The sequence below is a fragment of the Zophobas morio genome, unplaced genomic scaffold (genome assembly GCF_036711695.1).
Source record: "Zophobas morio isolate AGI-343-1 ecotype UQ-CSIRO unplaced genomic scaffold, CSIRO_AGI_Zmor_V1 ptg000011l, whole genome shotgun sequence".
In the NCBI taxonomy this organism is placed as follows: Eukaryota; Metazoa; Arthropoda; class Insecta; order Coleoptera; family Tenebrionidae; genus Zophobas; species Zophobas morio.
The window spans coordinates 14,672,330-14,744,418 of NW_026972116.1; the positions used below are offsets into that span (position 1 = coordinate 14,672,330).

At 33.6% G+C, this 72,089-nt stretch overlaps 2 protein-coding genes across 4 annotated transcripts; both read right to left on the reverse strand.

The window, feature by feature from the left end:
- Window positions 1–386: 386 nt before the first annotated feature.
- Window positions 387–19,779, reverse strand: LOC135126516 (uncharacterized). The gene is made up of 2 exons (XM_064052536.1): window positions 19,633–19,779; window positions 387–1,793 (listed from the first exon to the last, which is right to left on the reverse strand). Exons 1-2 carry the CDS (start codon window positions 19,706–19,708, stop codon window positions 1,000–1,002), a joined length of 870 nt encoding a protein of 289 aa, XP_063908606.1. The 5' UTR covers window positions 19,709–19,779; the 3' UTR covers window positions 387–999.
- Window positions 19,780–42,712: 22,933 nt separating this feature from the next.
- LOC135126517 (uncharacterized) lies at window positions 42,713–44,135 on the reverse strand. 3 transcript variants are annotated; one of them, XM_064052539.1, is made up of 3 exons: window positions 43,985–44,135; window positions 43,294–43,616; window positions 42,713–43,240 (listed from the first exon to the last, which is right to left on the reverse strand). In XM_064052539.1, exons 1-3 carry the CDS (start codon window positions 44,004–44,006, stop codon window positions 42,833–42,835), a joined length of 753 nt encoding a protein of 250 aa, XP_063908609.1. In that variant the 5' UTR covers window positions 44,007–44,135; the 3' UTR covers window positions 42,713–42,832. The 3 variants fall into 3 exon arrangements, with proteins under 3 accessions (XP_063908609.1, XP_063908608.1, XP_063908607.1); XM_064052538.1 differs by lacking the exon at window positions 43,985–44,135 and adding an exon at window positions 43,709–43,978; XM_064052537.1 differs by lacking the exon at window positions 43,985–44,135 and adding an exon at window positions 43,679–43,978.
- Window positions 44,136–72,089: the final 27,954 nt, after the last annotated feature.

Consider the following 72,089-nt stretch of genomic DNA (forward strand, 5'->3'; position numbering starts at 1 on the left):
CCATCATAAAAGTAGTTGACCGCAAATAAATACCCCCTTTGTGTGGTTCGCACTAAGCTTACCGGTTGGCAATAAATCATCTTCTAAACATTTCTTGCTCATATTTAACAGGGCCGGCTTTCAAAGCGAGTGGTTATTTCGGAACCCTCAGCGGCTACAGGTACTAAAGATATAGTGGAGTGGTGGATTTTCATATTTAGTGAAAGCCGCCCCTGAACGAAACCACAAGACCCGGTCGAGCTGCAGTGGACACGTTATTTACGACCCTAAAACCTTTTCTATTGTAAACAACTTAACTTCGACACAATGGGATGATTTTATGATGGCCATATAACCTTATAACTCTTGGTTCACTATAAAAGTAGCTACAGTAAAGATATCAGGGCTTATTTACAAAAAATAATATTTATTCACATTTTCATATTATTTAAATACAAAATAGTCAGAATAAACTTACTGAATAATATAATTCTATTTCACTGTCCAAACGGTAACTAAAACTTCTGGCTTACTATCAATATGACATAAAGCATAACGTAACATCAGTCATTTACGTATTTAAGGTAACCTAGCTATTCTATAGGCTTACATCAAGGTGAGTTTATGCAGCAACGAAATAATATTTAATATAACTTACAACACTTTTACGTCAATTACACTTCATCAACAAATTTATTGCTAGTATTTATATTAACACCGTCCACGGTCAATTCCTTGTAGTACAACTAAAAATAGGAGATGAATCTTCATTAAAATAGCACTAAATTAAGTTTACTTTGCTTGCGTAAACCCACCATTAGATACAACTGATTAAAATTAAATTAGCAGTAAACGACGAGACGTATTAATAATACTGTTGAGTTTAAAATTAAAATTTGCTTGACACGTACTCAACTCTAGTCAATACAGACAGCACTCTTGTCAGGTACTAATCCCCTGCATTCAAACCACTTAAATAACACAGGACTCACAAAATAAATCTTTTCTCTTTATCACCCCTTAACTCAGCGCTAGCAGCGGTTCACGCAATTCCCTCGAAACCTTCGAATCCTTCCGACTCTTCTTATACATATACTTTTTTTCAGGCAACATCTTCGCGAGCTTTGCCTTTGACTTCGACAACTTCTTCTGCGGTACTTCGGTCGTACTCTCCACATCCAGAAGCGCCAGACTCTCTATAATATTCTTCGGCCTCTTCTTCAACACCGCTTCACTCTCGCGCTGCTTGGTGCCATTCTTGTTAACATAAACCACAACATACTGGGAATATGCTGGATTGGAAGGTGTGTTAATGTCGGCGAAATCTCTAAAATTCTCAAACTGTTCGTGCTGATAAGGCCTCGGGTTTGGCACTCCTCCTAAATAAGACGGCCTGCCGTGACCATTCCTGAAGAAAGGACTGTAATCCTGTTCGTAGTTTGAAGGCTGGGCGTCTTTGTCGTAGAAGGTACCACCTCGAATCACCCCAAAATTCCCTGAACCGAGAAGACCACGAGATTCCGCGTTAGCTGCCGCTCGATATCCTGTTTCCTTGTACCCACTGAATCTGGGTGCATCGTAGGAGAGTTGTTGGTGCTGGTAGCCTCCGTGAGGTCGCTGGCTGTATGCGCCTTCTTGTTGGAACAAGAAGGGTCGAGAGTGGCCTAGCGGTGGATTGTGGAAAGGTGAGAATGATGGGTAGAATGTTTGTTGGCTGGGTTGACGATCATCTGTTTCTTCCACACGGGATTCTTGTTCTAGGTACATGTCGCTGTCGTCGTCGGCTTGGTGGACAACAGGAGAGGAAGAAGAGTCTGCAAAAGTTAGAATTGTTAATAAAACGTCCAAAATAGAATTAGTATATTTAGAGTTTCCAAACAATGGTGATATTAATAATAACGTTTATTGTGCTCACTATTTGCATAACAAATTTACATTCGTTGTAAAAATATTTTGTCGTAAACCAAACTTACATCAAGTTAGGTCAGATCAGATCAGGTCGGGTGAGGTCAGGTCAGGTCAGATCAAATCAGCTTAGATCAGCTCAGCTCAGGTCAGGTCAAGTCAGGTCAGTATTTTTGCTTTAAAATTTATTGTGTAGTGTATATTATTTACAAATGCGATATTATTTAGAAATAATAAATATATTAACATTATAGTTATTAAAAAGTTCACATATCTTTCTTGAAAATTAAAACTGTTTTATAAAAGTGACGATTGATTAGACATTATATCACCAAAATCAATAGTTTAAATGGGATATTAAACCGTTTCAACTTTTAAACAAAATGTGCACAGTAATATAAAAAAAGATAAATCATCATTTTTTTGGAGAGAACGATTCGGAAGGCGCAAACTTTCAAAATTACGATAATTTCATTTTCCAGTTGTTGCAATAATTCCAACCAACACTAATTCCAGTTATGTAAGTAGAATTCCCATTATTGGGAGTATTTTCACTGTACCTTCATTAATTTGCCAGTGGTTTCATCAATTGGCGATAATCTTAGAGAAATTCTGCAACATAAATATAGTCTAACTAAACTACAACTCCTAGAGCTGGTTTACGAAAGCTGAGTTAAATATTTGATTGCGATTAAATTCTTAATGCGGCATTAAAATGACAACACGTGACCGAATCTACTCCAATCAGATGTCGCTAAACGTCTCATTAAATGCGGAATTAACTTAATCTCAATTAAAATATTCCATAAGCTGGCCCTTAAATTGTTATCTACTAATTTCACAACTTGAAAAACATGTGTACAAAATGAGCCATGTGGATGTCCATGTTCATGTTTTCTCGACGTTTCATGACCCTTAAAGTACAAAAAAGTAGGTCTCGTGATTTTGTCTGTCTGTGTCTGCCTCCACAACTAACAGACCGATTGTTGTCAGATTTTATACGTATGTTGAGAATATCGTGCAGTTGGTAAAACGCTAACCAAAATTAATTTGTTTGATCATCTGGACTATAAATTTAAGAATGTCCGACCAATTTTTTTTAGTAACGCCATTTAAATTTTATAAAATTACATACTCATGCACTTGTGATTTATGAATTCGCCTTGACTTTTTATCCAGAACAATTATTTTACCTATAAAAACTCTTAAATAATGTACATTTTTTTAAAACAAATCAATTCTTTCCAGATAATTTAACATGTTTGTAATATTGTAATTTTAATGCAGAATTTTATTTAATTCAGAATGGTCTGTCAGATAATCTTCGAAACTACCGAAGCGATTGTCTGTCTATTTATCGCCGCCCTCAATTTGATGACGTCACGTCAACAATTTGCTTAGCAAATACTACTTGAGTTTTATAAACAAGATACTCCTAAACTTGTGGTTTATGAATCCGCCCATAATTTTCAATCACAATTATTTTACGAATGTGTTTGTGCAATATTTGCTGCGTACTCGATATCTCGCGCACGTACAAGTCAAGCAGGTCGGAGGAGGTGATTTGAGGCGTTTAATTTGAGCAGCTTGAAATTTGCGTGCGTGAGTTCGAATCCCATCCTCGTCATTCATTTAATTTCTAAAATATTAAATTTGTTTAAATGTTTGACTTCAGGTGGGGACGAAGTTCTGTCTAAATACCTTTAGAACAATTATCTTCCTCTTGTAAACTCAGTTCGGAGACATATCGTATATTTTAGTATTGTAACATATTTTTTTTTAGTTGAGACAGTAAAAAATTGGTCGAAGGTTATTCCAACAAATGCCAACAAATTATAAAATTTGCCGCAAGGCCGCGTTCTGCACAAGTGCAGACAATATGAAACATATGTATTTAAAACAGGTAACCAACAGGAAAAAGATGTATTCTCAATTTCTCGGTACATGCGTAATTTCGACTGTTTATATTTATATTTCGAAATAATCCGATTATTAGAACGTTCAGGTAACAAACAATTTTGTCCCCCTAACACAGAAAGGGCTAATTAATTAATTAATTAATTAATTAATTAACTATATTCTTTTTTTTTTTTAAACTGAATGTCATAAATTTGAAAAATATCTGCATTTGGCAAAATTGTAAAATGTTGTTTTACAAATTTGATTTTTTTTCCAAAAATCTGGATACCCAGTTTAAAAACTTAATACGGATGTATAAATTACACCTGCCGGAGTAGGTTTTTGTATAAAAATTTAACGAAAATTTATTCGGAAAAATTGTAAGATGAGGTCATAATTTTTTAAGGACGCTATCAACGAATAAATTTTGATGAACGATTTACCCTGCTTTCTATGAACTTAAAACCTTTGCAAGATTTCAAAGCATTCGGTTTGGCACTTTAAAAGTTAAATTGTAGAATGTAGATTGTTACGCAATTTTGATTTTTTTTTCCCAAAAATTTAGGGTAAAAACTTAACACGGATTACTTTATTTTATAAAATTTAAATAACATTTACTATCGTAAATTGTGGTGATGACGTCATCCTATTCTTGGTGGGACAAATTTCGGTTAGCTTTATTTTACCATCACAATACTCCTAACATGCACATAAAATTTGAAAACAATCGGTATTGTAGTTTCAGAGATTATTTGTATAATAAAAATTGACACAGACAGACATACGGAAACGGCAGACCTATTTTTTCGTACTCGTCGAGAAAACATGAGGGTAGTCTTCGCCCCAGAACCCTATTACAATACTTCCTTAGCTTACGTTCAGAAAGTAAAGTTTATGCCCCTGAGATATTTTTATATGACACCTTTATTATATCATTTATTTCTTAAAAACTAAAATTCGAATGATTATGGAAAGTGAAAACGAAATACAGAAAATTTTACACCAAAATATTAAATCTGAAATAAAGACAGTAGCAAACAGGTTACAGACAATAGAAAACAGACACAGATATGCAAATGAAACTCTTCATTTTCGTATTATTCAAGCTGTGAAACATTTACTGTGCACCATTTACTTTGCTTTTATAAATATATTTCTGTGGTTTTCTCAAGCAATTATTTCGAGCAGAATGGTAAAATAAAACGCAAGCCAGCAAGAAATTGGGACTTCAATAGATCACTAACTGCTTAAATAATGAATGTGGTTTGTTATTATTGTTGTACTAACTTTATTTACAAAACCTCTGTTTGAAAGGCATCTTTTTCTGCTTAGTATTCGTTCAAATAAGGAGTTCTTTTCTAGTAAATTAGTTTATATTTAAACTGACCTGAGTCGATCTGACTTGACCAGACCGGACCTAGCCTAACCTGACCTTACCTAACTTGATCTGATTTAACCTGACTCAAATAACTTGGCTTGAAGTTACCAGGTAGTCGTAACGAACAGTTGAACATTTGTTGAAGAAGATAAAAATATAATTCGTTAGCTTAATTAATTATGTATAATATAAAATTAATAAAGATATATTAACATTATTTTTCTTCCTTATTATTAGGCCCGAGAACAGCTACAAGAAAAAACTCAGGAAGCGGAAGAGATACTATAAAGAGTTACTCGCATTTAATAAAAAAATCGTTTTGTTAATATGTAGCAGATATAAGAAAAGCCAAGGAAAATAGAAAAATCGGTAATTATTAAAAGATTCAAAGTTAATTTAAATAAATAATAAATAGAGAATAAATTAAGTAAAGAGAGAAAATAATACAACTCTATGTATGATGTCAAGTACTAAACACGACAACGTAAACATTATACAGTAATATCTGTCAACTTTAATCTCGAACAATAAATTGTCTCCGCAGATAATTGCAGCCGGAATCATAAACCTCTTTACACACCTATTACTTCTGTTCACCTATTGTTTATTTTCTAAAACCTTCATCTTTTGTTAAGCATTACTTTGTGCATGACATCGACCTGAAAGCACTGGAAGTTCTAAAACAACTGCTTCAAAGCATTAAAGGTTATATTTCTTAACACTTTAATAGTAACAAACTATTGTACAATATGTATAGACCGTGTCCCAGTTTTTGCCAAGTTTAGGCACATTTTGTGTTCATTCAGTGTAAACGCGCAATACTATTTTTCTAGAACACAAAAATCCGGATGTAACATTTTATTGTTATCTCTACATACAAAACTAAAAATATTTAGTAAAGTAGTTTATCATTTAAAATAAATTTCAAGTAGAGATTGCAAAAACACCGGTTGTACCTGAATAGATGTTTTTATTTTCTTGAAATTTCTTTCAAATGGCGGAAACTTTTTTCCGAAACGTTATTAAAGAATAAGTTGCAAGCAAGCAACTGTAATTATTTCGTACAATTAGATATTACAAAACCACCTACTTTAAATTACTTCCTCGTTATCGATTTTACTCGATTTTTCTTGATGCATAGTACCGGGTGAAAAGATATAATAAAAGAAAAGTGTCACAAATTACATGGTTGTTGGCCAAAATTTTTTACCCACATAGGAAGAAAATTTATTGTAACTAATTACAGAGATTTGACGGTTTCCTGTATTATTAGAATCTAGATCGTTCGAAATCGCCATAAATTCCACGACGACACCAGCGTAGGCAGTGTAAATTCTTCGGCATGCAATTGATAATCGTTTGAAAGTTGAAGGCGCATCTTATGTGATGGCCGTGTTATTCTCGAAGTTTGTTTTAATTCCGCAATATCGCTTTCTCCACGCGTGTGTAAACCTAGAGCTGATAATACCTTGTCTTTTAGGAATCTCAGACTAAGCAACTACAGATTAGGATTTCCATTTTGATCGTCAACAATGCAATTGTGTAACGACAGTGAGAAATGGCAAGTTTTTGTTACGCATATTTCAAATAGTGTCAAAATTAAGTTAATGTTTCTAAATTATAGCTTGCGAGAAGCAATTAGAAAAGACTGTAAATGTGGGAAAAGATAACAAGAAACGAATAATCAAACCGAGATAATTAAAATTTTGCATGAGCATAGGTCACCATTTGTTTAACTCAGGTTGTGACATTTTCGCACCTTACCATACAAGGTCTTAGTGACATCAGCCTTACCCTTTGTTGGAGATCCCTCGTATAAATGGATCTTTCGATTAGCTGTGATCTTTGTTATTGAGTGAAATATCATACCTGTCAAATTAATGATGTTGTTGAAGATTGGCTAATAATAATAAATGGAGTTTGTTAAGTGTATAGGAAAAGTGTTAACACAAAATGAAATAATTGTTTAAAATTGCCGCTAAATATATCTTCATGTGTGTATTTAAATAAGAATTATGTCATTATGATGCTACTATTTCGCTATTTGCAAAGTCATACCAAAAGTGGTTATTAAATGCGATTATAATACAATAAGTGCCGATGCGTAATGAGGAAGTAATCGAAAAATATTGACTTCCTCATGCAGATATCTTATTCTACAAAAAATAAAAATAGTCATTAATTGTTAATGGAATGTACTTGAATTTGAGAATTTGTTCCTGAAGATGTGATGATATTTCTGGTGGAATAAAGGGAAAGCGCAATTTGTTTCTTCACTGACATGATAAGTTTCCGGTCAACGTAATTTTATTGCAGGCTACATCTGTGAAATGTTACAAATTTCGTGTCGTATCTTTGCACTATATCAATTTTGAAATTAGTTCTTTGACGTGCTGCGAAAAGAAGCCTTCGTTATGTAACAGTAACACGCATAACAACTGGTGCATGACTGTGTTCTTCTTATTAGCATTTTAATTTTATTACACTCTGATTACATAGAAGTGTTAGAAATTCACCTAATATCCTAGTGCTCCAGACGGAAATAATTCAAATTTTACACCTAACCCAATTACGAGACCTTCAACTATTTGTTGCAAGGTTAGTAACACAACATTTATGAGAAAAAATTCACTGTCACCTTCAACACTGAAAGCTTTATCACCGGAAAATTTTGTTTCTAACCCTTTGTCGACACGCCTCAGTGAAGCATTATATTGGCTTTGAATTCGCGAAATACGAAATATATTTCTTACATAAGGTTATATCCTTTGTTGCCTAGTGCTACAACTGATAAGATAATATCTCTGTACACACGTTATTTTTTCTCAGAAAATACAAGCAATTTACTCGCAGCTTTCTAACAAATCTAAACCAAGCTTAGCAAGAAATTAAACGCGTCTTGTGCAACATTTTTTCTTTGTACTTGCCCGTAAAAAAAATTGTTTGTATGGTTTTTGTGAATTTTTTACCAAGTGCGAATGTGTTCTTGACGTTACGTAAAAATTGTCCAAAGTGAAAAATAGGCGATGGAGGATTTCTATATTTCTTGTGGACGTGATGTCACTGGAATTGTTCAATTCTTCATGCATCATTGGATAAAAACGTTGGCAAACAACAACTTTTACTTTTATTATTATCTCGGAATATGAAATGAGCAGATTGCCCATAAATCTGTCGATACGAGATTCATGTGTTCCTTATGCAACTGAAAAGAAAATTTTCTAAGCGGAAGAACGTGCGGAAGATCTACTCAATGTCAATTCACCACTGCGATGGGTGCAACGACAAGGTTGATTGCTGATGACAAGAAAGCGCGTTGGATCATCGTCATTGAAAACGACGAGCTCTAATTGACTTTTTACCGGAGAAACTAATAACCGTACCAAAAATAATTATGTATTACTTTTGCAAGTAGTTTTAATTGTTCGACTGATTTAACACTTCCTTTTGTCGTTTTTGTATTATTTTTCATTCCATTGAAAGTAAAATAAACTGCAGAGTTCATTGAGCTCGGTTCTTATCACTGTTCATAATAACAACAAAAAAAGAACTGGACGAAAGAGAAAGGTGATGATGTTGATAATAAAGGAAGAATGTGTGTGGCCATCAACCTTACTTTGTGTTATTCATTTTAATAAATTAGCAGCCAAACAACACGATTCACTAAAAACATCCGAAGCAAATTTATCGAATTAAATCGGTTGATGATTATTGTTATTTAATCTTTCACTGCTGTTTACTCTTGTAGGAGCACTTTTACTTTCTTCCGTGAAGGTCACTAACTCTCTCTTCATGTGAGTAATACTACTGTTTTGTATATTTTATCGAAGCATAGAAACTCGAAGAAAGTTTACCAAATTAATAATCTCGTGGATGATAATCGACCGGTTTTGTTGCTTAATTACTAACAGTACAGTGCAAATATTTGCGCGAAACAAACAGCAGGAAGAAATTAGTATGGATGTTGTGCTAGAAAAAATCTATTAAATCTACATAAATACCAGTCAGTAGCTCTTGTTCACTATTATATGTTGCGAAATTGATTCGATTTGCCTAAATTTCAATTATTGCCACAATACTCATCCCGTCATTAATCAAGGTTTAAATTTCTTAATTAGGAGCAAATATTGCTAATCCGAAGAAACTATCACAGCAGCTGTTAACAAACGCCTACAATAATTTAAGGAAATTTTGTGTTAAATGCCGACTTTTTCGTGGCCATTAAATCTAAATAAATAATAGAAAAAGCGGTTACATGATTTTATTAAGTAATTTGTTTACGCGGATTGTGTAACCCACAATGAAAAATTATGCTATGCCCTTTAGTCATCAAAAATTAATTTTCTAGGTGTTGGTGCCACTTTCCGGTTATTTGTAGGTAGCATCGTTATCCATTATTTATAGGACCAGACGGCAACCGCATTTGATCATGAACTTAATAGAGTCAAGTGGAAATTTATTATAACTTTTTAATTTAATGAATAAAACATTTTTCGAATTTCGTCAACGGGAATCTGCCTCCACTCCGCATATTACACGAATCGCCAATAAATCATATCAAGTTTTTTCGAATTTATTCGCTATAACTGTCAGTAGCGAGTTGTTCAAAGTGTTAACCTATCTGCTTCGATTCGTTTCAAAATCGTTGTTTTGTCATCACTTTGCTCTTTAATAATTTACAATCACGTTTCAACGTAACCACCACCCATAAACAAACAGGCATTATCTGCTCTGCTCATCTCTAATTTGATGATATTTCATACTTATGTCACAGTCGATATGATGATAATAAGGTAAAAGATCGTGACGAGAATGTGAATTACATCCCGTCATCGGTTGTCCAACCTTTCACTCACATTCTGCCTACTCGTACTAACTCATCTCTAATCTAATACGCAACTAAATGTGCACATTAATTTGCTGCTCGTTGCATACTTGGAATAGATGATGTCTTTTTACAGATAAATATGTAATCTTCCTGTTTGATGAATTTCCTGGAGTGCTGAAGAAAGTTTATCTTTATGTGCAGCTGAACATCCTTTGATGGTTGTCTCAAACTGGCTGCTGTTTCGTAATGACTTAAGCAAAAAGTGGTGATGAAGGTTCTCCTACTAGTGTCAAAAATCATCTCAATTTGAAAGAGAGTTGACCTTAGAGTGAAGACGATGCTCACACTTAATTAGCATCTTGGTTATTTGATCATTAAAAGAGAGAAATTGTATAATTAGATGGGAAATTAGTGTTTTTAATAATACTATTTTTCACTCGATGAACAAAAGGTGAGACAGATGATTTATTACGAACTGTGATTAGAAAGCAGGAGTAAGTCAGTCTTAAACTATTAACAAAATGCTGCCGACAAATTAGTGTAAATTATGTGGTATTAACAGTTTAATTTATTATCAAGACGGTTTTCATGTTTAAGATCACGATTCTTTTGAAGTTTGTAATGAATTTTTTGTACATGTTTTGAAAGTAAAATCAGTGTATTTCCGGTTATTTTAATATACGAGATATTTAATTTGATTTGGTGATAAAAGTGTCTCAAATAACATTGATACACTTTTACATAAGCGAATTTCTGGATTTACGTAAGTTTGATCTGAAATGCACTTAGGCAAATGTAGGGAAGATCCTGAATAGTTGCAATTCCTTGTGAACTGTCACGAAGAGTTTGTAAAACATGTAACTTCTTTCCTTCCTAGATATGTTTATGATTGTGATTCTGACATATTTGGCTTGTGTAACACGCCAACAGAAAATTTCCCACATTTCTATACTCTGCTAGTCTAAACCACTTGGCTGAAAAATCCTCTGCAAGAACTTAAGTAGTATTGTAACTTAAGTTGTTTTAGATTTTCTTCAGTGGTTGGTTATTCTTTCGCAGTGTTGTTTTCTTTTTACCTTCTTGTTATTTCATATCTGAGTCTTTCGTCCTTCTTCGTCTTTATTTCACACTGTTGTATCTCTTAAATTGATAATTCTAGTTCTAGTTTCTAATTACAGTTATAAAACTTTTCCAAATTTCTACATAATTTTTCATTTTTTGTCATCGTTTCCACTTTCACAAAGATAGTAGAACTAACAATGCTGATGACGCTATCGTCACCGAATACTAAAAAAGCCACCTCGGGTGGGACTGTTACTGACGACATGCCAATTCAGGAAAACATTAAGATTGAAATCCGCTGCAACTACCGTCAAATTTGGTATGCAGAACACCTCATAAAGTGAAACTATCAACGATCTGATGAATACTGATAAAGACCAATCCTAAATTCCTGCTAAATTCATTATAAGTGGCATTATATTAATAGAGTAGTTTGCAGTTTGTGTAACTGTCGGCTTAAACCGGAAGAATCTGAAAACCGTTAAAATTAGTTATAGTCAGTTTGGGCAATTTAGAGCGAGTTCCATAATACTTATCTCACGATCTAAATGAATGGATCTGACACATCATTCAATTGAAAAAATCTGCTATTAATAAATGTCGCGATAAAACAAAGGGAAACTCACGTGCAACACCATGTTTTACATATCAAACACGTTTTATTAACTAATACGTATTCAAGGCGAACGATCATTAAAATGACTAACGTAACAACTTTCTGTTTTCGAAATAAATGCGACAGTATGGATCGGCAAAGTTGAAGTACGAAGTTTGACTGGAGACGTCAGAGAAATTATGCTAATTATTTTCACTTCGCACACAATTGAACAGGATTTATTAATTTAAATAAAGTTCAGGTTGGGATAAACAGGTTTGCGGAGACTGTTTCATACGAAGAGTATTTTAATACAATTGATGGATGGAAGAAAGTGGAAGAGAAAATTTTACAGATTGCATAACACCGAAATGTAAAAAATATTGGCTTAAGAATCGATGGCGTACGATCAGCTTAGTTTAAACATTCGATCTTGCGAAATATTTTCTTGAAGAATAATTAAAGAAGGACTAATGCGATACTAATCTTATCGTATCATCTAACAAAGAAAGGAAACGTTCTTGGCTTGGTGGAACTTTGGTTCTTTTATTTAATTATCGTTTTCGTAAGGAAGGAAATTGAAGCTGGATTTTCGTAATTTGTTGTGAAATTGAACATTGTGTGGTTTATGGTGTTATAATTGTTACAATTATTGGGTGCAAATATAGACCAAGAATTGATTAGTTGGACGTCCTTTAGTTAATTGAGTCTTATTAAGATATTAAAAACGTACCGCTTTCACCATGTTTGTTTCAGAGAAATATTTGATAGCCATATAATTTTTAGAAATTGTATATAGTTAATAGTAATATCTGAATTAAAATATTTTCTTGGACAAAAATGTATAAAATTTTGCCATCAGCGAATTTTATTTTATATTCTTTGTCAGTTTTTTATTTATCGACTTATTTAGTATGAAAAATTCATTTGTTCAGTATGAACAACTTGAATTGTATAGTAATTAAGGATCAATTATCCAGTCGTGCATAATTTGCATTTGCTGTAAAAATACACTGCAAATCTTCATTGTTAGAAGTAAATGTATATTATTATGTAACAACACATGAAATGTTAAGGTGTATTTATGCGGCATCAACACGTGAATATGCACTGAGGTTAAGTATTTTTACAAAGAAATGTTCCACATTTTCTCAACATATTCTACCCAAGATTATGTAGGTATCTATTTTTTTAATATTATTGGTTTTTTTAAATTTTTACAACACAAAAAAGTTTTGAATACTATATATTTTTCAATAATTATTTATAATATGTACAAAATAGGATTAAATAAATCAACTTAAATATTATTTTTGTTTAAGAAACATCATGAGTAAATATATACACAAAAAAAATAAAACATATTACATAAGCATAAACATGTTCAATATTTTGTTGGAGATAATGTCACCTACTTTTGAATGCACAGAATAAATGCATTTTAATTATTGCTTCGTAATCGATTAGTAAGTTTTTGTGTCCTAGTAAAATTTCGGGCAAGTCCATTACTTAGTTTCTGGAATAAACTGCAAAATTTTATTGTCCAACCTTTCCTTAAACAAGTGTAATGCGTAAAGTAGAATAAAAACGTATTTATTAAACAGAAATAAAAAAGCAAAACTCGTTTCAGGTGCGGTAAAAAAATTTAGAGGTGACCTCATCCAAATATCAAAGTTCTGTTATTTTTACAGCTATTTTAAAATACAAATCAAAAGTAATTGATACGGGGATTTTCTGAGATTATTTGTTCTGCATATTCGATTCTGCCAAACTGCAATTCCTTATGAAAACATGAAGGTTATCGCACATCTGATTCATAGGACCTTTGTGTCTTCCAATGGACAGAAAGTCAAAAATGTTCACTATTTGGTGGACTGTATTTTGTCCCATTACTGCCTTAGCTGTGAATATATTTTAAGACAACCAACATACACAGGGTATCTTAATTACTAATGGAATAGTTGTTGTTTTTTAATAAATAACTTGAAGTTTTAATTTAGTGTGTTATATATTTTTTCAATGAAAGATTTTCTTTTTCTGTATCCGTAATTAAAATTAATTGATTCCTCAAAAACCAGAGTTAACCTCACACTTTGAGGAATTTTTTGTTACGACCATCTGCAATTTCACTCGAAACTGCATCGAATATTGTTAGACACACCGATTTACGACTGTGGCGACTTTTTCACTTTAATTTATGAATACTTCAAGTTTTTTATTTTAATTCATTATCTCATTACTTACGTAGGCAAAAAAAATATGATTCCAAAAAAGTGAGAAGAACTAGTTAAAGAAGACAAAAATTAAAGAATCGTGTCGCATTAAAATTGTGATTATGTGGTAAGTTTTTACTTAAGATTAGTCATATCGACATCGAACACTATTTGCAGAATCTACAATTAGGTACTCAAATAAAAACGTTTTAGAATTAAATTGTAAATCATAAGCTACAAATGACGCAAATTTGTATTATTTATGTGTTTCTTTAATTTAAAAAATCACAGAATATGAACATTAATTTAGACATTTATAAGATTATTTCTGTGGAAGAAGACAAATATATTGTGTTGAGTAGAGTGTAATTGTCATTATAGGGCTGCAGGTATTTACCAAATTTGAAATTAATAAGATAAAAAAATTTATAGATTTATATTTTTCTTAATATTCTTTTATAAAATGCAAATAAATAAATAACCAACCTACCAATAAAATCCCCAAACGGGAGATTAAAGAACAGGTAGAAATGATAAACCTACATTCTCGTATCCTGCAAATTGTAAAACTTGAAATTAAATTACTTCTAGTAAGTAATTTGAAAAATTTTCTGCCAAAATTATAATTATAAAATATATTTTTTTACAAAAAACCGGAAAATTTGGTTTTCGGTTCATTCCTCATGCAGTTCAAATTAGTGATACACCCTGTATATAATGACAATGAAAAATTTGGGACCCAGTTTTAAAACTGAAAAATTATTGTAGTAACTAAAACAGATGTAGGTATTTATGGATATATTAATTAATTAATTAATGTTTTAAAATATTTTTTCGCTGTCGTGATAATGAGGTAACTTGTGCCTCTCGCCGGTTTACTATGTCATAAGCATCTTCACGATGTGAACGGTTCTGCATTAAACCTTAACATTTTCAAATTAACAACAACCCACAATATAAATAATATTTTATTATATGTAATGTGACTCTTAAACGAATTCTTATTTGCCGGAAAAATGTAAACAAAAGACAAAGGTTGTCGTTAACAATAATAATTATTTAAATGTAAAATCGCAGCATAAACAAATTATAATCGTTTTTTAATAAATTTATAATACAAGGACCATCTATAATACAAACTCGGTTTATAACACGTGGTTTATTCCGTAAAAACTTTATTCAACAAAACATAGTATATACACTGCATAGACATAGACTGGTTACACGAGTTCTTAAAACGGTCACTCCGCGGACGAACAGTCCTGATAACTCGTACACTCGCGAACACCCGGAGCGTTTTTCCACGGCCGGACCTGCGGGACCCCTCGGATACGCCGCTGATACTCAAGCCGACTTACTACTCGATTTGGACCTCCAAGACCCCTCGGATGCAAGGTGATACGCAAATGAGCTGTGAAGTTCGCAGATGGAAAAACTTGCCGAATCTGGCCGCTCGGGTCCTATGTAAAGGCGGCTAGAAATGCGTCGCGTGGGAGTGAAAGGGCGCACCGCCCTCTGGTAAGGGAGCGAGCGAGTACCGGGGTGCTGCGGCAGGGTAGTGGTGGTGCGTGGGCGTGACAGAGGGCGCTAGGGGTACTGATCGCGCTACAGTCTCCCCCTCAGGACCATAGGGTGCGTCCCCGCCTATTGGTCCTGCTGGATCTTTCTGGGGCGGCCTCGTCGTCGCAAGGGTTGTACCGGTGGCATGGGCTTTGTAGCGTTGGCAGTCGATACATCCCTTCAGGTAGTCGGTAATATATCGTCGCATACCCGTCCAATAGTATCTTCGCTTGATCCGATAGTATGTTCTTTCGACGCCATAGTGGCCGGCGGTGGGTGAGTCGTGGTACTCGGCCAGTACTCGGGGTCGTTCGTGTTTGGGGACTGCTAGCTGAGCCTCCTCACTCTCTCCATCTTGAGAGTATCGGTAAAGAACCCCTTGGTTGAGTAGGTAGCCGCGAGAGGTCCACTGCTGGGAAATCTCGGCTTGGGCGTGGACCAGGTCGTCCATAATCTTCCTAATTTCTTCGTCCTTGCGCTGCTCGCTTCGTAGTTCGTTGGCTTTACGTGTGGGGAGGTCCACTTCTACGGAGTCGATGGCCACCTCGGGTAGGTGGGGTCGTGACAACATGTCTGCTACTACGTTGGCCTTACCGGGCGTATATTCGATGGTCAGGTGGTACGGCTGCAGCTGCAGTGCCCACCTCGCTAGACGTCCGGTCGGTGTCTTTAATGTCATCAGCCATCGGAGGGGCTGATGGTCGGTGATGACCACGGTTGAGGATTCTTCTAGATACCCACGGAATCTTCGCACGGCCCAGACAATGGCGAGGGCTTCGCGCTCCGTGGTGGTGTAATTCTGCTCGTGGTTCGTGAGCAGGCGGCTTGCGTACTCGATCGGGCGCTCCTCCGGGCCCTCCCCCTGGAGTAGAGCCGCTCCTAGGGCGTAAGCGCTTGCGTCCGTGCGCAAGACAAACGGTTCTTCGGGGTTGGCTTGTCGCAGGATGGGGGCGTCGGCCAATCGCTGCTTCAGTTCTTCGAACGCTTCTTGGTGGGTGGAGTCCCATTGCCATGCGGCATCTTTCTTTACTTCCTCCTTGAGCAATTGCCTTTTCGTGGCGTTCAGCTGATAAGGAGGCACCGCGATCGGGGCGTGGTCGCCTGTGTCGATGCGATGCTCGGCGTATGGGGTAGGCGGGCCGTGCGCCTCAAAAGCGTCGGCGAAGTCATCCACCAAGTCGTCAAACTTCGCGCGGGTCGGTTCGGTGAACCCGGTGCCTTCGTTGGCTTGCAGGTGCAGAGATGTTATGAACAGTCGCCGGGGCCCGTCGGGGAAGAGGCCCATTTCGTATTCGTCCATTTCGCCCGTCGTCATCGCGGTCTCCGCGTCTTCCCACATGTGCTCCGTCGCGTACGGAGCCTGATACGTGGTCCATATGCCGTGGGGGGTTACCAGTCCCTTGGAGGTATCGCGTTTCGGCGGTGCTGGTGGCGGGGGCCCGTAGCCTTCTTCGATGTCTCCCGCTTCCATGGGTTCCGATTGTGTGATTCGAACTTCTTTTATGGTCGTGGGAACTCCTTTTCTGGCGGGCGCCTCGGCTCCGTCGACGTCGACGAACGGGTAGGTCCGCGTGATGTCGCCGCCAAAATAGAACCGTCGTCTCGCCAAGTCGGGGATGATTCTCGCGTCCTCTATGAAGTCCGCGCCCAGCAGGGTGCGGGTGTTGCAAGAGTCGGACAACACGATGAAGGTGGTTTCTACGTGTCGTCCTTGTACGCCTACCTTGGTCGTGACGGCCGGCACCTGCAGGTGCTTGCTCGTGCCGTCTGCAAGGGTGGCGATCACGTTTTCCGTCCTTGCTTTGTGTCCCGTTTTTATCAGGTGGCGGTACAATGTAGCGCTGGCCACGCTATTGCACGCGGCCGTATCGAGGTAGCCGGTGCCTTCTTCTCCGGCGATTTTTATGTGGATTGCCGGGCGGGACCGTGGTTGGATCGTGCCGGACCTCAGCGCACAGAATGCCATGTTGCGTGCGGGTTGGCTGGCGTCGGTCGTGTTACAGGTGGGGCAATTTCTTCTAAACACCCCCGGGGCGTTGCAACCGTAACAACGCACTGGCTCAGCGGGCGTCCGGGTTGCCGGTCCGGGAGCTGGGGCAGGTCCTCGTGGTCTCCGGCGGCAAGCGGTTGTGTCGTGGCCAAAAGCTCTGCAGACGTCACAGCGGAGTCTGGGGCCGCGACTTCGGTTTTCGTCTGCTTTGGGGCCCTTACCATTTGGTTTCGCGTGCGAGTTTTTCCCTTCTCGCTCGCTCTCTTCGACGGCGCGGGCCTTGTGGAGGAGATCTGCGAAGGTGTCCACTTCCGTACGGGCGATGCGGTCTCTAAGTCTACGTCGCAGCAGTCCGTAGAGGATATCCATCTGCCACTGTTCGTCCAGCTGCCGGGACATCCGCGACAGCCGTTCGCGTTGGCGCGTGATGTACGCGTCGGTGGAGACCTCGTCCCCCTGAGGTTCGTTGAATATCTCCTTGAACAGGCGGTGGTTCGGGGCCCTCGGGGCGAAGGCGTCCCTGATTAGTTGGACTGCGGCTGGCCATGTGTTGACGGAATTCCTTACTCCGTTCCACCACGTCAGCGCTTCCTCGCGTAGCAGGATCGGTAGAGTTTCTAGGGCGTCTTCGTCACTAATTTTCTCCAACCTCTTGTACAGGCTCGCGGTTGTAATAAATTCCTCTACACTCGAGGCGTTGCGGGAGCCGTCGAACCGGGCCGGGCAATGGCTGAAGTGTCTCGTCCCTGAAGATGGGTGCAGGTCGGCTTCTCGGCGCCTCGCGACATCCCTGATGCCGTTTATCAGTTCGTTGAATTGTTCTGCGGACATTTGAATCGTCATCCCGATGTTGGTTCGCGGACTTCTTCGCGTCGGAATCTTCGTTTTTCGCGAAATTGTGGTCGGTTTCGGGCCGCTTCGTTGGGCGTCACTTTTTATAACAGACGCCTTCTTCGTGCCACTAAGTTGGGCGCCACTTTTTATAACACGTGGTTTATTCCGTAAAAACTTTATTCAACAAAACATAGTATATACACTGCATAGACATAGACTGGTTACACGAGTTCTTAAAACGGTCACTCCGCGGACGAACAGTCCTGATAACTCGTACACTCGCGAACACCCGGAGCGTTTTTCCACGGCCGGACCTGCGGGACCCCTCGGATACGCCGCTGATACTCAAGCCGACTTACTACTCGATTTGGACCTCCAAGACCCCTCGGATGCAAGGTGATACGCAAATGAGCTGTGAAGTTCGCAGATGGAAAAACTTGCCGAATCTGGCCGCTCGGGTCCTATGTAAAGGCGGCTAGAAATGCGTCGCGTGGGAGTGAAAGGGCGCACCGCCCTCTGGTAAGGGAGCGAGCGAGTACCGGGGTGCTGCGGCAGGGTAGTGGTGGTGCGTGGGCGTGACAGAGGGCGCTAGGGGTACTGATCGCGCTACAGGTTTTAATTGTCATCACACAAGTAATAACAATAAACAAAATTAATAAAAATGCAAATTACTATGTTCACCAGAAATTAAAAAAAATAACTGCAGTGGGTACTACGTACAAAATATAACCACGCTTGTCGTCACAGATAAATTAATAATTAATAAGCAAATATCCTCGCAGTCGAATCTATGTTAAATAAATTATTCAAAATTTAAATATTCATGCATCCACTAATGAAGCAACGGTCTTCAACTTTAGAGTGGTGATTACAGCAAGAAAAACCGCAGACTTAATTTAGCAATAGACGCTCTGTCATTCAAAACCACAAATGTAATATAATTTTTTTCGGATTTATCCCGGTGTTGAATTAACCGATTTAGCAATTGTTGAGGTAGCAACCGAGAGAAAAATGTTTTGACCAAAAATACAGACACACAATAGATATTGTCGAAATGTTTTGTGCCGAATGTCGCAACAAACCTGTGTGTATTTTCAATAATGCTGGCCAATCTTCCGTAAATTTTGTTAGGCGGCAAAAAATTTCATTCTCACTCGGAATCAGCCTACAAGGAAACAAATTTCACGGAACAATTCACGCTGTCCTTGAAATTAGATAAGGAAACTGTAACAAGTTCGTGGCAGCTGTCTGGCATTGTTCGCGAGGTGTATTTGCAGGCGGGGTTTGATAATTTGGATAAATTTTATGACGAGGAAGAGATGGAGAAATTTTTGTCTAGTAAAGTTTTCTAAAATTGTTAAAATTTTGATTTTTTTTAATTGTACTCACCGTGTGCATCGCTTTGGGGGTATCCAAATACGTCCGAAAGGGCAATTATTAATATTGACACAATGTGATACTTCATAATTTCGCGCACTTCCTACGTTCACCGGACGCAGACCGACACTTACTCCACTCGAATCCTGCTGACAAACACCCAGCAAGAACTTTCTATCTGCTTTATACAGTCTCTTGCAATCGGCCAATTCCCCACCTGACTATTGTTATACTTGAGTTCATCTACCTTCATTATTTTTGACAGTGCCAGAAAAATGTTCTTATTTTATTTTTGATTTTTTTCGGTTTTTTTAATTGTCCACTTCCGCGACAGTGGTTCATATTACGAATTCTGAAAATGTAAGCAAAATCTCACCTATTTTTTTTTAATAAAATCCTGATGTATAATAATTTAAAATTCGCCTTAACGTTCTCCCACGCTAGATTCAATTATAATCAATAAAACTGCCAAGTTATCTAAGACAATAAAAATAATTACTTCTCCAAGCCAAAAACACTTATTATGTAATTTTTATTTGGCATAAATATGAAAGAATCATGTAACTTTTGTGGTGAAAATAAAAACAAACATGGTGTGCTCTAGCATATCGATTACGATCGTTAAAGTAACTAGTACATAATTTTATTTATGCAAACTCGTTTACATATAATTTACAAAGTTTTGCACAAAAATGTTAAGAAACATTATTTTTCGTCTTTAGGTATATGAAGTCAGTTGTATTATTCTACAATACTATTGCATTCAAACAATTGAATTAAAACGTTCATTTTAGCAAAGTGTTGATTTTTTAACCCCTTTGAGGTCTTATTATCTGTTTAGATACGTATAAACTGTTATTTTGTAATTTAGTCTGATATTTTCAAAAAAATATTTGATCAATTTACATCGCTATTGTTATAAAAATATAGTAACAGTTAGATTATTTTTTAAAGTTTGAAATAACCAAACAAATGGGTGAAATATTGCACAATCAAATAGTTGGCAATTTTTTACACACTCATTGCAACCCCTCATGATTTTTGTAAAGTTTGACTCCAACCTTTTCTTGTCGACTTCAGCGTAAGAACACCCTTAAGCATTTTTAAATAAACAATTTTAGATTCTAAAAGTGCAGAAGTCGGATAAAGTCGCTATGCAGAAATAGCAAAAAATAGAACTATGACAAGAAATGTTTTATATTACTTTAATTTTCATAAATTCTATTTTTGTTCTAGAACCAGATCAGTTACGATATCTGGTATGATTATTTTTCTGTGTTCGTTCGACACACTGTAATTGCTCAGGTGAAGAATGCCCCTACTTATTAGCACTGTGTCGAACGAAGACAGAAACATAAACATACTGTTCTACAATATCTTGCCAAAATTAAAATAATTATACTGTACTTTAAAAATTCATTAAAACTCATGTAAAAGCACCCACGAAATATAAAATTTGATGAGAAGAACATAACAAAAAAACAAACTTACGCTTCGAAAGTAAACATACAGCGTTATTGCATAAATTAAACGGTATACTCTATATGTTTGACAATACTTTTAAATTATAGCTCTATTAGTTTGCGTTGAAGAATTTTTTCTATAGTCTGCAGCGAATGTTTTAATTCAACGGTTGGAACACCCAGTCTGAATCCATTTCACATGAGTAGTTTGGCAGAAATGGTGAAAAAATATATGTCATTGACTGTCGAAAAATAAAATATTTCCGAAAGACGTATTTAAGTCAAGAATTATTCTAATTTGTGTTTGTCGAATTGTATGTAAAATTTGTAATTTCTTATTCATCCACACAGCGCGAAAATTATGTTCTGCAAATGAATAATGTGGCAGCATTTTCATTAAGATTCATTTACTGTGCGACGCATCGATGAACAAAAACTCTGCAAAAAATGTCTGATATGGTGTTGGCGAGAATTTTTTGTTCATGTTTCGTGTTACGCGTTCTGGAAATCTGTCGGTTTTGACTTCGTTCGAGTGCGTATGCGTTGTGCAAATTAGTTTGTTTAAGGGGTTTATTTTCATTTAAAAATTTTGATTCGGGCATAAAGTGAAAGGTGAGTGTTGTGATGTGCCTATGAGGAAGGAGTCTACAAGATTCGGCGCGGAAGGAAAGGAAACCAGGATTTAAAGGGTTAGTGTTGTTATTAGGCTTTATGTGTCGGCCTATTATTCAATCTATTGTGCCTTATTTCTTCAGTTCTTTTTATTCTAAACTGGTATAAAAATACGGTTGTTAAGGGAGAAGTAGATGTATTATACAAATTGTTACTTACCGACTTAAATACGTTTGCTTCACCTCCAACGTTAATATTTCGTCAGATATTTATTCTTTAAAACTAATTAAAAATAAATATCTAATAGGTTTTTATCAATGTTAATTATTTAAAAATTAAATCCAATCTCATCGTCTTTACGTTTTACGTTTTACTGCAATTAATAATATTATTTATTGGAATTATCGTTGTTTTTCAATTACAGAATTGCTTTGAAAACATTTTTATATTTGGGACATACTTAACTGCAACTAAAAAGTCTACTAATTAATCAGCAAAACATAATTTCCAAACGTAATATGGCAGGGTGATTTTTATTAAACTTTTATTACCTACTTGTTTTCTGAGTATTCGCCGAATTTGTGGGGTGGAAATATCGATTTATGGTTTTCCATCTATAGTATTTCCACCGATAGATTAGCTGACAGAAAAGTCACCAAATAGACCGCTATAAAAAGTAGTGCCAAAGGCGCTTTATTTGAAATATAAGTAGATTTGAAAATAATGTTGAACTACGTAAAATTACTTTTAATAATAATACAATTTATTTGCAACAGACAATATTATCTACACTGGAACATACACTTCGAATAACATTACGTACTATATATTGAAGTAACAACCTCTGTAGGGCATCTTAAATTAAAATTTTCCTTCTTGATAAAAGAATACGCATTGGCAATCATTTTCTGTGCCAGGATGTTGTCAACAACAGTCATATTGCACCGGGTTGAAGAGGGCTACAATATATAATGGTATATACCTTAATTATTGCACAGAATAAATCAACAACACACTCTTGCGTAATTATGAATTTTATTCGTAATGTTTTCCATGGGGTCCATATGAAACGTTTTTTGACACAAACAACTTAACCTAAAATGTCCAAACTTCAGCCACTATACAAAAAATAGCACAAAGGTCTATAATATCATACCTAACAAATCAAAGCAAGTAAAAAAACACAAACACTAAACGCAAAAAACACACTTTTTAACTTTTCGAACCAAAATTTTAAATTAACGTCAATCAGTTGATCGTCCAAACACAGGTTAAACGAAACCGGCCGACTGGCGCAGGCATAGAGGCGTAGGAAATTCGTTGCGCGGGAAACGAAACGTTGGTTGCCAACTTAAACTACAACTCTTTAACAGCTTTAACCGTATAATGTTAGTATATTTTGGATTCTCCGATTGGCGATTGTGAATTCAAAATTTTCCAATCTATCGCTGGAAATAGTATATCTGTTTGTTAACGAACTTTTAGGCAAATATTCTCCGAAGTCTTTTTTGAGTATATTTTGAGTCTATTCATCTTCATCAAGAATAGCGTGTTGTAAATGTAAAATTTTGCTTAGAATTTATATTGTGATTCCAAAATTTTTTCTGATTAGTATTTTTTAAATCTTGTCTACTTATTAAACCTGTATAATGATGAATTGCACCGTTATTAAAAATTATTATCTATAAAGCTGATGTTAATTTCTATGATATTTTTCTTTGTGTGCACAAAATTTTAAGGTATTTTTTGTTGCAGTGGGTTCCTAAATGAAGATGAGGGAATTCGCTAAATTGTAGCAGAAGAAGAGGCCTAAAGGTTAGAATTTAGTTAGTTTTGTTAACTTTTTTTTTATCTTTTATGAAGGCTACTTTTATCGGTAATTTTTGTGTTATCAATTTTTTTTCGCCTTTTTGTTAGTATTTTATTTTATTTTGTATGCACTCTTTTCCTTATGTGCGTATCTACACATGATTTTTTCCTTTCGATTTTTCACGCAGGAGAAAAAAAATAACGTTTTTTTCAATTTTTTCCTCAAGAATATTTAAATTATATATTATTAAATGTGTATAAACCATTTTATATTTAATGATTCATTCTGTTCACGATCTATTTTAAATATTTTATTAAACTAAGTAGGTATATATAAAATAAAGTTCGCCGATTTTATTAGAGGCCGACGAAGCGATTGGCCGTTCGAATTATTGGGTGCAAGAGCCCTTTGCTGCGTGTCAACAATTCAGTCTCATTTTAACCTCTATTTTTAGAATGGCGTGTAGATATAAGGTTTTTAAAATTTCGGTAAGAATTTCTATCATACTAAATATTATTGAATTTTTTTATTTTATTTCATCTATTACTTCTTTAAACGCCAATCTGCCATACTGTGTCAGGATAAATTCATTTTGCAATTAAATTTTTAGAATTTTTCGATTCTTGGTTTATTCCATTTTTTTTCCACATTAATACCTGCTCTGGGATCTAAATTTTAACACATGTTTCTATCTTTACTAAAATTGTTCTCCCTCATTATTAGTCATTATTATTCCCTCGCCACTGAAGTGCGGTAATACATGCCTAGCTTTTTTTTTGAAAACTTATAAAAAAAAATTTTTAAAGATTGTTTGTCGTATCCGAATTTAAAACAAATTTTGCTCAAAAATCATGCAGTTAGGTATATGGAAATTTCTGACCGAATTGAGGTTCGATTTCGAATTCTAGGGGTTCAGGGGGTTCTGGCATTGTTCTTGAAGCAATTGAATAAATGCGAAGAAGAATATAACCATCATTTAGAGCCATAAGAAAGAGAAAAACCAAATCCTTTTGAGATTGAATGAATAAACTGAAATTTTTACATAAAAGCGAAAAACGAAATATTGAAAAAAATGTGGTCCATTGAATCCAAAATTGTCTAGCAAAAAATAATGCAATGTTTTGATATCATTTTAGATTTTAAGATACCTACTGTACGTATTGAATCATTTCAGAAATTATTTCTTTAGGAACTACATCAATAATAACATCATCTACCATCACTACTATTATTATTAACTTGCATGTATGTGATGAACGGTTTGTTTTTCATACATAACTTGATCGAAAAATAACGATAGTGGACTCACATTTCTTGATTCAGAATTTTGAGTATTAAATAACTATGGCCATCACATAGGTACCTAATTAAAGCGAGACAGACCCCCAACTAAAAATTTTGCCACAGTGCGGTCAAGGTTTATAAATTGTAAGGTATCAGGTAGTTACAAAATTTTGCACCGCAGTTCGGTCGCGGTTTAGAAATGTATCGCAATTCGGACAGGCCGTAACCTATACCTTGCTTAAACTCATATTCTTCTTAATTTATACTAGTATATAATTAGATACGATAATAAAAATTTCTAATAAAAGAGCACTCTCTTACACAAAATATTATAACAAACGGTATTTTATGTTAAGTAGGTAAAATAATAGTTATTGGAAAAACAAACGGGACAATATTTTTTCTACAACCGTTATAATAATTTAATTCAACATTTCATTTTTGAAGCAAAACTCAACGTCACTGACCTAAACGATTAAGATTTTTTACAATTTATTGGATTTCTGAAAAATGCCACAGACGAATCTTTATTACTTAGTTATTACTAACAAAATATACATGTCATGAGTTGTTTAATGTAATGATGTAGATTACTCTAATATTTGGAATTACGAGAGCATGTCGAGCTCATAAACCGGGCCAGATGACTAAGTAATGTAGAAGATTAAGGAACATCGTTAATAGTTAAAATCAGCTGAATCTAAAAATTCACTATCAAGGACATTTTTCAGAAATTAATTATACCGAGTGTCTGGAAAATGGCGGATTAACTCATCGCTACGCTCTTAAGAAGCAACTGGTGAGTCTGGGAAAAATAGTAAAAAAATCCTCACATTTTGGTGGAGTTATAATGATTTTAAAATTGGGTCTTTTGATAAACCATAGATTCATTATCACAGCCCACCCGCCTTCTCTTCTCTTAGAGGGTATCTCATTTGCCAAAATCACTCTTATCTTAGCAGGTAGTAGCCCCGCCCACCCACCCTCTCTTTTCTTGGAAGGTATGTGATTTGCCAAAATCGGTCTTATTGTAGCTGGTATACTAGCCCCACCCACCCACCCTTTCTTTTCTTAGAGTGTATCTCATTACATAAAATCAGTCTTATCAGCAAAAAATGGTTAAAATTTGAAAATATTATGAGCTTACTTATATACATAGTGTTCATTTTATCTGTTCACGCCTGAATATTTCTGCATAGGCAACCCATTTTACGTTTCATAAACAGCTTTGATTAGTTTTTATTTTTAAACAATAATGAACACTTAGATAACAATGATCAGAACCAAAATTATGACAAATTATTTCTGTCAGCCAAATATTTTCAATTTTTGTTTGCTTTAAAATGTTTTCGAATTCTGAAAAAACCGACATGCTATTAATATTAGGAAAGTGTGACAAAAATTTTGATGCTGCTGTTCATCTCTACGCCAGACAATATCCCAGTAGAAGAACTCCCTCAAATCAAGCGTTTAGAACACTTGAAAAAAATTTACATACAAAGAAGCACCGTGGCCTTTTTTCTAATAAATGCGACAATAGAAAATATGTGAGTGAATTAGAGCAGAAAAATCAGTTTGAAAAGATTTCTGAAGTCGTAGCTATCCTTGTGGAGTCGGAAAAAAAGTTGATTCAAATAAAAAAAAAACTACACAAAATATTAATAATAATATTTATTAGGGCCAAAATACAATAGATTTACAGGTGAAAATGAGATTAATCTTAGAAAAAGTAAAAGAAATTAGTTACTAAGGTACGGAAATACTTGTTAAAAAATATTGAAAATCACGTATCGTATTATAACATTAACTTATTTAATTAAATCGAGAGAAATGTTAGCACCAAATTAAAATTAAATATATATTATAATCATAAATAGCATTTAATTTATTTGCTACTTGTTATTATTCTTTGTGAAAGAGAAATAAACATGACAGGTGTTGAGCTTTTTAAAACTGTTAACAATCATCTCTAACGCAACATTGTCGAATAGAAAGCTACATAAAGAAAGAAAATGTAGGTACTTTAATGTACAGTAATTTAACAGACATATTATTATTTAATTTAGTATCACTTGCATCCAGAGCAACTGTGTCCATGGAAAATTTTGTTAAGAAACATGAAAAAATGTGCATGTCTAAAATGAAATTTTTGTAATGCACATTTAAAACCAAAAAATTTTTAATATCGTTAAATAGAGAAAAAACTGAAACAAAGTTTATGAATATTGATTGGGTACTATAAAACACCACTAATCTTCTCCAATTAAAAACCATACATAACCTCTGTATGCACTACCAACTGTAACTTTTTATTTCTTTTTCGTAATTAATCATATCCTAACACTAAGAAAAGCTGTTTAAGAATTTTTTTTAATTTCGCATAATTATGAAACTTCCTTTCCATTTTAAAACCAAGGCTATATCTCCGATAACCTCTATCTAATTTTTCAAAATAGTCTAAATCGATTTATAAGTCATATTGTTTTTCTCACATTTTAGCAGTCGAACACATAACCTTAGCTCCATTTTTTTAAGATAAGATAAAGAAGGTTGCCAAACTAACACTTTGTAAAGGCAGCCTTTTTTCATTTTTATTACCTTTTTTTTGTTCACAACGCTATTTATAGTAATATAATAATGGAAACTAAAATTCTGGTTTCATATTTTCAAGGAGCTGGTGCTTTTAAATTGTTGCAATACATAGAAAATGTTATTTAGGCAGAACAAACATACCTGATACTGAAAAAACAATCCCTAACGACTTATTGTAAATGAAGATTCACTAAAATCATCTGCAAAATACTAAAATAACAAAAAAATCTAATTTACCGAAAAACAACTTTTAAATTGGTTAACAAAACATCATTTATAAAAAAATCTTCTTAACTATAACATAGATTTACAAGCATATATTACATTAATTATTCAATTAAAAGAACCTAGTAATAATAATAATAATAATAACAGTAAATGTTAGCTATATCACGTACGACTGAAATTTATGTTTTTACTCGCTAACAAATTATTAAGTGTCTATAAATAATTGACCCATCAACCTATAACAAAAAATTTACGTTTCATAATTTTACAGCTTACCTTCACAATGACACTCATTACAATTTCTAAATTTCTATTATACGATAACGGTTTCTCTAAAACGTTTTGACTTGTTTCGCCTTTATACTTCAGATCAATATTAAAATCGTTGTTTTTCTAGGCCTATATTATTTTCCAATATTTTTCTCACGTTCGATTAACATATTTCGTGAACCTCGTAATTAGTACCCATGAATGCGTTCCCCATTTATCCTAAAGTTTAGCAGTAACGTAACAGTAATTGCATATGGTGCAAGAATTAATTTTACGCAAATCATTTATGGCTATACAACACACGTAGGCTTGTAATAACGGACAATTCAGAAAATTCTTCTGTGAGGAAATTATTGTAAAAGAAAGACCACACTTTTGACAGTTTCTTGATACTAAATGAAAAACAGTAATTAGTAATTAGAATTACAGTAGTCTGAAATGTTTAACGTTACTACAAGATCTAAAATAGTTGTTGCGTTTGTATTCTGATGCACATTCAGTTCACAGTAAGAAAGTAAATGTTACAAATATTTGATGTATTTAATGGTCATTGGAGAAGATAATTAAATGATTACGTATTAGCTTCTAATTACACACAAAAAAAGACTAATGGCAAACTTCACTTTTTGCTTCAGATCACAAAACAGTGTCGAAATTTTGACGAAAGTCGCGAAAACTCAACCTTGATTTTAATTGCATCCATGATGATGGTTTCGTGAAATAATGATAAACGCTACAACTCTCCATGTCACAGAAGCACTCATTTATTTACTGTAATTTTATAACAAGCTACCATTTTGCATAACACACTTACGCTATATTTTATTTCTGACTAAATATTTAATAATGTTGTCAGATTAAAGTTTGCGACTAAAAACAAACGGTTTCTTTTTCAACTTGATTAATTTTGTAAACAGAAACGGGATTAGGTAACCGAGTTCCTACTTTTTATTAAGTCATCTAGGTTTTAACGTGACATATTAGAATTTTTTTTGTAAAACGCTACTGTTACATAACACCGAAAAGCTGAACTGTTGTTTATCGAAAAACCATTACGTGACGAGGAGAAAAACACGAATTTTTCCAGGCAATTAATTAACACTTTCAGGTTTTCTTTATTGGTCACGAAAAATTTATGGATACTAACGATCAAAAGAACAACTGCTTTCGTATTACCCAACAAAAGGAAACGTTTTGAAAAATTAGTTATTTAATTTCATTAGTGAAAAAACATGGTTTCACGACTTCTGGAACTGTCGTTTAGAGAAGAGAAATATGTATATTAAATCCGGCTGTGACGTCACAACAAGTTCATTACTGTGTCGAATATAAATGTTAAGTTGCAAAATCAGAAGGAGTGGAATGCTGAAGAAGACTGACTTTGACCTTTTGGGACGTAAAGGGGCATTTAAGTAAACCCCATATTTAGGTATCCTTTATCGTGTTTATCGATCGAAGTCTTGCTTTACTGAAACATTTACAGTTTCGTTAACTTTTATTGTGTTCACGAAAATATTTCTAGAAATGCAATTGTTTTTCGTAATACTGAGTTTCTTGACACTTATTATTTTCCAAGGTATCACTTGTCACCACATGTTTCTATTTTCACAAAGTAAAACAAAAATACGTATCATAAACAATGAGCTTGCTAATGCCTGTTTTTTTAACTTTTTCTGGATTTTGCATTACATAATTTCAGCTGACGTTTCTGGTTACATATTCATTTGTAGAATTATTTTAAACATCAGAAACTGATATATATCCCTTATTAACAAATTATTTTTGAAAAAAATTGACACTAAATCACTGAATAACATTTTCTTCTGTCCAATAATGATTATGTTACACTGTGTATTGTAAAAGGGTCATTTTGATAAATATCAAAATTGTGTGTTTTTAGAGTTTCATCGTCAGTAGAATACAAAAATGCAGGTTTCCGTCCATCTGTTTGTCGTCTTAAAATGATTCTCAGTCTCGTCTGCCGTCCACTATTATTAGATAGATCTCTTAAAAATGTGTTTCGTAAATTGATTTTATTAATTACGTACTTTTGTTTGAGTCAATTTGAGAAGTTAATTGACTTACTTCAGTATATAGGATTGAATAAACAATGTCTGTATTATTTTTCGTATAATATTGAAACAACTTAAATTTTAGTACTTCATTCAAGCAGTTTAATCTGTGAGAAGAATTTAAATAGTTTCAATCAAAATATTATTCATTATTTTATCCTACAGAGTTTAATTATATGAGAACGAAATTTGAAATGTTGTGCTTCCGTTTTCTGCAGATCATTAAAAATAATCTTCAATTTAATAGTAAGAAAATACTTCCCCACAAAATGGAAAGTATCTCAAGTTACACTAGTCTGTAAGAAAAATAATGGGAACAGCATTACTAATTATCGTCCAAACCATTTTGTAAATATTGTACTTCCTTCACTCTCACATCCCTAATAATGTCTCAACTTACTTATCTCAAGCTCAACATAGTTTTGTTAAGAGAATATCTACAATAATATAACATTTATCCCCACAACGCCGAAAACTGACAAAATATTTGCCTGTTTTTTGACGCATTTCACCAACCACGTTGGCATTATTTAGGCAAAGGCAAATATTTTGTGTGTTTTCCGTGTTGTGGGAATAAACGTTATTATCTGGAAAATCTACAGTTACTAATTTACTTCTAAAAATCCTATTTGTCTCGATGTTAATTTCCGTCAACTGTCGGGCGTACCAAAGGGGCGTGTGCTGAGTTCCCCGCTTTTTAATATTTATTTAAATGATGTAGTTTTATTATTTTTTTTTTTGTAAAATTAAGACAGTCAATAATTGCATATATCGTATAGCACTTTTGCTAAACAAAAACAAATGTTCTATAAAATCAGGAAGTTTATGACTACCTACGCAATAGAGATTCGACATTTGAAAGGCCTGACAATATTTACGATCTTGGTGTTACTTTAAATCAAAATTAATCTGATAAGCATATTGAAAAAAATTGGACGAAAGTTGTTTCGACAGAACTTCCCTAGCTCCTGAAGTACAATGAAACACAATTTTGTGATGACGTCATCAACATTTTTTCAAGGACAATATCAACTTGGATTGGTGCAGTGTAATACTAAAAATAACAGTAGGTACTGTATTCCTGATTTAATCAATAAAATAAATTGTCCCATTCATTAATTTTTTTGAGCCACATATTTAAGCATATTTAAAAAATATGAATGCAATGATAAATCACAAGTAACAACTCATATTTTGTACGTTTTGGGGAGAATAAATAGATAGATTTTCATTAACAATGCTTACAATAATTTTAAAACATCTGCAAGATTTCAAAATATTCAGCTTTGCAATTCTTGATTTATTCAAAAATAAATTTACTTATTCTTCAATTTTTTTGAGTGACCCTGTATAAGCAAATCTAAAACATGAGGTTTTTAATTTGATCAATAAAAAATTGTTCGAAGGCTATGAACGTAATCCGACAAATTCCAGGTCTTTCAAAAAAATTATAAAATTTGATTTTACGATTTTCGTTCTGTGATAACCGCTGTAAAGTAAAAACTAGAGGTATAAAATAAAAAACACCCCTTGTCCTTCAGCAGTAGGCAATAGCAATCTGAAGCTCCAGTGTTTATTTGTGTTTATACATCGAAAGGATGTCACGCAGAAGTAGTGATTTGAATGAGTTTATCTTCTCAAAACAACACTAAAATTATTAATTAAACCACTATAGAAGAAAATGTTCTGAATACTATAATTCTTATTTTATCATTATTATATAAAGACCTGGGTCTTTTCAATATTTTAGAGAAAATGGGATGATTCGTTCTTAATTTGACCAAATGTTTTTGCGAAAATTTGAACGTTTAGCCAAAAAACGGAAAGTGGATTCGTACACTACAAGTATATGAGTATATTTTTATGTAACATTCAAATCATTTTAGAATACCATTCACTGAAATGACGTTATGAAATTGTGGGTGGGGACGATTAGCTGAATTTTAAGCCGGAATTCCACTGAGGCAACACTGAACGACATGTTGCTTGATACTTGTTGCCTAGTATTGCCTATTGTAGGCGTGCGACAATGTGGCACACAATTTCAATTAATGTCGCTGTGCGGCGTCGGCCTGGAGGTGGTGTGTTCCTTCAATGGAAAGATTGTGTGTAGCATGCGTCAATGCCGCATGCTACATGTTGCCTCAGTGGAATTCCGGCTTTAGTTAGCATTTAACCATCTACATGATATTTCTAATATACATATAAAATTTGACAACAACCGGTCCAGCAGTTTTGGAGATTACGTGCCTAAAATCATGGATACAGACAGACAAACAGACGGAAACGGAAAACTACTTTTTAGTACTGTAGGGGTCATGAAACGTCGAGAAAACATAAAAGTGGCCATTCGTCCGATGGACTCGATTACAATACTTCCTTCGCTTACGCTCGGAAAGTAACAATTGCGGTATCTGCTTATCTGCAATGATCAGTAGAACCGCGGCAAGGTGCGGACGTGTGTGTGTGCTCTTTCGTTTTGGAATGTTCTTTTGAAGGATTTTTTGGAATTGTGCGTGATTTGGTTGGCTTCTTCACTTAATCTAAGATAAGTACATATAATCACATATATATACATACCGTGTAAATTGAGTTTCGCCCACTTTCGTAAGTGGCATCTTCAGGAGCAGGGTTTACACGGTTCCAACCCGGAAAACGATCATGTATTGATTCCGACCGTGAAACAGGGTTGGGCAAAATACACTTTCCACTGTAATTGAAATACAAAATACAAAATACTTCAATTTAATGTATTTGAAATACAAATTACAAAATACATTTATGTCTTGTAGTTGAAATACAAAATACAAAATAGTATTTCAAATACTTTTAAAAATACAAAATATGTTCAGGACAGTGGCAAAAATAAAATTTTGATAGAAGCTCGTTCCTAAAAATTTTAAAGTTAACTGTCAGAATTCTTTCACTATCTTTATAAGTTGGTCTTGTATGTTACATTCCATGTCCATCTAGTGTCAATTTGTCGAAAGTAAAACGCGTCGTTAAAAATATTGTAACATTTCTTCTAGTTAATTTTATTCCTAGTTAGAACCAAACACTGCTGCCAACATAAATTGCGAAGTCCTCAACCGTCATTTAATTTAAACCATATATCTAATACTATTATATTGCTAACTCTTCAGAAGTAACATAGAACCGGTGTTCACGGATAGAGAGAGAGAGAAGATGTTGTTTTCTGTACATAAGAGTACCGAGGGTCTGTGCGCATGTACACAAAATAGTAGCGAAAGTACGAAATGTCAAAACGCATCCAATCACGCTATCGACTACAAATCAAGCAAGTACGAGTGTATGCGCAGTACTGTTTAGTACCACAGAGAGACAGAGAGGTCCGATATATTGCTCTGCCGTTATGTTTTCGGACTCTTTTGAGGCCAGTTAGCCATATAGTACTATTAGATATATGATTTAAACATAGAAATAATATTATATGGAAGTAACTTAGAGAGAGACGCGCGTTGTCAACACAGTGGGACAGAGATAGGGCTCTCTGGGTGGCAAAACATTGACGCGAAACTGCAGAGCACTGTGTTTCTGGAGGTTTTTTTCGTGCTGTCGCATGGTGTTTGAAGGTGTATTTTTACAAATTTACGTTTTATAGGCTCAAGTTACCTTATTTAAATGTCTACAGTCTTCTTAAGTTGTATTTTATCGGACTATTTGTTAAACATCGTGAAATCGTGTTGTGCATATAATTGCATAAAACGTGCAAAGAAAGCAATCCTGTTTCATTTCATAGATAATACTCACATATACAGACGAAGGATTTCGTAAATAATGTAAAAATTTTGTTAGTTTCCCTAAACATTCCGAGTTACAAAAAAAAACGGATTATTGCTACAAAAAGAGGGAATTTTATATCTATTGATTATTGTTTTAGCTATTTGTACGTGGATTTAGAAAATAGATTTTACTAGAAAGTTCCATACAATTTAATATGTGTAATTTAATTAGGCACCCTGTCACTTTTATCGAAAGTTTAATTACTTTTATCCTAAAAAATTCAGAATTACCAATGAACATACACTACAAGATTAGTTAACTTGTAGAAGATTATTGTATTAACTGAATTCGTAATATATTATAGATTCTGTACACATTTCATTTTATTAAAAGACTATCTCCACCCCTTAACATGATTTTTATTGTTTCACATTACACATAATTTTAATGTAAACTGTAAAAATATAGTTTTGATTAACAAACGTTTGTTACAATTGATTGTTTTAACAAATTCGTAAGAAAACGTATTAATTCCCGTTCAAATGAGGCGTTTCTTGCCACCCAGCACTTGATACATGGTCAGCCGTCCTTTGCCCACTGATGCATAACCGCTCTAGCTATTTCTTTCTTATGTTGATTACACTCACTCGTGTATGGAAACGTATACAAGGCTCCATCCACTCTTTTATTAGATCAATGGATTTAAACTATGGCGCTTCTCTATGTTCTCTGTTACAACCATAGAATATCCTGTTATTTCTCGAAGTACACGAACATACACGAATTAACACGATCGCAAAACTTGTAATGAGCGCGCCGTAGTTTGATAAAATGTATTTCAAGTAATTGAAAATACAAAAATACAAGTTAAAATGTATTTGAAATACAAAATACAAAATACATTTGTGTCATGTATTTGAAATACAAATTACAAAATACAATTGTATTTCAAATACTGTATCTCAATTACAAGTAGTTCAAATAGTGCCCAACCCTGCCGTGAAAGCCTCCGAAATTATAATAACAAAATTTAATGTAGTGCCTTTGACATTTATTTTCTTTTTTTGGCCGATCTTAATAGATTGGCTGAACTTTTTCGGTTCATTTTTTTGGTTTTTGCTTCTTCCGATAACGTCTTATCGTTGTTAGGTTTTTATTCACTGACCCTATACGAGTTCAGTGTAACTGAATAGCACTGTTATTTTAAAAGATGGCGATCAAGTGTTCTAGATGCAATAGTACAATTGGACGTACTAACAATTAGTTGTCTTGTAAAGCATGTAAATCTTATTTTCATTCAGAATGTGCTAATGTCTCTTTAAAATGCGTCAATTCCAATAATTTAAATATAAAAATTAAGAATCTGGATATAGATATCAATCGTGCTGTTTGGGATTATGAAAAATGCAGTGCTCATAATAATGTCATTACGAAACTAAAACAGAACATATTTGGCCTGGTCATATAGCAACCAATTGTACTTAATTCTGGCAGTTTGCACTCCTATTCTTTAATAAAGAATCCATTATGTTCAAACATTATTAAGCCACATTATCAAAATAATAAATCTCCTCTTTGTTGTTTTTCTCAAAATGTCCGAGGATTGCGTACTAAGGTTAAGGATTTCTATAATAACATCTGTTTAAATACTAAGATTGAAGTTGTTGCAATTACTGAAACTTGGCGAAACAGTGATATAATAGATAGTGAACTTTTTCCTAATGACTTTGTAGTTTAGACGCAGGACAGAGACTTTCAAATTATGAGTGTTTCCCGAGGTGGAATAGTTTTCATTGGTCTTCGTGACACAATTCAATCTATTGGTTTGGATCTTTCAAATGTTAACAATATTGTTCTGAATATTAATGTTGTAGGTGTGAAAATTATTCACAAAGGTCAAAGTATTATCATTCTTGCAGTCTATGTAACCTCACCTTCATCTATGCTTTGAGTTATTCTTTGACGTAATAACGTTGTCAATTATTTTTAATCTAATTTTAAAATCAGCAGTTTTTCCCGATGTTTGGAAACTTTCAGTTATAACCCCGATTCTTAAGAAAGGTTATAAAGATCTTATTGAAAATTATCGTCCCATATAATTGCTTTGCAACTTTGCCAAAGTATGTGACTCTATTCTTCATAAATTTCTCTTATTTAATCTGCATCATCGCATAAGTGGATCCCAGCATTGATTCTTTAGTGGCCGTTCTACAGTAACCAATTTATGCTGCTTCACACAGTGTGTTTCAAATAGCTTTGATTCTAAGAGCCAAGTCGACGTAATCTATGTTGATTTTTCAAAAGCTTTTGACAAGTTGAAGATGTCGTGCATCTTGCTGGTGAAGCTGCACAACACTGGTTTATCAGGTCATCTAGTGCAGTTAATTGATTTGTCATTGAGATTTCAGTACGTCAAACATCGTGGTTATGAATCTGATAAGATCTTGTTAACCTCGGGCGTTCCCCAGGGGTCTATTTTGGGCCATCTTCTTTTCGTCATATTTATTAACGATATTATTCAAAATATTAAATCTGAAGTTCTGATAAATGCAGATGACTTAAAGATTTTCAGGCGTATTTCGTGTGTAAGTGATTGCCTTGAACTCCAGCAAGATATTGACACATTGCTACATTGGAGCAATTCCAATAATTGGCTCGTGAACAATGGAAAATGTTGCGTTATGTCCTTGACGAATAAGAATCAGAAAATATGTTTCGATTACGCTGCCAGTACATCTTTGTTGTTAAGAGTAGATTCTTTTAAAGACTTGGGAATTATCTTTGATGCTAAACTTACCTTTTCTTACCACATTGGTAATATAATGACTGATGCTTGAAAGAACCTAGGGTTTATAACCAGGCCTAGTAGTTGCTTTACTGACATCAGGACTGTTTGTAGTTTGTACTCTGATTTTGTTCGTTCCAAATTAGAATATGCAACTTCGTGTGGGCTCCGTCATTTCAAATTTATGTTGATGCTCTTGAAAAAATGCAGAGGCTCTTTCTGAAGTTTTTAGCATACAAGGTAGATGGTGTTTATCCTGTTAGAGGAACTCTTCAGTCCGATCTTTTGAAAAGATTTGGTTTTGATAGTCTAAAATCTAGGCGTGTTAAGGCTTTGTTATCGTTTCTTAAAAGAATTATTCATCATGAGGTCGAGTGTTCACAACTGTTACATCAACTGTGTTTTGGCATTTTACTCTTTTTCCCGTCATCTATTCTACTTGGCAACTCCTCGTGTTAATATTATAAAACATTCTCCCCCTTGTATGTAATGTGCTCCAATTATCACGTAAATCTCGTAAATTTTGAATTCTTTTGAAAATTTTATTGAGGCAGCCGTACAGTACCTAATCTAATTAGATATTCATTTATTAATTTTATTTTGCTCTAACTCGCTTTTCTGGGTCATGCAGTAAGAGATTAGCTGCTTATTTTGTTAGACATTCCTTCGTAATCTTTGTTTTATGTTACCCTGTATTTGGGTATAAACCTGTTGGCTAGCTAATAATAATAATCGGTACCTATCAATTCATGAAAAATGATAAGATCCTAATCTATGGGGATTTTAATGCTGCAGAATTTACTGCTAATGCTAATAACTCCGATCATCAAAGTATCATCCTTAACAATTTTGAAGCATTTAATAATCTTTCTCAACTCAATTCTGTACAAAATGTTCACCAAAGAATTCTAGATTTAGCCTTTTCTAATCTTAATTGCCTTGTTGAACCTGCTGACTTTTCTCTTGTTAATAAAATTGATGCTCACCATCCACCCCTTTTAATAAAAGTTAACCTCAACTATCAAACCCCTAAGGTATTTCCTCTTAATAATGCCATTGAACAATACAACTTCAAAAAAGCTAATTATCCCCTGCTTTATGAAAAACTAACGTCCTGTGATTGGAACATTCTCGCCTCTTGCTCTGATGTTGATCATATTTGTTCGTTATTCTACAAAGAGTTATTTCAAATATTTGATTTAGCGGTACCAAAAATTAAATATAATAGTATCCGTCGTCATAAATATCCACCATGGTTTCATAAAGTAATACTAATAAATTTAAAAATTAAAGAAAAGATTCATATGTTACATAAAAAATAAAACCCTAGTTGTAAATCTCGTAAGTATAGAGAATTCTTATAAGAAATATATTGCTGAGATCGAAACCAAGATTACACCGAGAAGAATTTTACTTTCAACAGTAAATTTTGAAAATATTTTAAATCTTATACCGACTGAACAATAAAAAAAACAACCAAAGACGACCATTTTTGAAATTTGTCTTTGATCATTAGTTTCAATTCAAACTTTCAAATTGATGCTAATTTGCCAAATAAAAATTCCATCAAAGACGAATCCTTAAAAAACCATGACGTTCTTTGATCGCATTTTACTGCCTAAGCGTAACCTGAGAAAGTAATACGGTTCATCGAGCGACTGGCTACTTTAAAGTTTTCTCGACGAAAAACAGATCTTCTGTTCCGTCAACAGTGTCGTGATGTCCTTTCAAAATTTTTCATAGTAAGTAGGATTTAAACTTTATAAAATAACATACTTCTATTCTTGTGGTTTATGAATCCGCCTTAAGGTTTTCGTCAAGGTATCTAAACTTTCACAAAACAGTAGAAATTTTATAACGTTTTATACTAGTACCAGGGGACTGAGAAAAAATTTGTCGATCTTAGTTGCCTATGAATTAAACAAGCACAGTTTTTGCTGTCTTACTTTTCAGAAGCTTCAAAATTAATTGGTTTGCTTTTATTAAAAAGAACAGAATTTTGAAAAACAGAGAAGGGTCATCAAATTTCTCACAGAAGAAGGTCATTATTTTACAAGAAATTGCTCCAATATATTTGAAAATTGTCTACTGTTCCATCAGTTTCTGCAGTGATGATCGAAAGAACCGAGCATTAACAGCACGAAATGGTAGCAAAATGGAAAAGTTAGTGATGAGTCATCACTAACTTTTCCATTTTGATGACTGAAGAAGTGTAAGAACTTTTTTGTTTCTTACACTGTTACATTTTTATTTATCTACACTTTTTTATTGATCAAATTAAGACTAGTAGACGCCATTGTGTTATTATTAGTATTAAACTGCACGTATTGGAATTGACATACGTGTTATAATTTAACATTAAGTATTTTCGTAATATAGGGCTTTCGAATCAAAGGCAGTGACGGTATATGGGTGATTAAAGTATCGTACATTAATGAACTCGGAAAAAGTTGCATGTCGTAGGCAAACACAAAAAAATTGTAACTTATAAGTTATGAAAAAATATATAGAGTATCAATTAGTGTCACTGTTTCACACTGTTAGTGGTTTCACCTATTTTTTTAATGTACAAAGATTATTGCAAACAAAATGAAAAATAGGTACCGTCTACTGTACTTGCGGTATTTGTTGTGCTTCAGAGACCAGGAAAATTATGTATAAGTTCTTGTGCAGTATCAGTATGCTTTTAATTAGATCATGAGAAACAAGCATGTGTTAATTTTCAGTGCGTCAAAATTACGAAATATGGAAGGTAACCTGTCTTACTCCAATACACCGTTTCGCTTTGGTTTTCACTATTTAAAAACTCAGTGGTCTTCCTTTCAAAGATTCTGCAAAAAAGTTCATAAAACAGTTGATTATACTGATTTCAGTTTCTTCGATTTTTTTTGTGACTTGTTTTGTGAATTGTGTCTTCTTAAAATTTTAAGCGATTACAGATTTTCCCGTTTGTTCTTTCACATCTGTCTGTTTTGAAACTACATACATATATCCAACGAAGAATCGTCTCTCAATGTTGGTGGTGTTTCAAATCCACAATTAATTCAATTAACATTTATTCTGTCTCAACCACTAAACACAAATAAAATACGTAACATCGGGCTGTAAAAGAAATTGGTTTATCCTGCCGTGCAGCGTGTAAGACAACGTTACTTAAGAAGAGCTAAGTGTTTTCCGGCAAGTGAAAGCTACAGTGACCTAGGTCAAAGGTGAATAATAAAGGTATGCCATGATTTTACTTTTTGTGGAAAGTGGAAACTGTACAAAAGTACACTATGGTAAACACATTTTACAAAAAGAATCTTAAAACAGTTTCACCAATTAAAAAAATGAAGATATCAATTCTCTATGATCAGTTATATTTTTCTTCTTCGACTTTAACAAAAACCCACAGTAATTTGCAGATTTAATTTTATTGCACACAAAGTCAATCTGAACTGGCCACTAAGCAGATTTCTATTGACTAATGAACATCTACACTCGTGACATCTAGTAGAAAAATGTTAAACATTGTGTGGTAGCAAGATAGATTCCTAATTTTTGTGTCAGACTTCTTTATTCAATTCAACCAGTTGTAATCACTCAAAAAAAGTGTTTATATATACTTGATCGAACAAGTTTAATTTTTATGATAACACCCAGACGCGCGACAAAGATAATTTTTTTTGGGGAAAATATATAAATATATTATATATGTCTTTTCAAAATTTAAGCAAATTTCAAGGTCGACAACTTACCAGTGTAGTTAGCGGAGATCACAACCCTCGCAAAACTGTAGGGTCGCGGACGTTACAGTAAATAACACGTTTTGTTGTGCATCTGTGTTGTACTCGTCTATAATATTGTAAACAAAAGAGAATGTAACTAAATAATATGTTATATAACAGAAAACACAGAATTTACATTGCTTTCACTCTCATGTTTCAACACTGCTGCTGTACATAGCAAGGACTTTAGAGCCGTTTGCATTGAGGGCTTAATGCTGATTGTTGTTGACATTAAATGCCAAATGAAAAAGTGACAAGCTGACAGTTATTAGAAAAACATTCTGATTCAGAATCAGAATCGAGAGAAATTATGATTGGGGGCATGTCTTCATATGGTGCATTACCCATTAAACGCTTCCAATCATCCGTGATCAGCCGTTCACAATGTCTAATAAAATTTTGCCATTTGTCTGCACCTACTGTAGCAAGAGCCTCCCGCCTTAAGGACTGTACAACACCAATAGCACCATCGTGTTCCCGAATATGTTTATTGTAATATAGTTTACACTGGCCCCACGCCAGTTCAATTGGATTATACTGACAGTGGTAGGAATATTGAAAAATAGGTGGATAATTCCTCTTGCTCTTGTCACTGTCATACCATTTATCCTGGGCATATTTATAAATCTGTTCCTTTAGGATCTCTGCTGGGTGCTTTTAAGTTGTTCTTCTAACTTCCCCACTCCGTAAGAACATAATCTATCATAAATATTGCGATAGAACGCGCTCATAGAAACGATTCAAAATTAATGCGATTCTTGACGTCTCAAGTGACAGATCAGTCACTATTGCATTGTCGATAAAGTAAAATAAGGAGGTGTAAAAAAATACTAAACTACACAGTTAAGACTAAATTTTTGGGTTTTGCGTGTCCTTGACCTTCGCGCCCATTTTGAAAAATAATATAACTAAGATAACATATAACATATAAATTAAATAAAATAATTTATTTCAACAAAATAAATAATTAATTTTTAATTGCATAATTCAATTATCGCATGTAGCGTACCGTATAGTATTTACACTATTACCCGAAAATTGTTGTACATTTAAAAAACATTACTTTTAAACAGACGATTCGAATATTTGTTGAAACTCCATGAGCATTTTTTTTTTATAATAAAGTAAGCAGAATTTAAGTTCTAGAATATTTTATTTCTAATAGACAGTCGACCAAAATTATGTCACTATTGAATACATCTGTGCAGTAAATTTGTAATAACTATGTATTGATACCACCTTTCCTATTTTTATTTACTTATTTCATACTTCATTCATTTGTGCGGATGTCACATAACCTAAGTGATTCATTGGAATGCACACAAAAGGTATTGCACAGAATTTCACCAAAAATGTTAATTTGTGTTCATCGCTATGGAATGTTGCAAAAAGTAATATACTAGATTAGATAAACATCTCTTGCATTTATCAAAGTAAAATCAACAAGTAAATAACAATGAGATTACTCATTGATTGAGATTCGGCTTTGTTATCGATCAAACATTACAAGTTGTGTCTTGTCTGAACTCGTCCTGTTTAAAAACAATCTTTTGCAATTTTTGCAAGTTTTAAGAAATTTTGAAAGTCAGAGCCACCTACACAGGTTGAACTAAACTAAACATCTGAAACATCAAAAAACAGATATAAAAGAAAATTACCAGTAGACAAAAAGTTAGATGGTATATTCCAAACAAACGCGTATAGTAGTCTTTGGAAAAATTCTACAAAACTTATGATTTTCTTAAATAACTATATTCTTTAACAGAATGCTTTCTCGAGTGCTCAAAGTGTGTCCAAAGATGGCACTACAGTGTTCGTTCGGTTCATTTTGCCAAACCACCAGTTGAATGAAAATCTATTAAACGTACCGGATTAATAGCGTGTTTATTACTCTTTTTGTGTTCAATTAACAGCGTTATTCAAATAATAATTGTTTTAATTTTATACGTTTAGTTGTTACAAGGTCTTGACAATTAATTGTACGGTTTGTAAATAAACAAAACCCCAGTGGAATTTACGGACAATTCGTTTCGAAATTCAGAGAAATTTGTCAATTTTCATAAGAAAATCCGAGGAATGCGGGAATTAAGACATGGTATTAATCATTGTGATATCATCGGCGAGACGTGCATAATTGCTTATCGCACGTTTTGCAGTTCGTTGATACACATTTGTGAGATAGTTCAACGCAGGTAATTCCCTAACAATAATTGTAGAAAATCATCGATAAATTAGCACAAAAAAAAGAACAATAGCACGGAGCGTCCGGAACGCGACCCGGATATCGGCGCTTACGTTTGCTGATTTTATGTAATATCAGGATGTGCCGGAAAAAGGATAATGCGGAAGTAAATTTACGTCAACAAAATTTTGGTCAAGACGTACCGTGAAATTGATTGCCGGACGCTGTCTGGGTTATATTTTTCTCTGATTTGTGGCACACGTGTCTAAATAAAAAGCGAGAGTATAGAAAATATGTTTTATTCTTAAATAAGTTGACAATAAGTTAATAAATAAATAAATTAATACTAAATTTATCACAGCCAGTGTCACTGAAGAGATTCGACGTTTCTTAATCTACACTGTTACTGTACTGTCTTCTTCTTTCTTTTCCCAACACTTGTGGCCTTTTTTGGTTTTTTCTTTGACTTCCCCTTGGGAAAAAAAACTCGCTGAACTCTCTTGAAAAACATAATAGTCCTTTTGAAAAAATTTATATCTGTCATCTGAGCGCTCGTCAGATCTAGCGTATTAAACTTAATTTTACTGAACGGAACCATTTTAAGTTCTTTGTTATTATTATTACTATCGTCGCGTATCGCGCACTCAACTTCACATAACAGACCCTTCATCTGATCCGCAACATCCTTAAAGATCTCGTCGCGTTTCTCTTCGTGGAAACCGGTGACGATCGTCTGGTTGATTTTCGCGTTTCGTAGAGCCTCCAACGTAGCAGCGAAGTACTGCAGAGACTCGTGAAACTGCTTGAAGCCCTGCGAAAAAAAATTAGTTAGCGGGGATAGTCTTCAGCGTCTGTGAAACTTACTTCATTTTTCGAGCGCCGTTTGGCCTTCGTGATGTCCCCGATCATCTTCTTGATCTTGAGCCACGAGAGCTTGGACACGGGCATGGCTTTGGCTTTGCTCTTGTTGACATTGTAGAGCTGGTTGACTTTTTTCACGTCATGCTGGAGCCTAGACATGAAGATCTTGAGCTGGTGGTGGACGAGGGATTCAGCGGTGTCGGCGCTCCTGCCGTGGCGTAGCTTTGCGGTGCACAAGTTCTGCCACCAAGGGTCTGCTGCTGCTGCGGGGTTGAGCGAGTCGAGGAGCGCAGCGACGATAAGGAATACAGCGAAGTTGAAGAAATCTGAAAGGAAAAGTCCGGTTAGTGACGCAACAGGTGGTGGCGGCGCCCGGAGCCTGACTCACGGTGAAATCCAGGTCCCAGGCCGCGCTTACCATGCACGAGAACCATGAGGACGAGCATGCAATTTACGTGAAGCGCAAGGTATCGCGGTTGCGGACGGACTGCGAGAACGGTCGCATGGGCTCGAGGAGAGACCGACACATTCTTCTAAACATGCTATTTTGTTATGGTGCGGTCGGCAACCGACTAACAAATTAATTTTGTGATGAATTGATCTGGACCAAAGTTGCACTGCGACGCGACACTCACTATGACTAATCGTCCCAAATTTCTATACACACTTGTCACCTCACTATGTAAATAATTACCTGATGAGAAAAGTACAGCCATCTACTTGAATTAATACTGAACTGTAGCATTACAACAACTGTCATAACAAACACATGGTCGGCGGATTTTCTTACTATAGAGATAGATTCTCGTGAGCTTAATCAGGAGTGATTCAGTGCGGTAGCGATAGTATCCCGCTTTATATGTATGGAGTCTATTCCCCCACTCCACGAATGACGTACACAATGAAAATGTAACAAGACTTTACACGACGCACAATAACAAACATTTTCATAGGGCAGCTAAATAAACATTTTTTTTTAATAATTAGCAAAATGCCATAAACGAATTTTCCCGTTATAGGACCTTCATAAAAATATTTCTACAATGTCCAGTTTCATAATAAAGTATTTACATAATTTACATCAATGTTTTTTACAGTATTTATCAGTATTTTTACAAATTATTAAATCTCTAAAACTGCTCCGGTTTTTTCGATTATTTTAAAAGCAAACTACTTTTAATTTCTACGCCGCATTACAAGGATCAAATAAAATTCAACAAACTGGAAGAATTTGGACTTTGTTGGACCCGTTCATACTAGGCAAAAACTAAATGCAAACTGACAAATGAAAATACTCTCAACTTTTTATAACTAGAATGCAATATCTAACCTAATCTCATTAGACTTATTTTAAAAATTTATCTGATTCTCTCACCAAAATACGCTAAGAACGTCTAAAAATTTTGCAAAATCAACACTAGTTAAATTCTACAAAATAATATGTCTGTGGCTTATTGTCCCGCCTTACTTTTTGGGAAAAATCGGATTTGCAATAATTTTATTCTAATATTTTGCTCACATTTAAATATTATCAAAAACACAGAAGCCATTAATCAGAATTTTTAATAAAAGAAGCAATGTATTTTTTTCTTAAAATTCCGCCCCTATTAAATTAAAAGTTGTCTTATAAGGCTTCTCATGCAGAAAAAGTAAAAGGCGCAGAACCAAATTTTAAAAAAAGTAGCTAATATTTCCGTTTTCTTAAAAGTTAAGACTAGTGATGACTTTGCATTTCTGGCTCACCTGCAAACCTAAAAAAACTAATTTAGGTGAATCTAAAATTTTGATTTGTTTACGAATTGCACCAAGTCCATGACCCAAAATTTTCAAGAACGTCAAAATTTTATAAACATTGTTTGTTTCTTGATTCACCTGAACAGGTAGAACCAACCTTTCCAAAACCCGTAAGGCGTCGCATCCTGCTCCCAGCGTCTCCAGACGCCGACGCCGGATCTGGGATGCTCCCCATGACGTCATACCCCGCAAGAACTCCATCAGTGACGATCGATTCTGTGTCAGATTTTCGTATTTTGTGGTTTACAAGAGTTTATTTGTTGGTGCGAGCGTCATCCAGCGCGCGGCTACACACTGCTTATTTTCTTTAGATTTTGACTCGATATGCAAATCTGTTTTTTAGGAAGCCTAGATTCTGTCGCTGTCGCCGCAGGCTTGCACGTGTTTTAGTTCCTTTTTGGACCTGTCAATTGAACAATCAATCGTACCATTGACAGGACCTAATGAATTTTTTGCAAATTAATGAAAGATGACTGGTTGATGCGCGCGCGTCATCGGCCGATGGTACTGATCGTAACTGGGTGATCTGCTATTAGCTGGTACGGCGGAGTTTGATGACTATTGTGAACAATTATTTTAACAATTATTGGCCAAACTGGTCTGAGTCATTCACAGATTTATGCAGATTGGCATTCAGGTTATTCAACGATGTGCGGTCTTTGTTGAAGAGGAACACAACAGTTCGGTGGAATTTTGCAATGCTGTTGGAAATTTTACGTTTTTGTGAAAATTTCAATTACGGCGTGGACAAAATGTAATTATGATTCAACTAATACGTGAGTAGGAAATAGCTTTTAAATGTATCCGACGAATAATTGTTTACTTATCACACTAATGACCATGACCAGTTCACACTATAGGTGGTTGACAAGTGAAACCATTTCCTAACCAGTGACGCTACAAACTGATAGTTTTTCACTTATTTCGTTAACAACCTTGTTTGTAATTAATATTCCTGGTGTAAAATAATGAATTAATAATAGTTATTCGGGTCTTTGCACTCAGCTAACACAATTCTATTACAATTCTATTAATAAAAAAGAAACAAATAGAAATAAAAATCAACAATGTATACACAAAATAATAAAATAAGAATACATTTGAAATTTTTGAGTGTGCGCAGTGCAGTGTTAGTCCAAAAGTTAATAATATGCTACAGTCTTGAAAGTTTTTTTTTAAATAATTCTGCAAGAGCATGCCGCCCTAGCTCGAAATCACTAATTTGTAAACAAAGACTAAAAAATCATCCTTTATACTCTTGAATTAAACATGATTATTCAAATCCAACGATACTGGATGCACAAACAGACAAGCAAATTATATGTGTTAAGTATTTTGACAGAATAATGACAGCTCAAATTCACCCAGACAAAACAAAGTTTACATTTATTTTCGTATTTGGCTAAATACTATGGCACATGCTCAAATAACCAATAAGCGAAAAATAAAAGTAGCGAAACGAGAAACGACTGTATTGTACAGGCATTCCTTCCTTTGTTCTTTTACGTAGGTTTATGCAAATCGCTTGTCATTAATGCATCACTGATGACTTTTTTTCTTCATTTACATGCCCAAAAATGAAACTTCACTGAACTCATCTTGTGGTAATACCTCGATATTTTAATTCAAAGAACAAAAGAATAGGTCTTTTTTCTCTTGAACTATGTGCTGCGTAGTTTCCGTGGGTCAGTTTTCCGCGAGGTTAGATTTTTGGAAAAGTCTCTGTTTTTTAATAAAACCGGGATTACTGAGTAGCGACGGAATCAATACAGAGGGGATTCTGGGTCTCATTTAGTGTTTTTCACATTCTTTACTCCAACGCTCGGACAGTTAGAATTCGTAGAAGATTCTATTAAGAAAGAATATTTGTTCCTGTAAGCCAATACCTGCATTTTAATAAGATTAATAAGCTGCTAAACGAGCATATTTTAGATCTTAGTCACCACGCAAGGTTGAGACTGACACAAAATGGATGTCCAAAATTTGACAAAATATCGTAACGCAGCTTATGCAATTCAGCGGATTTTTAAGGATTAAGGAGATTATAAAAGGAATTGTTTTCTTAGCGTCGTTTCTCAATATTTCTAAAAACTGGAAAAACCAATATAAAAAAAAAACAAATTTAATAACAACTTTAATAATTCATTGTACACATTATTGATATCTTTTTGGCATCTTATCTAGACATTGATTTGAATTATTTTGTGTTCTGTTTAAGTTCAATACTGTTTAGAACGATATAAAGATAACGTAGAATGATGAAATCAATATTTTAAGCCTATTTCATATGAACAACTTTTTCATTTCCGAAAACTACATAAAAATAAATTTGATTTAATACACCCTAAACAAGAATTTCACATCATAAAGCTTATGTGGGTTATATATAATTTTTACACAACTTGTGGCTAATGGACTCACTTTTTTTCATACACTGTGCCTGGCATATACTTTTAGAACTTATTGGAGTTATCATAAAATAAATAAATTCTGGCCAAATCAAATTTAATAATTCGAGGGATAAGTTTTGAATTGAAGTCAGTTTTACTTCCTTTCATTTTTTTCTATCATCTATGGGCTATCTTTTTACAACCGCTGGAGTACAATATAAATACGAATAATTTGCTCAGTATCACTTTGTGTTCTCTATTAGTAACCAATAAGATGTCATTATAAATCCCGTTAAGAGTGTTACCATTTCATTAAACACAGATAATTAAGTTCGCCAATGTCCTCGAAAACCCACCTAGACACGTCACACCTTACAACTTAATCTCCAAAAAAGTCACCCTTTCTGAGTTCATTTGACGGCGAATCCTCGTCGCGACGGCAACGTCTTCTCCCAAAGAAACCGTAAAAACGTCAAGGTAATTGCCTGGCAGGCCAACACTAGTGATTCGAAATTGTTGCGTGATAAGGTAAACGGATATAATGGTCGGGAGTATGTAATTGGGCGTTACATATGTATGAAAGAGACAATCACGTCATATTAGTCCGTCTTAATGAAGCAGGTAATGGCGGGTTCTTACACGCAGACAGCGACAGGGCGGCCTGCTCATTAGTGTTGGATCCGGCAGGACCGGCCCTGCACGGATCCAAAGGGGGCATCCACTATCCTCACTTTCTCCGCAGGACGTCACTTTACTACAGATTCCAGCGTGTAGAACATCAAATAGTGTGGTATTTGACGATATAATTAGCGTTACTAAACGGTTTCAATTCAAAACTGGGGAATAACTGGTCTAAAATTTTGTCCAAGTTACAGTTTTGGAACTTACTGGGTCCAACAGTTTGTCAACTCTGACTTGGACACTAAAAATTTTCAGTGCTAAATTAATTTTACAATATCAGACACAGTCGAATGTTTTAGTCAAACCATGTTAATTGCGACTCTCATAACCAAGTCGATGTATTCTCAATAAATCTGTCGTAATAACTGTAAACTGTGTTTTATGACGTTCAAATTTTAAATAGAAACGTGGTTAATGTAAAAATCAATCAAATAATTCTTAAAACTTATGACTTCATTTTATTAGTGTGAGTTACTACTTCCTTCCAATGACTCAACATGGACCCAAGTAAAATCCACTTTAACACATATTCATTCATTATGTATTAATTTTGTTCAATGAAGTCTTGTAACAACAGACAGGAACATTATTAAATGTGGCTAATTATAGCAATAAAACTAGCGCTATTTTTATTAGTGATAGCATTATTATGAGCACTTTTAAAACCGTTGCTCGTAACTACCTCTACATATCATTAAAAAATCAAAAGCAAGAGTTTATTTTGTACAAATGTTTTTAAGTTCTTTGACTGACAAACTTCAATTATAGCATAGATTCTTATGTGTATTTAATGTTCTTCAACTAATATAAAATACTATTGTAATATATAACTGACCTGGAAATTACCAGCGTTCACCTATACCTACTACTTTGATCTAGTCTGCCTTGTGCTAACTTACTCTAATCAACACGATGAGACTTTTCGAGAAGCTTGTCTCAGCGTCAATATGGCGTAATAAAATCTTTTTTTTTTTAATAGCGTAAATACCCGTCGAAAACTGGGTCACCTGAAATAAAACATTATTATGCTCTGAAATTCCTACAGCATTCCTAAAACCTTTAATAAAATTTTTACAGTCCGGTGTTTGATTTCTTAGTTCCCTTTCTATTATTTTCGATATATCAATAAACTGACGAAAAATATGCGATGACATCATGTTATCGTCATAACAACGAATATAGGTGGTCTAATCAGTTTAAGATTAAGCACCAAATGTATATAGGGGGTTTTTGTCATCATATTTACACATATTTACGAAAAAATCAAATGGTGATTAAGTGCATCTCCCATATTGTTACGTAAAACAGTCAGAACAAATTTACTTTTGATTATATGGATTACAAATTTTAAAGAGCAGCTGGGGTTTATTTAAGAAAATAACACATTTACATAAAATAATGTTACTCCTTCAATATTAATTTACTTTAAACTATTTTGTCAATTAAATCACCCGGCCAACACAGAATTAGTCAAAGCCAACTCTGATTCAAAATATTTCGATTAGATCTACGACACGAATTCTAATTCTCACTAAATTTTTACCGCTGATAAAATCAAACTAATTTGCAGATAAATCCAGTTAAGAAAAAAAACTTATTTAGATTTAGAGAAAGAACTAAGTGAAGCAACTTCTCGAAATTCTGACATCCGCCTGATTAAACAAACCGCGTTTTCTCGGTACGATTCGTAATACAATAGAACCGTACAAGTAATTATAAACAAATATAACACTTTCATAACATGACTGTATCACTTACGTTACTGTAGTTAAATAAACTAAATCATCTTGAATAATATCACCATATCATGAGATTGGTGAAAAAAAAAAAACAAAGCGAATACTAATTTGCAAATATGCACAAGTTCTTGCACAAAAAAAAATATTCGTGGAGTCGTACAAGTGTTAGTTTTGACACCCTTGTTATTTTTACCATTTATTAATGATCTCGGTTACTGACAATCATTGTAGGACCTAGCACACCACGTCTGAATGTAGCCTCTGAACCCGGTCCTGCGTATTGCTATCTGGTTCAGGGGTGCCGGTGGTCAGCCCTGTTCTCGTACATTCTGCTGTCAACGAGCTAATCGTTGGACACATCTGGAATGTGCACCCACGTCGACGCCCTCCGTCCCATTTCACTCCATTATTCAATGTCATTTTCTTTTTGGTCCTCATTGCATACATCGTCTACCACCGAATCCAATGAGGTTCGATTCTTCTCGCGGCTTGTTGACCATAAACATAGTAATGAATGGCGAATCGTAAATAAGGATTATGGCTAAACGAATGAATTCTGGACAGGGTTCAACAATATGCTGTTAGAAAATTATATGGTGTTTTTTAATTTCGTAAAATTTATTGCTTGATCTAAAAGAAAGGTAGTTTGTGGCGCTTTAGATATTTTTAGATTATTTATAATCAGCTATTTTAGGTCTGCCGTGCTTGTTTGACAGGTAACACCAGTAAACAATTTTTGGAAATTTCGGAGAAACATTAGTTTACAATTTTCTTTGTTTATATGTTTTAGGCAGATTCATGATTTCAAATAAGACTTTATTTTTTCTTGTGTGAAAAACTTGGATGGGATTTTGAAGGGCACATGACTGAAATAATGACAAGAAAATTATTTCTTGTAAAAGTGTTAATTAGTGTTTTTAATACAGAAATGTTTTTTCCAATATTACGAGTGGTAATATTTATAACTATATACGTATATTGTAATAAGCAGTGATATACACATATTCCCGGAAAATTGACTAATTTCAGGTTAGGGAAAATCAAACTTAAAGTTTTCGTGGAAAATAGTTATTCTTATTATACAACTATTAACCACCACATCGTCATTTCAAGATTAAAAAAATGGCTAAAATTAGCACATAGCACAAATATGTATTAGAGATTTGGAGAAAATCAAAAATCTGTTAAACCGAGAAATTTGACGACGGTTCCTAAAATAAAGCGGTTCGTTCAGCCACTGTCACTAAAAGTGAAATAATTATAAATTGAAACTAAATTTGAAGTGCTATTTGAGCTATCTTCATGAGGACGTTTCTATTTTTTTATGATGCAAAGAAATTCGTTTGATGAAAATAGTGGAAATAATTGTTAAACATTTGTAAAGGTGTTTACTTGGCACAAAAAGAAACATATTAAAATGTTATGTATGACTATGTGGTATTAAAATTAGAATTAAAAAAAAAACTGAAAAATAAAATGCGAAAAACATTTCGTCCCCAAATCTTGTATAAAATTAGTTTTTGGTTTAAATAAACAAATTATCAAACAAACAGACATTTTGTATATAAACATGTGATTTAACTTTACTTACTAAATCGACTCATCGGTTCCTCTTTTGTTTATTATTAGATTATTATGTTTAGACTTAATGTTTAAGTAGTTTAAAATTTTCAAAATTTAAATTTAAAATAAAATGTAGAATATCGTACTGCTAGAGTGTTGTTGTAAATTTTTCTTAGAATAGTTATTTAGCTTATTAACCAATACAAAATCTTTCTATGGACCTATTGAGATCAAGATATACAGGGTGAGTCTCTAAGTGGGCTGTCTTTGATATTTCATTAATTATTATAAATAAGAAAAAAAAGTAACAACTAAAGTCTTACAGTGTGTAGCATACATTATAATTAATTTCGACCATACAGAGTGTTTTGTTTTTGAGACTAACATTCATACAACCACATTTTTATTTTATAAATTTTTCGATTTTCTTAATTCGTATTTACACATCTTGGAAATGTGATGTCACTGTTACTAAGCAATGTATTTTGAATGAAGCTGCCAAAGATATTTTATTACGAGAATAATTCTGTTCCCGCTATTAATGTGATTAATAAAAGTCTGTTGATTGTCTTTTGCATTAAAATGTTGCTTTAGATACTATATGTTGCAAACAGAAGCGCAGTGTAAATCGATTTTATCAAATAATTAAAACATTTTTTACAAATAAGTGACTTTCTTTTTTAAACAAAAAAGATGAAATTCGTGACGAATGCCACATTAAAGTGCTTTAAATTACATAAAGATATGTAGACGACTTTACTGTATAAACCATAATCTCGCTTTTTTATTAAAAATTAGCATTAAAGTAATCATTTTTTGTGTGCTTCTCATAAATATTACAGAAGCAAATAATTATGTAAATTCAGCACAACACCTGTTAGATCAAGGTGTATTTGTTTAAATGAAACCAGATTTTCACTAATTTAATTTAAATTTTACTACATAATAATAGTCGGACGTATTCGCAAAAACCACCTGAACGTAGTTGAGTGAGTTATAGCTTTAATTTTATTTATGACTGAATTGAATATGAATAATTTATGACAGAGATAATTTGCAATTATTCCCCTCATTCGGTAGTCAGTAATTTTAGAATTTCCAATCGGACTATATAATAAATCCTACTTTGTTTAACTTTATCTTATCACGAATGCAAAAGTTTTGACTGTCAAGACAATCCAATTGTTCGTTGTCTAGAAAGGGGAATCCCTTTAACGGTGAAATAGCAAAAAAAGTGAATCAGTAAAGATAAATATAGAAAAAATACATAAATTAACATATTTATTAGTTCCTTGTCACGTTGTTTACATTGCAGAATCGACGCAGACATGCAATTATACATTTCTAAATTAAAATTTCCATGTTTTTCCATTGTTGAAATGCTCTTTTGTTCAGCGGCACCTGCACAGAGTGTAAGTATATGTATAATAATTTTACTTGCAATGAGACTCATGTGTAGTATCCTCGCCCACTTCGCTGCTACCCATTCATAAACGTAAAGCATATTTCTCACACCGGATAGCTAATTTGCATAGTGTACAGACTTGAAAATTTATCATACGACCGTATCCAATATCCCCAAGTCGAGAGTCGGCACAGAACCCATTGTACTATGCAAGCACTACAAAGGTAAATTAATTTAGACCTAGTGTGGTACTCGAACTGATTAATTCGAGTATCATCACGTTGTGAAATTAATGATACAGGCGCCGGTAAAAATCCAAAAAATTGTGTAACATTTGCAAAGCTGATACCGATATGGAAAATTCTAACTCTAATTATTAATAACACACGTATCGTTAATTATTACACCATGCAAAAATAATTATTAAAATTGCTGAACGAGTAAGCTGAAATTCCCGCCAAGAAATTGCGAAAATTGTGGAAACTCCACCACAAATTAACAATGCAAACGATCTATTACGGAAATAATTTGTGACTCGATTAAGTCGTTTACGTAGATGCAGAATGCACATTTTTATTCGACTGAGATACTGTTTATCTGATTTGTGATAATAAAATTACGCACTGAAGTTGCTCTAATAAATAAAACTAGTTATGACACTTGTTGTAATCACTTTTCTGAGAAATTTTTTTCAAATGATATAATTTTATTTTGTTTTCTATATTTACTACCAGTGTCATGATCAAAAACTTTAGAAACATTTTTGACATTGATTTAAAAATAATTAACGCAACTAAAGCAATTAATTGGGTTACATTTTCCAGGTTGCCCAATTTAGTACGTAAAAATATCATCATTCAATTGAACTTTGATCACAATTTTTATTATAGACAAATATTTTTGGTATTATAAGCTTAGGATAAAAATAAAAATAGGTGATAAAAATGTTTTCCTATCAGTGTGTGAAACAGTGATTAATATATCTAGAATCTGTAATATGCAGCTTGATTTTCGATACCAATGTTTGGAAAAATTTCCTATGTATCAGAAACTGATTCTACAAAATAGATTTCAAATTCTTTAAATTTTTATTTGATTATTTTTTCATTGATAGGTACTAATCGTTTTATTGCTCTACCGAATTTCTTAATTTAAAATTACTGAAAACTAAAAAATTATGTAATGTTTGTTATTTAATATTTTGCTATTGTTGTTATAAACTTCCACAGGTTACTTCATCTTTTTGTAATAAACATCACACAAACAAAATGTTAATTGATATTATTTAAATAAATAAAGAGAAAGGATATTAATTTACAATAATTTTACAAGATAAAACTAACGTTTCAGCTAGAGATATTTTACACTATAGAATATTTTAATGAATACTAGGTAAAAATAAAACAATAAGTGATACAGAAAACAAAAAAAAAACGGGTTTAGTTGAAATATTATTTGAACTCTTCTGTTCGTCTGGATTTAACCAAAAATTGGCTATTTTTGCTATAATTTCTCTAGGATTAAGTTAGAAAAGGGTGCTAAATATTACATCAGAACATATTTAAAAAAAATGGTCGAAGCTCATTTCGACCTTGAAACAAATCCAATAAATTCAGCTCCTTTTAAAAATTATGAAATTTGATTTGATTCTGCGAAATTTTGTTTGTGATAACCCATAAACATTGAAAAATATATAGATAACAGCAGTAACAGTGTAAAAAACAAAAAACTGTAACCAATGAGCTGTCGAATGTCTTCGTGCGAGCTCCGCTTATATTTGTACAGAGAGAGCAAATAAAAAACACGATCAAAGACAGCCATGGATTTTTGAAAGTTTGTCTTTGATCGTTGCGTTTTCAAGTCAAACTTTCAAATTGGCGGCATTCTGACAAAACGAAAATTCTATCAGACACATCTTCAAAAATTCATGGCTGTCTCCGATCGTGTTTTTTCTACTCTCTCGGTATAAAAGGTGGCTCTACAATTTCGAGTTTTTTGCGAAAATTTTAATGCTCCTGGGAAAACCTCAAGGCGGATTCATAAACCATAAGTACAAAGGTATGTTATTTTATAAAGTTTACTTTTTACCACCTACACGATATTTCCGAAGTTATTTAAATTTTTTTAGTATTGAAAATAAAATTGTACCCAGAATTGATATACCTACGTGTCTATGGGTGAAATGTGACTAAAATCCTATAAAAAATTATTGTAATATGTGTAATAACTGTTATTTAAAATCTGGATTTTTGATAAAAACAAAAAAAAATTGAACATTTATAAACTTCTGTTAATTAATTTTAAAAGTAAATAGAGTGTCGTTTTAGAAACATTGACAAACAAGATATAAGATGGTATAATTTTCATAAATTTGTGAAATCAACCTGCATATTTGTGTATTATAAACCAAATTGACCCGAATTTTTAGACTGGAATCATACACTAGTCTTAGTAGATTTCGTTTATTATTTTCAGGTAACTATGATGACAAAAGGTAGTCCATATTTTTGTCCACCAGTATACCTACATGGAATTTTCGAAAAATAAGATTTTTAATTTTCCTTAATTTGCATCTCCTTTACAGGCACATTTTTTTCTCTACCTAGTACATGAACAAATATTTATTATATCAATATTTACAAACATATGGGAAACTTTTTAATTTACTCACAAAATAAAGCTGTTTAGTTCTGTTTCTAAAGATATACTAAAATTATTTCAATAGATAGACTGAGCGTTAGGCATTAAAATAGATTTATTTATTAATCTACTTCAAAGCTAAATTTAAAACAATAAAGGAGGTGACATTTTTCACAAATTTTAAAGATATTTCGGATTCCCATTTTGAATTCTATTTTACACAGAAATATGTTAGTTGTTACACTAAGACACAACTCATAAGCGGCCCACTTCAATTAGATTAACTCATACGTATATTAAACGATTGTATTTACCATTCCTAAAAGTGCTAATTTTTGGTAACCCTTCCATTTATGATAGGAATTTATTACTCATGATTTTGGCTCATAACCCAAAGTAAACTTTCATCATAGTTACAACAAAACGCATAGGAATTTTTTTAATGTTATGACTTACAAAATTTAAGATTGGCGCATATTAAATCTTTGTTAATATACCTACCAAATTATTAAATTATCCCGTATATTATTATTTAAATATAATGCATTTCATTAGGCAGCTGCTTTTTTTTATTATTTAACAATTCTTAAGGTGATGCATTATGATTAAGTTGTCTTAAGTATGAATAATTTTATTGTTTATTTTGACGTGTACAACATTTTTCTTAACTCAGTAAGCTATTGTTACTGTATCATTATCGTCATCACCATGATGAATACTGTTATCATTATTACCATTTATAAACGTTGCTGAGGCCCAAACTGTTTGTCAAAAAACGGAATCTTCATTAGTTATTTATCAAAAAAAAAATTCGTTTCAAATTCTTCAAAAATTACAAATTACACAAAAATATGTTCAAATATTAGTCAATATTTTAACAATTAATCTCCAAAAATGTATTTAAATATTTAAAAAGTGACCATTTAAAAAATATGTAACTATTGGTGTCGTAATAAAAGATAAATCCCCGTGTAGACCGACTTTTACTTGAACACCCAGGTCACACCATTTATGGATAAATACTTTATTTATTTTTGCACTGTTGCAGCAAGAACGTCACTGGAAAAACCTATTCGAAAAGTACTTTTTTAAACACACCTACATTAGAACATTTCCTCTGCAGTGTTTGTTTTTATAATTATTATTGTTCACATTGGAAACGCGAGTTTTTCCCGGAACTAGATGGAGATTAAAAAGACAAGATATTCATGAAAAGGGATTCCTCGATAGTTTTGTAATAAAAATTACATAATTATTATTGTTGTAAAGAATTAATTGCTAGGAAACGTACGTGCGTCATTTCCATACTATTATATATACATGTTCTTCTGATTAAACCACATTAGAATAAATTAATGTTAAAAACCTCAAGATCGCTTGGAATTCGATGACAAACGTATAAGACGATAGACGAGAAGAATTAGAAGAGAAAACTAAAAAAATCCAGTATAAAATAAAAATGAAAAAGGATCGCGTGCAGATAATGCAAGAGATCTTACTGTCACCACCGCATAATTCATACCTCCGGATATTGTAATGATGTCATTATATCGGATATTTATAATTTACTAATGAGGTTATGTATGTCGCTTATATACCACAAGTAAATAACTAGCTACTACATTACTTACAAATAAACAAACACTTACGAAAATCTCGATGCTTCATCTTGGTCGAAGAACCACCACTTTGTCCCTACTGACAAGTACATTTCGTACATTTAAAGACTTCTTAATAGCGGAAGTGGGGGTTGTTAAGGTAAGCTACTCGGGGGTTGCCACCCCACCCATCTCGGACAACTAATCATCGACAAAGCAACTTTATTGTGACAGACGTATAAATTCTCGCAGTTTGGAGACAAATACCAAGAAGTTTATTGCAGAGAAATTTAAAACTGTTTATGAAGATTTACAACTGCAATTAGGCCATTGTCAAAGGACAGGTAACGTTACAGATGGAAGTCGGACTAAAAAAAATACAGGCGGTGTACTGCGAAATGAAGACGTGATGAGCACCATCGCCTTGATAAACTTATCAAGGAAGTCGAGAATCCCGCAAACAATTGCGGTCGGCTGTCTTTGACATTGTTAGATTGAATTGAATGGCGCCGAATATTTGGTTTCAAAGCTTTGAGTATAAATCTCTTTGTTTTGTCTAAAAGTAGCAAGTGGAATATCAGAACTTTTTAAAATAAGCGTTGAGTAATTCCGGGTTTTATCTGCCTCCAAATTTTAATCCTATCTCCCTGTGCAAAATATGTGATTCAGATTTTTTACGAACTGGAACAGTATATCTGTTGTGGTTAATTGATATGTTTTTTAACTAAAATACGATGGAAAAAGCGTAGTGTGTTAAAATTAGACCAAACCAGAAAGAAAATGTTGTTTTAACGATGATAATTTTCAGATTAAAATTGAGATAGGAATAAAAAAAAATTATCCTACAGATCTAATCTAAAAAGCATTGAAGATGTATACTTAACGACGCCATGAACGAGTAAGTTATTACGTTATTAATATTTGTTATTTTGTATGTGAAGTCATATTTCCAACTATGGAACAAGTGACAACACATTTCTCTGACGTGATACAGATCTTATTTAGATAAAAAAGGCGTTTTTACAGATTTGTGACACATATAATTAAAAACGGGAGCGAGTTTAAAAAATTAAAACAGTAAACAAAGATTATTATAAATAATTGCACATACAAGATTTAAAAACAGCAACTGCAGTTTGTTTTTCAACTACAAATGCAGTTTTCCAAAATCATGTATACATTAAACACTACGTTAATTTTTTAAAAGACGTGAATTTATGGACAAACATAATTTTTTTAACGGGTTTTGTTTTGTAACATACTCACACCTCTAGATCGCTATCTCAGTGATTCATTTTAAACGCCATCTCTCCTTATTTTTGCACCATGTATTATTTGTTTTTAGTTAATGTACAATGCTTAAAATAAAAACAACTCTTTTTGTTGAAAGACGTACGTCACTTCCTTGTGGCCTTACTTGAAACATATTAAAACTACAAGTGGTACAATATTTAATTTTTGTATTGTAAACGAAATTACAGCAAATGCCAAAATCTGCATTTTTAATCAGTTATTTATGTAACTAACAATGACAGAAATTATAAAATTTCCGTGAACGAAAATAACGAACAAATAACAAAACTACAATATTTTATGTAAAATTGTATTTTGACAGAAGCAAAGAACTTACTTAATGTCTTTACATGACGTCAACAATTTTTTGTAGAGAATAAACAAATATTTTAATATTTCGTAATACTCCAATAGGTATGAGTAATCTGATAATTTTTATCGTGTAATCTACGACGTAAACTCTAAAGTAATGGGCCAGGCTCTTCTAAGTAAACGTAAAAATAGAAGTGAACTAGTAAATAAAAACACGATGTATTTAAAATTTAACGTAATCTGAAACAGATGTTTTTAAGATAACAAATATCACAGAGTTCATTAAATTTTGTGAAAACTGTATTATGTTTGTTAATTAGATGTGTTCTCAGTTGTATTTATTACAGAAGAAATCTCTTCATTTTAAAATTGACTTTACAATATTTTACCATCACTAGTGGATAACAAGACAGAAACTATAAACCTGCATTTTCGTATTCTGCAAGCTAAAAAGAACCACTTCTTTCACTTCTCCGTAAGTATGAAACGTGAAAAAATCGAAGCAGGATAACGTAATGTACGACAGGGTAGTGACACCATGGAGTCCCCCAATATTTCGCAATCCCAACAAACCAACCACAGTTCCATATATGCATTAGATCTTACCGTCCTTCAAGATCAAGAACCACGAAATGCATTGTCCGTGAGTTCGCTAAATTTTTGCGGTTTATGATATACGTGACTAAACCGGCATAATGCTAATCATCGGAAGAGGACTCATATGTATATTCTTTTAAATCTATAGTAAACTAAATTTTAAGGCGAGATATATTCGTTTACTTACTTTTCATAAAGCAATTACTTTGCTGAACCAAGCAAGCATGGTTAAATAACAGTGATGGAGAAAAATCAAGAGAAAATATTTTTATTGGTAAAGAAAAGTTGTTCTTTTATGTTTTTGGAAATTCCAGTATTTCTAGACGTTGCATACAATACGCCAAGGAGTCTAGGATGTGATGCGATTAGACTCAAACAGATTAGTTTTCGGAAAAACCCTAAAAGCTATTAAACATTTAAATACTATTTTGAAACCAAGTAAACGGAGTAAAACAGCGTGAAAGGATTTCGAGGATCAAAGTTTGAGGATTCCTAAAGTGTCATTTAATGATTCCTTAAGTCTGTCAAAATCTATACTTCATGACAGTGCCGAAACCAAAGAATATTTAGGTATAGGCGAACCTTGCGTTAGGCGCCCCGCCCCTACACATAAAAATGCAATTTTACAGAACAGTTTTATTTATATTTTTTAATAAGTTTGCAAAACAGATACTATGATAAAATATAAAAAAAAAGAAAAAAAATTCGAGATTATACATATAGGTATATAATATGTATAAATCTATAAATATTATATAAGTTCAAAATAAAACCAACATTAAAAAACCTGTCGCACCGGTTACATGTTTCTGAGCTTCCGTTCAAAATAAAAAAAGATTAATATGACATAATTCTTGGTATAGTTTTGGAAATTTCATTCTACCCTATAAAATTTTATTGACGATAACGAGACGGACAGTAGTAGAATGGTAAGAAATATTTATGGCTCACACCAGTTCACTCGAATTTGTCTGAGAATATTTGGCAGGTAGTTGTACTCATAAAATAATGGTCATTTCCGTTCATAAGTAACGATGGTCCCAGCCCGGACCTGGATTATTCTGGTTTCTAACATCTGGGGATTACGGGCACGCGACAACTTAAGTTGTAAATATCTCTTGCTATTGTACTACTGTGTTTTTCGTTATTGCCAATAAAATTTTATAGGGTACAATGAAATTTCCAAAACTATACAACATAATTTTTGGACGAATTTGGCGCCCCTTGCCGTTGGCGCCCCTAGGCAAGGGCCTACTCGGCCTATAGCTAGTTTCGGCACTGCTTCATGATACAGTCAATGATGTCCATCGTTATAAACACGTTTGAAAAAGTAATGGTTATACCTAATGGACCATAACCTTTCTAAACTCTTCCCAGGCACAAATACTCGTAGGTATAGTCGAGGAAGTGATGTCTGACAGGGCGGCATCAAACACGTTATTCACAAACTTGAATTTTGTTTAGCACAATTTTATCCAAGCTCTGCAATCTCACAGGTTTTGGAAAACTATAGGTTACTCTGTCCAGCATTAAAACATTGATTAATATAACGAATATTGACTTTCTGTTTCCTAAAGTGTTCATAGGAAGCACCCAGTAAACCACTCCGGATGGTAACAGTGGTAATTTACAAAAATTTTGGGTTGCTTCTTCGAAGTCGTTAACCGTTCGGCTTAAAATGGGGTTAAATATATAAAAGAAGCGTTCTACATTGCAGCTCGTTACCGGGGCATATTTAAAACATGACTGCCAAGGTACTCTCTTTAGGACCGGTATCGGCGTAAATTTTTCTTAAAATTCATATAAAACTTTTAAATTAGGGTTTCTGCTGAACACAGAGTCTACCTTTTTTGCTAAACAATTTCCAAATTTTTACACAGCATTAACCATTTATGGAGTTACAAAATTTGTATTAAGTCATAACATAATAGTGTTATATATAAGAAATGCAAAATTTTTGCAATATAAAATTCTACCATTGTTTAACTTCTTCACTTACTATACGTCTACATTCTGACTCATTTAGTTTCACATTTCTTTTTATCTGCATGGATTTTAAAATTGGATTTTAAAAAAGGGCAGCTAAAATGTATGTACAGTTTACAATGATATGAGCTTGTACGCGTTGATGATCGCCCTTATGACTTTCTTTGTTGCAATATTTGACCCCATGGGCGCCCATAGAAACCTTTCTCGGGAGAGGGCACCCTTAAATATTTGTAATATAAGATGTTAATAAATGATTTACATCTAGTGGAGTATGAAACTCATTTATTAATGTGCCGCAAACTTTGAATCAAATTTTAATATTCATTTCTTTATATCACAAAATTTGTTATCGAAGCCTATTCTCTGGATGTAAATGATTGTTAACACCCTGTACATGTAAAATGATACCATTTTAAAAGCAATTTTTTGATAAAATCTGATTCTACTGTATCTCATTTCCGAAAAAAAGGCCATAATGTTTCTTGAACAGTGTCTAGAGTTTTGTACGCTGAAAACAGTAGCGAAAACCGCGTTCCAATATTTCCACAAATAACTGAGATATCGATTGTTAAAAATACGAAATGAAAAATTTCACCAAAAAAGAAGATGATAAACTATTTAAAAAGAAACTGTTCTCTTGTTATACAGCGCACGTTGTGGACAGGTTATATTTAGAATGTGTGGAAAATCCCATGCTCCAAACGTAGGACTCCTCTTATAACTCTCTTCCTATATTTTGAAAATCAACTATGATAACTGTCAAATGTACAAAGAGATACAAGGAAGCATAGATTTTATTATAAGTGATGCCAACGTAATATTTGGGCCCATAACAGTGGAACCCTGCCATATAACGTAAGAGCCTGTAGAAGACCATACTGGGTATTTGTAAAATGGCGGATTAACTCTTCAGTACGTTTTGTACTGGGGTTTTGGGAGTCCCAAAAAAATAATAAAATTGATAACAACATCTACCTTTTATTTTTTTTAGGACAATTACCATAACAACCAGGCGGGCTAGTAGCTGCTAAAATAAGACTGATTTTGGCAAATGAGATAGACTCTAAGAAAAAAGAGGGCGGGTGGGCGGGGCGAGTACCTGCTAAGATAAAACTGATTTTGGCAAATGAGATACCCTGTAAGAAAAGAGAGGGCGAGCGATCTGGGCTAGTACCTGCTAAAATAAGATGGATTTTGGAAAATGACATACCCTCTAAGAAAAGAGAGGACGGGCGGGTGGGGCTAGTACCTGTGATAAGACTGATTTTAGCAAATGACGTATCCTCTAAGAAATTTAATTAAATTATTGTAAAAAAAGACACTGGAGGCTCCAAAGCACTTTCAAATTCTTTCCAAACAGGAATACATAGAACCTCAAGATTGTTTTAAATTTAAAAAAAAAAACGGCATCCCAATGTTCTCAAAAACAGCTCAGGTCAGAATTTTCCAAAAATAGAACACCAAAGTCCCCCAAAATTGTTTTAAATAATTTACAAAAAAAATCCACATGGACTCCCAAAATAATACACCATGGGTACCCAAGAGTCTCCCAAATTAAAAAAAAAATCAGTGTGGTATTCAAGACTTTTTCAAATTCGTAAAAAAAAAACACTAAAAACTCAAAAGATTTTTTCAAGTTCAAACAGCAACAAAACTTCAGATTCCCTTAAATTTATCCGAAAATAAAACACCAGGAAACCTAAAATTAACTGCGAATATTTTAAACGTAGGCTTTTGAAAAGTATGACAATTTTCGGTAGATCAAACATTTTTAATCACTAACTCGATATTTGCTGATTTGTGCCTTCGCTTTATAACGAGCGAACAAATAAAAAACACCTCTACTTACTTCTCGATGCTCAAATGTTTTCTGAAAGTATGGCGTAGCTACCGTCATTTGAGGTTAGATCGATAGATCGAATAGTGCCAGATTAGAGCAGTAATAGAAGTGACAGAACGAGTTTGACACTGACAGATGTACAGTTCCTTCACTACATCAGTACCTAATAAAATTTTATTGGTATTTCAAAGTGAAGGTTGGACCCACAAAACCATAAATCACAAATTTAATGCAACCCTAGATGTTTCTAGCCCACTATACACTGGCGGCACGCTCCTTTTATTGGCGTCATTATCCCCCTGTATTGTCCCACAATTCCTCAAAGTAGCGGTCGTAAAATTTTACTAGGTACTGATGTAGTGTAGGAACTGTACATTGTACGATGTCAGCTACGGCATACGTTCAAGAAACATTTGCGCATCGAGTAGTAACTACAGGTGTTTTATTTTTGATCGCACGTAACTTTATATCAGGCAAACGTGGTTGTCAAATGGAATTTTATCAAATCTATTCTAACTGAAATAGTCATTAAACATGGTCATGGGGGAGAAAAACATTAACTAAAAGTTTTATTACAAGTTATTGTGATAATGAATGTTTAGTTGTTAAATGTAGCAAAAGAACCAATTTTAAAATCATTGTAACTCCACCAAAATGTGAGAAGGAACGTTTTTACTATTTTCCCAGACTCACCAGTTGTACTGTGCTTAGTAAAAATAATAGATGTTCGGTACAAATGCTCAGGTGTCTCGTTGACCTAACTGCCGATGGTACGTTTTAATGAACATTCAGTAAAAAATAATATCTATAAGTAGGTACAGTTTCGGCCACAAAATCTTGGGCAGTTCTGTGACATAAGCTCTAAAACAGGCTTTACGTACTTATAACCTCAAATTTGCCATGTTTGTCATTTTGACGTAGACTGGAATGTGGATGATGACATATGTGAAAATTTATTTAAGTGTCAATCGTTATAACAATAAAGCATAGATTACATAGTGTTTTTTTTTAATACTGCCCAAGATTTTCTGGCCGAAACTGTACACTTTCATTTATAAAATAATAATAATAATAATAATAATTAGTCAAATAATAATGCACAGCCTTCAATGTTTCAATAACACTTTTTATTAATATACATATTCTACAAAAAGTACTCGACTACTTTCGATGACTTTAAATTTTTGATAAAGGGGCCTTCACATTTTGTCAACGCAGGACCTACGTGTGATTTTTTTTTATCAAAATACGTATTGTAGGTATTTATCCAAGAAAGTCAAAATTTATACTTACAGGAATTGTATTCATCACCACACAAGATAATTAAACAAACCAGAGGATGGGAACAAGCAGCGAAAAAAGGCAAATGCGCACGAAATAATGATGTTATATATATCATGTGCAAAGAACATCATAATTTTTTAACGAACCTGTTCAATTCTACTGAACATCTATGATTTCTACTGTACATCCAACATTATTATCTAAGCTTTGGTTATTTTTACAGAACAATAGTTTTATCTACTGAACAAAATGAATAACATACATGGCTTCCATGATAAAAAACATCAATAAAATTATTTACTGTAACATAAAAGTTGTTAATGACATTTATATTTTCAAATGAACAATTGTATGAAGGAAAAGGTAACTTGTCGAAAAATTATTATACTGAGCAGAATATTTTTACCGTAAGAAAATATGTACTATATACATTTGCACATGCCCAAAAGAGAAATAATTGAAAAATGAAATGAACGAAAAAGATTTCCAAATGCGGCAAAAAAGGTGTCGATTGGATCATAAAATAAAAGAAACTTATTTACAAAAAACTAAAAATTGAAACTGCCAATTCTTACACCAGAGTTCTATTTCAGTTTTAATTCATAAAATAATGTCGAGAGAGCAATAAAAACACCAACAAAAACAGCCATGGATTTTATAATATTGGCCAATCTTAATTGTTTTTAGAAGAAATATTACTAAAATAGTTCTTCGGTCTTTTCTACCTGGCCGCTTTGCTTGACTTATCTTCATCCCGTTCTTGTGCAGGTGTTTATGCATAAATAGAAGGGTAATAGACATTAGTTGACATACGTTCATCCTTTTTATGGTAATCCTATGGTGGTTTTAAAAATTAGCTCTGCTACTTCTATTATTATTATTATTAGCAATACGAACAATTTTGCCAGTCCTGTACCCATAAATCCTGATTTACCAAATTTGTATTTCCAGGGTAGAGACCGAAAATGCGTATGTGACGAACATTCGAAACAGAGTTACAATTATTTAATTATTTTGGTACAGTTCAACTAAATATAAAAGTAGTTTTTCGAATTTTCGTCACTTATCGGGTTTTCGTTCTTTACCCTCAATTTGGTCAATATTTTTGAGTAAAATTTGGGTACGTAAATTTTTCGCAAAGCAGATTTGTCTAAACTGTCTCTTATTTGCGTATTTTTCAAAAAATTGCTTAAATTTTAAACTATTAATTTTTGATAACAGAATAAAATCATTAATGCGATAATTTCATTTAAATATATGTATATTTCACGACCGAGTTTAAATTCTGCGTCAGCAGCTTTTTTTTGTATACAAAATGAACCTTGTTTTAAAACAAATATCCAGTTTAGTATAGTAGATGTATATGAATTAATTTGTTTTCTCAGGACCGCTTTTAGAACGGCCTTTGCTGTGCAGATATAATTTCGCGTACTAATATTTTCCGCGGTCTTAGTTTAGATCCCCCGCTATTCTAATTTGGTGCATCAGGTTAAGAACTATGGTGAAAAAAAAAAATTAACCGTCTCGTAAATTAAAGCTGCATTGAAATAACTTCATACTCAAAATTCACTGTCAATGCTTGTTATTTATTTTTTAGTGAATGTCCATATAATTATTAAAAACTCTTATAATTGGCAAGGGGAAGTAGATTGACGTAGTAACGGATACATTTCAAATTATACCACTATTATTTACGCAATGAAACAAATTGATCATCACATTATAACCAGTAGTGTGACTACAGTTACCGTTGAATATACTCCTACATGAAAGATTCAATGTTACAGTACAGCACACTCTTTAAACGGATCGGCATCACAACCATAATAACTCCCAAATTACTAATTACTAACAATAACAAAAAATGTGTTCTCTTAGTGAAAACTCACGTAATAGTGAATGAATAGGTAAAGGTGAATTCACTAACATTCGACGGGTGAACTGACCTCGACATTGACTTACTCTCTACAAAAAAACTCACTTATTAGTACCAAATGATTATAGGTTACCACGACTCGCTGCCATAATGATTAGAATTTAAACACAACACGATAATAACTTCTTTACAAATTTGACTAATAAGAACGAAAAAACCGAAAATTAGCGCAACACAGGTTAGGAACCAGACGTGGCAGTTGTATCTAAGGTTAGTTACATGCGATAGTTAGTGTAGGACATAGTGATCAAGATCAGGTGGGCACAGCAATAATTACGCTTCACACCGGAGGCGAAGCACCTGCAAGAGTGTCGTAGGAGACCTGAATTTTAAGCCGCTTGCTATTTTACACCAGAGAAGGAAAAAATCGTTGACACGTGCAGAGATAAGAAAAATAAAAGCACTCATCATTTAGGAAACAATACCTAACCGGGGTACGTCACACTTTAAAATAAATATTTGCAAATGCAAAAAACTGATCTTATCGGGACTACGTCAAAGTACGAACATTCGAAATCATATCTGGGAAAAAATGTCAGTCAGAAGTAAATGACCCGGAAAATTTGTTTTCATTGGCGCGGATTCTTATTGATCACCTCCATTTGCATAGTCGTGAACGGCTTTGCACCACCGCAATTGCGCTTTATCGGTTATTAAAACAAATTTTTATAAACATTTTAATCTCTAATCGGGCGAATCCCTTTTATCACTCAAGGAAGTGAATTTCGTCACACAGAATAAGTGTCCTGTTGTTGCAAAATGAAACGATGAACGCATTTTTGGCGTTTCGTCTCGTATTCCACCGTTAAAATTCCCTCTTGCGACGTACATTTCCCCATAAAATCAAATTTGTAATTTTAGTTTGTCCAAACTGTTGTCTGTTTTCGAGCTTAAAGTTTACATCACGTGCAAAAACGTTGTAAAAACTTCAAGCGGAATTAGGATGATCCGCTCTTAATTGCATCACGTATGACGCTCTCCAATGTTTGTAAAAACTGGTTTATTTAGATTTTTATTCCCATAATTTTGCCAAACTATACACGTCACTGGAATAATTGTGTGTATGTAATTAATTTACGAAAACTGGTGCGATATTACTTTCGATCTATTTTTAGATAACTACTCAACCTTTTCCCAATTTATGGTAAAGTACGTCCTAATATAAACAATAGCGATCATCGCATTTAATTGGATTATTCCACGATTAATAAAACGCATACCACTTATGTTATCAATTATCTGAGGTTTGAGTAATTGTATCAGAATTTCAACATCAGGTGTCAGAGTGTAACAGAAAATTGACACATTAAGTTGTCGGTATTTATTTCCGGAATACCTACCATATCAAGACTATTCATTAAATAAATAAATCATTGCAATGTTTTTAGTCTACCGCTGCAGCTAGACTATGTAATTAAAAATTATATATATTTTCTAAAATTTTCTAAAAAAAAGTTTGAACAAACGGAAGACATAAATTGGATACCTATAGAAATACACAAACTCTAACAATATGTGGCAAAATACAAGGTAATGAAGTAACAAAGAAGTTTCAGAGATCTGTGTTACTACCTATAATAATTTATTTTCATTAATAATGATGATGATAAACATAACAAAAAAAATGTGCAAAAATAATTAACAAATTATTATTTATTTACAAGTCAAATGTTATTGTTATTACATAACATGCGTAAAACTATCAAGAAAATAAGAAAGAGAAAGGTAAAGAAAGAAGAGTCAAGTATATATTAATGAAACGATAGACATATTTGGACCACCAAAATAATTAATTGTAAAAATTCTCAGGAACTTGAAGTAATTATTTTATACTATGCTGCTATACCATAATAGAGCTTTTTTCGGGTCCTATTACGATACATCCGTGTTTTTAACCTAACCTAACAAACTAAAATTTATAATTACAGTGTTCTTTAGGCGGAATAATAAAAAAAAATAAAACAATAAACCACATTCTAAAACGACAATTTTAACGAAAACATAAAATTAATTAAAAAAATTATTACATTACTCAAGAGAGGGGACAAATGAAAATTTCTTTATTATTATTATTTCATTATTCAATAAAAGGGAAAAACTGTTTGTACCCAAATAAAAAGACTTTTAATTTTACTTTATAGCAGTTATCTGGAAAATGGCGAATTAACTTTTCCGTATGTATGGGGGTTTTAGGTGTCCCAAAAAAATAATAAAAAAATTATTTACGTTGTAGATTACGAAAAAATCCTAATTTTATGGAATTAAAATTAGCAACACTGCACGCACGTAATGCGGCAATACCTCCGGGTTACTTTCTGATTTCTTAGAACGATGGGGACTGAGATCGACTTTTTATTTATTTTTCTTTTTTTAGGACAATAACCATAACAAGTCATTAATCGTTGTTCATTATAAAACAAGTTGTTATTTTTCATTAATAAATAAACCAAAAAAAAAAAACTTTTAATCAGACATTTATAAATTATAAACAAACACAAAACCAACAAAAGAAAAATCCATTAAAGCATAACCAACTAAACACTAGAGAAGATGTCCATAATTCCTACCTTGTGCATATAAGTAAGTTCGTAATGTTTCCAAATTTTAAGAATTTTTTGTAAAATACTTGCTAAGATAAAACTGATTTTGGCAGTGATATACCCTTTAAAAAAAGATAGGGTGGGTGGGCGGGGCTAGTACTTGCTACGATAAGAGTAATTTTGGCAAATGAGATACCCTCTAAGAAAAGACAGGGCGGGTGGGCAGGGCTAGTACCTGCTACGATAAAACTGATTTTCGCAAATGAGATACCCTCTAAGAAAAGAGAGGGCGGGTAGGCGGAGCAAGTATCTGATAAAATAAGACCGATTTTGGCAAATGACAAACACTGCGGCACTCAAGACTTTTTCAAATTCATAAAAAATAAATCACTCAAAGCTCAAAAGATTTGCCAAGATCAGTTTTATCTGATCAGGTACTAGCCCCGCCCACCCGCTCTCTCTTTTCTTAGAGGGTATTTCATTTGCCAAAATCACTCTTATTTTAGCAGGTACTAAGCCTGCCCACCCACCCTCTCTTTTCTTAGAGGGTGTATCATTTGCCAAAATCGGTCTTATTTTAGAAAGTACGAGCCCCCTCCCATCCGCCCGTTATATTCTTAAAGGGATCCCATTTGCCAAAATCACTCTTATCTTAGCAGGTACTAGCCCCGCCCACCCACCCTCTCTTTTCTTAGAGGGTATGTCATTTGCAAAAATCGGTCTTATTTTAGAAAGTACGGGCCCCGTCCACCCGCCTTCTATATTCTTAGAGGCCTTATCTTTTTTGTTAAAAAATAATGATTTGTACGGATGTGGCGGTTATTTGTTTAAACTCCATTAATTCACTTTTATCTTAAGAAAAGTACATTCTGAGTTGAACATATTTTATTGTGTGATACTACAACGCAGTTTCTACTTGAAGAAGGTACTGTGTAATCAATTTCTGTAATTAAGCAAGGAAACTTTAGTCTTTGTCCATTTTATTCTACGTGAGTGTTTAGGGAATTATGGCAACCCGCAGAGAGAAGGTGGAGGAGTTTAATGCTCTCGTTGCTGGGTACTTTTGCGTGCGATAGTACCTTATGAAACATCTCACTTATGGACAGTTGAAAAAATCATTTACAAAAATTTTGTTCTACACATGTTTGTAAGAAATGACGCGACATATAAATTATAGCAAATTATAAGGTTAATTATTGTGTTCATTTCTATAGCGACCATACGATACCGTAATAGTATAATTACATACCGAGGCGGAAAGTATTCGATTCCTGTCGAGAGAACTATAGTTTACCGAGAAGCGCAGCCTCGAAGTGAACTACTTCTTGAGACACAGGAATGGTACTTTTGCCGAGGTTTGTATAATATTTTGAAACTGTACCATTTTGTTTCTACGTGGTCTTAATTTCATAAGAAAAAATATTAGGTAAAACATAAGCAAAGTTCCAAATTTTACGTTTGCTACTAAAACTGACTAAAAACAATAGTTGCACAGACATGTTAATTTTTATGTTATAAATTTGGTACAATGACCGGAAAAGCTAAAAATAGCTATTCTATTTAGTGTTAAAGTTACTTCAATGATTAGTCTCTAAACAGATTATGAGAAAATGAATATTTTAACAAATCTTAAAAGTGAAATGATATCATGAAAATAATTAGAAAACCCAAGGTTACAAACGGTCCACTTTGTGGGAAACTGAACTATTAATTTTTTATCTTACTATTATATTTGTGCATTAATTTTTTTTGTGGTTGGTGCGTCACTTGATCACTCCGTATACATGTGTTGAATGAATAAGCAAGAAGATATCTGTGTTGTACACAAACACCTAAAGAAGTATAAAAAGGTTTGGATGAGTGTCGATAGCAAAGAAAAAATGTTTGGGTTTAGTCATGTAAAACGTGCTAAAAATCATAAAAATTTTTTATTCAAAATATTACGGTGCTTCCAAAAATCTTTTGAGATAGGACTAAACGAAAAATGTGCAAAAAACATATAATTCCGAAACAAGATTATCTCACAAAAGAAAACTACATTTTTTAAAATTGCTCTGAAAATGTAAAAAAATCGTCATTCAGAAACATGTTGACAAGCAATTATTAACAAAAAAAGTTAGAACTTTGGTGATAATTGTACTAAAACTATGTTTTACCTTTTGTTCAAAAAACTTACGTTAAAGTTTGAATTTGTGAGTGGATTTGGAATTGTTTTTCACTTATCTAACAGAACAGTGTTCAATTAACAAAGTCCCTACTTGAACTAAATGTGAACTGTTTCATATTAACCTGTAACACCAAGTCATTTCACCTCTTAGCAACCGGTTAAAATACAGTAGATAAACCAATCAAAACATGTTGCCTTATCACAGTGACCCGGTTTTTTAAACCCTCCTTTATTTGGACGATCTGCATCATGAAATTCACCTATATTTCTCAAGTTTACTCTTGACGGCTAACGAGAACCCTAACAAGCAGTTTCGAGTCCGAAGAGTGCTTTACAGAAGTCGAAAAACTTTGTTGCCTAGCTTCCACGCTTTTTCTTTTCCCTTTATAATTTCCCTTCTACATAATTTCCATAATATCACCAAGCACCTTTTTTTCTTTTGCGAACAAGTTCTCCAACATTCCGAAATACTCGAAACCATTGTTCGAACCAAAACCAGAACAGTAATGTATTCTTCTTTGATTTACAACTCCTAAATGCGTGATTGAGATTCTGTGATTGCGCCGCAGTCGCGCAGCATTCCCAACTCTGATTTTCATATCACTTTTATTATTTATAGATTTTCAGCCGAGAGTAATAATTTTGGTTTGGCATTTACGAACTGGAAGGGAAGACCGCAAAAAAAATAAAACAACAACTTATAAAATTTTGACTGAAATTTTCTTAAACTCGTACAACTTTTTGAACATTTTTTTTTATTTTCGCTTGTTCACCCTAGGCAGTAAAGAATTAGTACGCTTTAACAATTGTGACCTGGTGTTAATTTGATACATTATTTCCAACAGTCTGTCTCTTGTAGTCCTCTCTCTCGCATTGTAATTCAACTCGCCGACTTTTATAGATTTCATCTCAACTATGACAGTATCCACCGATATTTGCCTTTGAATTATTGCGAGTTAGGTCATCCGGTCCCAGCGAACGATCAACCCTAACCAAATTTATGACATCGCTGTAAATAATCGACCGATTCA

Coding starts and splice junctions, on each gene's coding strand:
- LOC135126517 (XM_064052537.1), bottom strand. CDS start 43,736: ATGCTCGTCCTCATGGTTCTCGTGCATGGTAAGCGCGGCCTGGGACCT. Junction 43,617..43,678: donor CCTGGGACCTGGATTTCACC/GTGAGTCAGGCT, acceptor TTTTCCTTTCAG/ATTTCTTCAACTTCGCTGTA. Junction 43,241..43,293: donor AACGGCGCTCGAAAAATGAA/GTAAGTTTCACA, acceptor TTTTTTTCGCAG/GGCTTCAAGCAGTTTCACGA.
- LOC135126516 (XM_064052536.1), bottom strand. CDS start 19,708: ATGAAGTATCACATTGTGTCAATATTAATAATTGCCCTTTCGGACGTA. Junction 1,794..19,632: donor CCCCCAAAGCGATGCACACG/GTGAGTACAATT, acceptor TAACTTTTGCAG/ACTCTTCTTCCTCTCCTGTT.